Source organism: Erigeron canadensis, chromosome 8 (assembly GCF_010389155.1).
Source record: "Erigeron canadensis isolate Cc75 chromosome 8, C_canadensis_v1, whole genome shotgun sequence".
In the NCBI taxonomy this organism is placed as follows: Eukaryota; Viridiplantae; Streptophyta; class Magnoliopsida; order Asterales; family Asteraceae; genus Erigeron; species Erigeron canadensis.
Genome location: NC_057768.1, coordinates 2,889,285 through 2,961,373, shown reverse-complemented (window position 1 = coordinate 2,961,373; position 72,089 = coordinate 2,889,285). Strand labels below are relative to the sequence as shown.

The 72,089-nt window shown below is 33.0% G+C and overlaps 3 protein-coding genes across 3 annotated transcripts; 1 reads left to right on the top strand and 2 right to left on the bottom strand.

The window, feature by feature from the left end:
• The first annotated feature begins 40,392 nt into the window (after window positions 1-40,392).
• LOC122579876 lies at window positions 40,393-44,421 on the top strand. Its single transcript, XM_043752138.1, has 11 exons — window positions 40,393-40,468; window positions 40,940-41,000; window positions 41,281-41,364; window positions 41,466-41,579; window positions 41,660-42,031; window positions 42,562-42,968; window positions 43,042-43,141; window positions 43,239-43,298; window positions 43,399-43,485; window positions 43,750-43,878; window positions 43,950-44,421. The coding sequence occupies exons 1-11, from the start codon at window positions 40,440-40,442 to the stop codon at window positions 44,250-44,252; spliced, it is 1,746 nt and encodes a 581-aa protein (XP_043608073.1). The 5' UTR covers window positions 40,393-40,439; the 3' UTR covers window positions 44,253-44,421.
• Window positions 44,422-44,475: 54 nt separating this feature from the next.
• On the bottom strand, window positions 44,476-45,188 carry LOC122579794 (STS14 protein). Its single transcript, XM_043752029.1, has one exon. It carries the CDS (start codon window positions 45,140-45,142, stop codon window positions 44,636-44,638), a length of 507 nt encoding a protein of 168 aa, XP_043607964.1. The 5' UTR covers window positions 45,143-45,188; the 3' UTR covers window positions 44,476-44,635.
• Window positions 45,189-55,726: 10,538 nt separating this feature from the next.
• On the bottom strand, window positions 55,727-56,587 carry LOC122580523. Its single transcript, XM_043752797.1, has one exon. The coding sequence runs from the start codon at window positions 56,563-56,565 to the stop codon at window positions 56,077-56,079; it is 489 nt and encodes a 162-aa protein (XP_043608732.1). The 5' UTR covers window positions 56,566-56,587; the 3' UTR covers window positions 55,727-56,076.
• Between the last annotated feature and the right edge of the window lie 15,502 nt (window positions 56,588-72,089).

The window sequence follows — 72,089 nt, the reverse complement described above, 5'->3', positions numbered from 1 at the left end:
CCGGTGATGATGTTTCGTGAAACAAGTAACTCACTTCTTTGACCTTCTACAACACCTTCGACAAAATGAGTGATTAATCTTTGAGCCTCGGGTGGTAATGGAATATCAGAAACTGGCACATCAGTAGTCTCAAGTGATTCTACCGAGTGACTTGAAGACATCATGACTGTCTCAGGATTTCCTGTTGGTTTAGGAGTATGAACAACAGTTGATGATTCGGCTTCGCAACCAGAATCTTGTGGAAAATGGATGTAAATAACACCGGTGTCACTTAGACTTACCGTTATACCCAAAGCACGAAAAGTTGACGCAACAGAATGAGCTCGTAAGAATTCAAACTGTCGCACAGCTGATCTAGCTACTAGGGCACCTTCGTTCAAAGCTGGCGTGATGTTAGCAATGGAAGGACTTCCAAATAATCCTCGAGAGGGCACAAGATCCAATCTCTCTATGTTTGTTCCGGCAGCATCACGTAGATGTGCATAGGGTATCACAATCGGTGTCTTAAATGTGCTAGACACACATGCAAAAACGAAGTTCAAGAGAGGGGCAGGTGTCTCTTGTGATTCAACATCCACAGACTCTGAAGGAGAATGGAATGGAGTACGTGGTTTTTGCCCATGTGAAAATGAGACGTCATTCTGTTGAGAGATTTCCGAATGGCTTGCGGAGGTTTGTACATGCGAGAGTTGGGAGCTCTCATTTTCTACCCTATGGCGAACCCGGCGTTGAAAGACGTTTGATACTAAATGAGGCCAACGTTTTCTTTTTACCTTTCACCTAGCCCTGACCTCAACCTCTCCGTATTTTCAACCCCTCCCTCATTCCCTCCTTGTTCCTCCGAGATGTCCATGACATCATCAGCAAACTGATTTGCATCATCAGAATCAAATGCATCATCACTTGAATTATTCACATCTTCTGGTTCGGTTGCTTGAAATCGATCATACTCAAAGCGAGATTTCTTGAATGTTTTTCGGATGTTTACAGGAATAGATTTCTTTTGGCCTTGAGTATATGTCGGTTGAGGGGATCGAAAAAATGATGATGATGAAGGTACGGTTGAAGATGGAATTTGAGATGAAACCGATTGAGGTTGTGGTTGTTCCATGGTTGGTGGTACAGGAGAAATTATTTCTGGAACAGGTGAAGATTGATGAATTGGTATTTGAGGTGTTTGAGGCAATTTAGGCGAAGATGAAGATGATGGTCTTTGAGGTGATGGTGTTCTGGCTGATGGTGATCGTCTTAAATTGGTTGTCTTGGGAGGTGGTGATCATATTGGCTTTGGAGACCCAGAAACAGAAATTGTCTCCTCAGAAGATGTAGGAGAAGAAGGTTCAGCAGGAGTTTTTCTTTTGAGTTTCTTTCCTTTTGATGATCTCCCCTTCTTCTTTTTTGATGCACTTGCTTACTCAATCTTAACACGAACATTTCACCTTTTGTTTCTTTTTCTTGGGCTCACTGGAACTGGATACACCCTCACGCTCTTTTCTTTTTCTCTTTGACCCCTCACTTGGTAACCTATGTATAGCCTGGGTAGGAACCGAGAGGCTTTCCGGTCCCAAAGCTATTCTAATCCAGTCCAAATAAGCTTTCTTATCATCATCGGAATCAGAAACCATGTCTAACAAAAATGATGGAATCAGAAAAGTATAGTCAGCAGCTCCTGAATCTCTGACATACTTGTAAAATGAATAGTCACTGGGTGCTGTTTTGAAGTCTTGGAATGCTTCGATCATGTCTGACTGCACTGTAGATGATTGCTGTTAGAAATCGAATGAATGGAATATACTTCTTAGGAGCAGATACTTTGCCATTGAACAATACTATCAACTGGTCCCACAGAAGTTGAGCTATGTCATAGTGCTTGTTGAAAACAACACCATAGAAGTTGTATAGCATTGGCTGAGTTAGATTGTCCATGCCTCTTGTGTATGGAGATAAGCAGTTGCTGAGGATGGAATATACATATAACAAATCTTGGTAGATTCTTCAATTTGAAATCCTTTGTCTTGGTTAAAGGACCTTCATAACCAAGAGAAATCAACCAGCAAACATCTCTTCATTGGACTCAAAAGTATCATAATCAGCATGTTCATTAGAGTTTGCTTCAGGAAGCCTTAGGATCCTTCGGAAATCATCAAGATTGAACTTCAACTCATCAGTTCTATCACCAGAATGCAACTGATATTGAAAGTAGCCTTGACGACGAAGTTCAGGTGATTTATATTTAGCTTTGGCTCTTGGAATGTTGGATCTTGAGGTTGAACAAAGGTAATGGATCTCTACAAATCAAAAAGATAGACTTCAGCTAAGTCTAGTTCAACGGTAAGTACATATGTGAGGGGATTTTGAAATATTCTTGAAGCGATTGGAAAGCCGGGAGCAACAAAAGGATCAACAATGCTCTGTTGTTTCTCATATTACTTGTGTTACCGGCAACAAGAATCTTCAATCGATTCATTTAGAGAACTTCTTCGTCATGCTTAATATCATCTTGATGTTCATTTTTTGATATTTTTCTTTTTTGAGATTTAAAGACATAAACATTTAACGCACACATAAAACAATGTTTAAACAGCAAATAACAAGTTACACACAAGTGATTTATATAAGATACAAAGAGGTTCAAAAAGGCGATCAACTCAGTGTATTCTATATAAATAACTTGATATGAGAAAATAAACACAGAATAGCCAAATACATATTCCTATATATAAACTTACAAAGAAGTTCACAAAGGTGATCAATTCTCTGCACTTTATATTTTCACATGTACTTAACTTTGAAAATAAGGTATAATCATATAAGTACAAAATATTTGAAATAGTAAGGAAGTACACAAAGGCGTTCGATTCCTCGTATTTCAAATATATTGCAATTATAGACAACAAAGCATTTGTCACTCCACACAAATTTTTAAAAATTTGAAAGAAAGAAAAAAATTTTGAAAATTTTTTCTAAGTATGGAAAGCCAGGATGATCTTGCTGAGATCGTCCTCAGGTGAACTCAGGTTTGAAAAACAAGACGACTTAGGTGAAGATCGTCTATCTTTTGTTTTTGGGAAAAAGTTTAAGTATAGAAGGAAATTGGGACGATCTTGTATAAGATCGTCTTAACATTATCACTTTGAAAGATTTTGAAGTGAAGAGAAGGTTTTTGAGACGATCTTAACAAGATCGTCTTGAAAACAAAGTGATAAAACCTTCACTTCTCAAAAATTAGACGTGAAATCAGAATATTATAATTTGACTGGACATAATTAAAAGAAGAAATCAAAACTTCGAACTAGATTACATTTACCATGTGTTAAAGACTCTATGACTGTTAGACTATTCTTTTAAATTGATTTATCAGTTTTTTTAAATAACATTTATACAAGATTTATACAAAATCCAAGATACACATTGCAAGTCAAATTTGTGGCCTATAGTAGGTGACTATCACCATAGTTGTGAAACTCATACGAGTCACGATTCGACTTATACGAGTCGAGTCAAAACAAAATAAGACGAGTTGATTCGGTGATGACTAGGATTTGCTCTATATACCGTAACATAACAATTCTTTTGTTGTTTGAGTCGGTCTGAGTCGTGTTCCGAATTACGGTCGAGTCACGAGTAACAAAATAATTTGTTTTTTTTTTAATTTTTAAAATTTATCTTTAACTAATATATAAATATAATATGGTATATCTACAATAAATACTTGTATATAATTTAAAAATATATATTATTAGATATCACAATTCTTACGATTCGAGTCACATTTCGAATCACGAATCAAAAATCGGGATTTCGAGTCAACTCAAACAAAGTCGAAACTATGACTATCACACATATCAATAGGACCAAATCTGATACGTGACAAATTAAAATAAATTAGTAATACTCTATACTATATATAAAAATAATAGCCCTTTTTATTTTTGTAATGTTGAAATAGTAATATTTTCACTTAACACCCCTTAAAATACTTTCATATACACTATCCCCTTATATTAATGATTAAATTACACTGTCAGTCCTTTATCATTTAAAATATGTCCATTAAACTTTTACATCAATTATATACCAAACTCACGACGCTCCACCACCGCCGCATAGCGCGGGTACCGTGCTAGTTTATATTATATTCGATGTTGTTTCTCACGTTGCACATAGGGATAAGGCACCAGAAGAAAAACAAATATGCGAGTCATAAAGAAAATATATTAGAAAAAGAAACATATACGACTATAAGAACAAACGGATAACAAAAAGTTAGATAATATAAATATCCGATCGACCTTGGATCCATATCGGGCATATTTTAGACGATCGAGAAATTTAATTAATTATTGATCAAAGGATAGATTATTGCAAAAGGGAAATTAATTTATCTTTTATTTATTTTAATATAGTAATAAAACATGTATTTCATGAATAAAAGAGAAGTTTTAATCGCCGGTTTGTGGTAAACTCTTCGTGAGCCCATCGAAGACCTCGTCCTTTTGACGATACTGCTACGGTCCTTGACGGGAAGTTAATTGGTAATTATATAGATATTTATGATCTCCTAAGTTACTAAATATGGAATTCGGATCATGAAAAGATCTCCTAAAATAATCCTCCAATGTCGTCTAGTTTTGTCATATCCCGTAACACGGTAGCTGTCTATCATTGTCCTTATATTAAAAACAAAACTCCAACAGCTTATTGTAAATACGTTTTGTAACCATGTGAACATTGTGGGTTTACTTTGAGAAACTTTGAGCTAGGTAGAATGTCTTTCCCTATAATAATCCTTTATTACTATGTACATGTTAAAAGAAGATTAACGATTTCCAACTTTTTTAGTTTAGTTGCGTCACGAAAACATGAATCAAGCTAGTTACATTTTGTTGCCAACTTCACAACTTAATTAATCAATCAAGTTCGAAATCATCGATACTGGCTTTGTTATGTTTCAAAACCGACTAATATGTTATACAATGCTGTAGCCAGGATTTGAAATCTAGAAGGGTCGAATAACTTAGTAAGAACTTATGTTTAGTTGTAGGCCAATTAACTTTATACTAAACTTATACATAAAAATGGTAATAAAACTATGAAGTTTTATAGACATTTTAATTTAGTGAATCATTGACCACGTTTGACTCACTTTAAAATGTACATCGGGTCTCTTTGTTATCATATATATGTAATATATAATATGTATTAGTATATTTAATTAATTGTAGAGACTTAATTTGTGACAGATAGTGACACTGGGGACGGACAATCGCTATGAGCAAATTATGAATGTATGTGTTTTTCGATTCAGAATGGTTTTTTTGTCTTGTCCAATGTCCTATATCTTTAATGCTACCTTCTTTCTGTATATCTACTCGTATTTAAGTGGGTCCTTAGCATCTTTTTATATAGAGCAGGATCCTTCTCATGAGTATTAGGATAAAGACGAAAATTGCTTGCAGGATATGTAGTGAAAGATAGTGAGAGATATAAATAATGCACATTTTGCAGTTTCCAGCGAGCGAGCTAGCTAGCTTGTGGCCCTAATTATTTGATGATGCAGACATTCTTAGTTCTAATTAAGTCGATTTTGATCTATTTGATTTCTAAAATGAGATTGCATTCATATTCTTATTTGATCCAAGAACAATATTCACATTCTAAGCTACAAAATAGGATGTACGAGTTAAGTCATGTACATCTAAATCAAAAGAAGTCGCGCACATTTTCGCATATTATTCAAACAAGAAGGCTGAAAGCGTCTTTCATTTACACATTTACTACACAGTTTAAGAAAAAATTAAAAAAAAAGGATATATTTAATGTCTCTTCAAGTGAGAATAAATTCTTAGATTATCACTAAACATGAAACATTATTTTTAAGGTTAGTAACTCAGAATGTAAGCAACTTTATATGCATTGTTGTAGTATGTATCGAATTCAATTACGTGCATTGTATTGAATGAAATTTTAAATCATGTGTATTGTATGTAATCGGGTATTTTGGAAACCATATAAGCAGCTACTTGTAAGTTTTAATTTGTCAGATACATACAACAATGCACAATATTTAAAAGTTTATTAATGAATTCCATACACAATATGACAATTCGTATAAAGTTGTTTACATTTTGATATACTAATTCCTTATTTTTAACGTGACCCATTCTTGCCAACGACACATTTTCACCATTTCGTCAATTTTACTTTTTTTTATGTATATATTTCTACACATACATGATAGATACACATTTAATACAGCATGTCCTACCCTCTTCATTTTCCTTCGTTCTTTACTGGAAGAATCCTAACCACCTAGCAAGTCGATTAACCCGTGCCCACGGTGTCATGAAACCGATGATCGAGCAATTCACACTTGCAGTTAGCATAAACCTTATAATATGGGTCGATGTATACGTCTAAAAAGTATTAGGTAAAAGTTAATAGGGGAAATGATCGGCACAATCGTATTGCACCCTAACAATCATCTTCTCTACATGGTTAAAAAAGAAAAAAAATGCTTGTAGTTGCTACTGTACGGAACACGCATCTTTTGCCAAGTTTGTATGAATAGAGATATTGAAGGGTAATCAATTATGACTAAATATATATGTCTGGATAATGACATATGAGATTGTTTAATCAATATAGGAAACTAAATATTTTGTTTAAAACTTTGATGGACTTTTTATTTGGGTTAATCAAAGACTTATGTTTTTATCTATACGAGCGGTTAAAATACTTGAATCACAACTAATTTCATTAACAATAAGTTTCACATTGAGCATAGTTGTCATATGGATAGATAATGACAGAGTTGTCATATTCATCATCAAAGGACCACATATATTTTGATTTTACGAAAAAGATGTAGTTGTGTTTATATTTGTGGTGCATATTACAATACTTTACAATATCTCAATCGTGTTTATTATAATTATCGATGATGTTACTTGCACACTCTAGGACCACCTGATGGAAAATAGATGTAGTACAAATATTTATAGTGAAAAGATACTAACATGAGTTGTTTTATGGAATTATTCTTAAATTCTTTAGATAAGGAATACGTCTTTTCTGTAATAACTTTCAATATAATCGGTAAGAAAAAGAATAGATGCGGAAGTTCCTTACCCTTCTACGATGAGATCGACATATTATCCACGAATGAAAGAAAACAAAGGATGTAAGTTCGACTTATACAACACATTACCTCGTTCGATCTCAATCATTACATTGTGTCACGAATCGTATCTTTTGATGTTTACCATTAAAATGTTATTTTATTGGTGGAATTTTTCAAGCAAACAATTATTTGCGAACATCCCAAAACAGAGAAATTTTTTTTTTTTTTTCTTTTTTAACAGCAAATAAAAAGGTCTAACACTTATAACACGTCTAAATAATCCTAAATAGGTTTGTATTAGCTATCGATCCTTAGACTCACACTCTAACAACCAAAAACATCTATCAAGCGGGCTAACCTGACATATATTGACAATTGCTATAGTGACATAGCGCAAACCTAATAACTCTTGAAGGGTAGCCAACAAATCGTAAGAGAACAGAAGGGCAAAAAAGTATCGGCGGGATATAAAGTAAAGTGCACACATATCATTAACCAGGTTAAAGAAGCACTACTCTTGTTGGCTAGCCAAGTAAAATGGATTAGTGCATTTTTCCTTTTTTAACAACAGAACTTCATGCATTTCCTTACTTGTGGTTTGTATAGCAAGGTATCTAAGAGCTAAAAAAAAAATGCTTCGGCCGTGTGTAGACTGTAGAGTCTAGACATTCATTTAGATAGAGTTTGGATTTTAAGCCCAAATGAACCAATTGGACCTATATATCAAGTTTCTGTTCCAAGCCCAAGTGAAGGATAGAACGATTATTATAAATTTACATGTTTGATGTGGATTATTTTGGATTAAAGTAATTGAACCATCATTCATGTTCTTCCATAATACCTAGAGGGTCGTCTGAACCGGAACATCTAGGAGAACATTTTTGCGGACGATAGCCTAAATCAATTCTCAGCCATTTGGAGATTAACTTCCAAACCACCTTGATCGCTTTATAATCCACGAAAGAGTTGGTATCCCGATCATTATCTCACGAGACACAAATATCTTGTTTAATGTAAGTCCTTGCCCAAGCATATAGGTTGATATGGATAGGGAGTCTTTGCTTTAGGGATCAATTTGCTCCATCGTATTTATATGGGAAGTAATAATTGTACCACCACAACCAATAATCTACCACACATAAGCAACACTAATTTGTACTATATGCAGGAAAGCTTATACCTTCTATTAGATTAGTAAAAAAAATAGAAGTACAATTATCATTTTCCATTGGTCCAAAAGTTGTTCCTATCTCTGTTGGGCCTGGCCCTGTGGGCTTGCACCAAACCCAACTTGGCAGTTGGCATCAGTGTGTAAAACTATTTAATTCACCTTAACAAAAGCCCTTAGAGCTTCGTTTAGCAAAATCCAAAGTATAATTACGTTGAAACGCATTAAACTTATCTTTATATGTATTGATTATATATTATATAAATTTAATTTAAGGACCAAACATTTAATTTATTTTATATGTCCATGAGTTACTATTTCCATTACAGCTGTTATATCTGCAGAAGTTAATCTCAAAAGTATGTGATAATGTATATACATTCAAAATCAGCTTTTCCTATGAATATCATAAAATTTTACTTCGAAGCTGGTATACTTAGACGTCGGCAAAAAAACCGGTTCTGGATTTATCCAAGAACCGGAACTGATTGGAACCGAGGAACCAGTTCCACTTTTGGATCAAAAAATCGGTTCCTTACCGGTTTCAATCGATTCCGAACTAAAAAAAGGGGAAAAAACCGAATAAACATGGTCAAACGTTGACCAAGAACCGGTTCCAGTCAACGTTGACTGGAACCGGTTCCAGTTCCGAATTGGTTCCACCGGTTCCGATCCAATGCCCACCTCTAGGTATACTGTGATAAGGTTATGGCCCATGGGCTATTCTCCATTGGGCTCCCACTGTATATGATCTAACTCTAATAAATCTATAGAGGACGGTTTACGTAGAAAGATTTAGGTAGCGTTGCCGTTCGATTATAATTCAAAAGTCTAGACTTAATGTAAAAATTTAAGTCATATACAAATGATTGTTTAGGGCTTAATTAATAAGTGTTGTCTTAGTTAAAAGTCTAGATGAAACAATTTTTACATATTTATCCTTTCATAAATTATATTTTGATAAAAAAAATATATTATATTAACTTATATATTATTCAATCAGTTCATTCGGCACTTATAACAAACAACAATTATCTTTTTACCAACTTACTGGAAACAAACATTCTAAATCCAGACAAATCCAAACAGATGTTAATTAAAAAATAAAAAAACAAACAAGCTACTATTTCTTTTGAACTTAATAATTTAATAAGTAAATTTCTCTATACAATAAGTCGTATGAGTATACGGGCGAGTTTATTTTGACCTTAATCTGTATGATTGACTTGAAAAAGTAATCAACAAACTGATTTATTAGTTATTTGACTTAAACATAAGTTTAAAATCTATGTATAAGAAAGCATATTTCAACCGTACGCATATGTAATAAAACATATTTTTTTGTTCTCGCAAATCCCCATCATGACCCATACATGTTTAAATTCACTTGAGAGGATAAACCAAGCTACCTCCTTACTCCTTAGTCCGTGTTCAAAAATACTTTTTTATTCGAATCCAAATATCTCTCACTTAAGGTCGTTTATATGTTTTCTAACTAATTACATGTCTTAAAAATAAGAAGAAAGTTATTGAGGAATTATGTGTTAAAAAGAGTAAAGTTTGCTTTTGGAAAACGCAATCTTAATATTAATATTAATATATAATATAAGACAAATGAACTAATGACTTATTAACCAATCAAATCATTCAATTTTATCAAATTGACTTTCGCTTATGTCATTATTTAGATTAACTATAAATTAAAAATTTTAATAATCATTATCCAAATATATTACTATATTAGTATTTATAGTAATTTGTATAAAAAGTCTCATTAATTTACACTTTCTTTTTGTTTTCCATTAATAACTTTCACTTTTTAGTCCTGAATAATTAATTATATTTATTTTTAGCCATCAACTTGAAGAGAATTTTTTAGAAAGTTACAAAAAGTATTTATATTTAATTTTTTAAAGTTACAATTGTCACTTAAATTAAGAGTCCTAATTTTTATCAAAGAGTATGAAAATAATCCTAATTGTTATCTAATTATCATAGGACATGTGATTGAAAATAAACTTATTCGTGTTATGGGCTTGTATCAGGATCAAATATATATATATTTGAATGTTAAGTACATGTTTATATTTTAGTTCTTAATTGTCTTTCATAATAATACGGAGTATCACATTATGACTATAATTGGTTTGAAAAAAAATTTATAATATATAAATTATTGTATCATGTGCCTTGTGTAATGACTACGATAAACAATTTCATCAATATGTCTCAGCTAATAATGACAGTGACAATCTGTGAGTATTGTATTACAACTTGCAAGTTATAACCCTTAAAACTGTATACCTTCAAAATTATAAGCTTTTATGAATTAAATGTATGAAGATTAAATATTGATATATATTATCATAAACCCCGTGTCCAGTGTTGGACACGGGTCTAAAATCTAGTACACTACTAAAGGTTTCAACTTCTAGAGTTCTAGTAATTAAGTAATTGTAGAACATGTTCAAACATAACAAAGAACAAGTTTTGATTTCTCGTAGTACTGTTTATATGTCGGTCATGAAGTTTGATAGCAGATTAACCATTGAAATATACGAGTAGATAACATATAAACTTGTGTAATGCCATTAAGTCACGCCAAAAGGCAACCCATACATATTACAAACTATAAATGGACCACTATCTCTAAACATTTCATTGGGCCTTAGTACATAAAGAATTTTGATAGTTGGACCGTAAAAGAGCCCAATTTCTTATAATTCTTTTTTTTTTTCTTATTTCCTACAGAGATAGAAAAGAGAAAAAAAAAGGAAAAGGAATTGTGTAATAGAAATTATAACCTTTAGTGATAGTTATTCGTAAATCTGGAACTTCTTCGTAACTGTACTACTTTTTTAGGGTAAATGTAAAAAAGTTCATGCTAACAAGTAACAACATAATTTAAGAACTAGTTTTTTAACCCAGCGTTGCTCGAGAGACTTATTGATACATAAAACGTAAATAAAAAAAATAGCATATGAACGATAAAAACGGATGCAATAAAGTAAAAACTATCAAAAATGATGGTCATTTTATCTTGGTTGTTGGTTATCTCGTTACAACCGTTTGACTGAAACATTTTGAAAAAAACAAAAGAAGAAATATAAACATATAGCATTTTTATTTATTATAAAAACAATACAATATGTTGTCATGGTTACATGGATATTGATTGAGAAAAAAAAAATATTAGAGTACCAAAAAAAAATATAAAAGAAAAGGAAAAAGTCTTATTGCATGATGTCAAAATATTAGAGTACCAAATATTTCATTTGTCATTAATATTTATTTGTCAATAGGTCCGGAGTTATAAAAAACACAATTTTTGAAGTTTAGTGTTAAGATTTAAAGGAGATGGAAAAAAGAAGTTTAGAAAAAATTTTTTGATAAGTCAAGGTAATATACATATAACTAGATTATTGTCTCGCGTAATACGCGAGATAACATATTTAATTAGTGACAAGTTATCGTTTCACAATATCATACATTGACAACCATATATAAAAGATGTTGAAAATAGATTAATTAGTATCATGGTACCAAAGTTGTAAATGAATTAGTATCTTGTTGTTAATGTATGTCTTTATATAGAAAAAAAAAACATAAAATTTCATGATTTTATGTTTTTATAAACAATTAGTAACACTTCAAACAATTAGTAACACTTCAATTAGTAACAATTAGTAACACTTCAATTAGTAACACTTCAAATTTTATGTTTCATGATTTATTTTTTGTGTTTATAGTTAACCTTTTGAAATTTTTAAAATTAATTTCACATCAATATATTGAGGTTTCAAAATATGTACTCATAGTTAAATTTTTAGAAATTTTCAAAATATTTTTTTAAAATCATGGTTGAATTTTATTATTAATATTAATAATATTTGAAACAAATATTGGATTTATGTAACAAATTTAAAACTAAAATATTTAGAAAATTAAAATCTTAAACTTTTAATATTTACTTTAATTAACATAACTTATGTAAAAGCAAATTATAATATAATAATTAAGATTTGAAAGTTCATAATATAATTTTATAAGAGACCCTAAATTTCAACTTCTATATTTATTAGGAAAAACATATAATGAATAACTTATTAAAAAGTGTCGGGTAATAAATTTTTCAATTTGATATGATCAACAACATAAGCAAATGTTAATTAAATGAAATAAAATATTTCAGTTGGTTAATAATTATTTAAGAAAATCGTATTTTTCTATATATAAAAGTAAAATTATATTTTTTGTATATTACGCGAGACAATATAAATACGCGAAATAAACACAATAAGTTTTAAGAATAACATAATTATTAATTATAGATAAAACATGTTAAAATACAATTGTATTGTTATGAAAAGTTTTATTTTCATCAAAAATGGCTTTTTTAATTTTTTTTCTTGTAATATTTTGTCAATATATAAAAGGTAATTGTTCTTGCATTGAAATTTAAATATGCGTACGAAATTAAACTAAGTTAATAAAAAATTTAAGGCATGTAATGAAAAATTCAAACTCATTATGTGTTTATAATTATATACCATGTATTCAATCTCTCTATGTAACTAAGAGATGATAGTTTCATAGGTGACATTTTTAGTTTTTTTATCACATTAGATTTTTATAGAGGTGTCATATTTTCCATTTAAATTGTTATATCTATGTTGCCATGTACAATCTTTATCATCAATTTTGATCATAATCATTCATCATAATCCTAATCATTAATATTTAATTTTCCATTTTATATATAAGTACAAAGATTATATATATTATACTATTTTTTTTAATTAATTCAATGATAATTATCTTTTATTAAATAAGATTGTTTATTATGTTATGTTTATTTTTTGAAAAGTATTTATTATATTATATTTAATAATTATATACCATGAGAAAGACTTTTATGATTTAAATATTTATGTTTCATTAGTCTTGTTTTTATACTTAGCGTATATAATATATTCATAAATTATAATTTTATTTTTTTTATCAGTTGTAATCTGATAGTTTTTTATATTACCATAACTATGAATAATAATGTAACTATCTATTATTGTTTTTATATTTTTGTTCTCAATTATCCCGCACAACCTACGAGTTTAATCTAGTATATATAGTGAATGACATGCTTTTTCTTTTATTAATAAATTAATAGATATCTATATTATTAGTTAAATAATAGTTGGATAATCTAAAAGACCTTTAATGTATATAATATAATTGTAAACGATTTGATAACTTAATAATACGGTTACAATATAAACTCATACATGCATGAGTATATATATTAGTTCATTATGTTTACACATTACACTAATCGATCGATCTATGGCTTCCTAGGTATATACATACTTTATTAAATATACAAAATTTAATTATTTCAAATACAAGGACTAATATTGTGTTTTCTTAATATTAGTGATTAAATATTAATGGTGAAAACTGTAAATTAGTGATGGAAAACAAAAAAATGTAAATTATCCAAAGTAGATGGACTAATGTTGTGTTTACTTAATATTAAATTTGGTAATGATACTATTATTTAGATCTAAGGGTTGTAATTAAAAGTTTGAATTCATCTAACGGTTCTTATTTTTTCATAAAAGAATTTAAGACCTTATTATATATATATTGGTAGATAAAAAGTAGTAATAAAGGAAAAACTAAGAATTCTTGAAGTGGTCCCAAATAAATATTAAAATACAAAGGATGTATGTTGGCATAAAAACCCAACAACAACGTAGAAGTAAAAGAAAAGAAACCTCAAATGTTGTGGACCCCACAGAAATATTAAAATAAAAAATGATGTGAGAAGGCGCAAAAACCGGTTTTTAATCTATAGGAATGAGCAATGATATATTGATATCTACATACTAATGTATTATTTACCTAATTGAGGCAAGGTTTTCATCTTTTACAATATTAGTCCATATATCGAACTAAAGTTACTACTGCAATAAACTAGCACGATCTTTTAATAATAGAGTAGGATCGATGAATGTTTTAACTTTATTGAAAAATCCGGTTTATTTTAGTTTTATCTTTTCTCCCACTGATGACATACCCCTCAAGCGGTACGCAGCCCTTGACATAATAACGTTGTGATACGAAGGTTAGTTCGTTACGAAGGTTTCCGCAATAGATGAAAGGGATAAGGATTACTACCCTAAAAGATCGGGATTTGCCCTTATCATTTCCAACTGATAATTAGGGAAAATATATCACTGGCCTAAAACTTAGGAAACCCTAAGCGACCTACTTGTTCTCCAAGAACACTTCCCCATATAAAAGGAGGATGGTAAGACCCTTGAAGGGGCATTCACCTCAACATATTCGATCACATATAGATCGCATAAAAACTCAATTGGTGTAAAGAGGTTTACTCTACCTTTTGGGGAACCGCCAATAAACAACCATAAATTACCATCATCACCTATCATTCTAACCTCGGTTCGGTACACAAACATTTGACGTTATCCGTGGGACCCTGTACTCAGATCCCATAACCACTCTAAATTCTGTTTTTTGTATCGAATCAGAAAAAATAGCCGATGTTCCGCCAGGATTCGGGCAAACCTCCCAGCAGACAACTGGAAATGAGCCCGCTGGAAACTCTCCACCCAGATCTGGGCCAACAACTGAAACACCGACCAGTGGCGATCGACAAATGAATCGTCAAACTGGTGAAGACACTAAGCGCCAGGCCAGACACCGGGGGGGGGGGGACAAGGAGGGTTCATGCGAGGGTCTCCATCTAGGACCCCACAATTATTTGATCCAGACTATATTATTCGGAATTATAGTCACATCAATCATACCGTTAGGTATCTCCGAGGCATCGAAGTGCTTGACCGCGTCGCCAGGCGTTGAACTTCGACGATGAAACAAAAGATGACTATGATGCAGATACCCCTCCAAGGGGACTTCGACGATACCTTCGGATCCCAAGGTTCCGAGTCAAGACCGATTACGGGTTCGGGCTAAGAAGTGAGGGCCTTCGGTCCCGAACACCTCCGCATCGGACATAGCCGGGAGAAACGAAGGCTTCGAGGCGAGAAAACATGTTTTCCGGGACTAGCGTTCAGACCAATGTTCCCCCAGGATCTGCAGGACCTAGGGGTCAACATTTCAATGTACCTCAATCAGGATCAGTCCCCGAAGGATCTAACGCAGCGTACGGTACTCCCTCCGGACACAACGTCCAATCTGGAGATCACCAAGGATCTTCGGGACAGGCCTTTCAAGGGCCGTCGGGCCAAAACTCCCAAGGGCCTACGGGCCAGACATCTTAAGGACCCCCGGGCCAGAGCCATCAAGGGCCTGCTGGTCAAAGCTACACAGGACCTTACGGCCAAGGCCATCAAGGACCTACGGGACAAGGCTATCAGATGCCTCTAAACCAAGGCTATGGAAGCGCGAGTGGACCCAGAACACAACAATATTCCTCGCAACAATACAGTACTCAGCTTTCGGGAGGAATTTATGGTAATTAGTCGATGGGGCAGGCACAACCCCGTCAGTATCATGTATCTCTACACACCGTGCCGATCCATGGGGTTCCGCAAGCTATCGGAGGACAGCAGTACACTATGCCAGCCCTCGTCACAGGATCCTATGGCCCTCATGGCTGGGGGGCTCCAGTATATCAAAACGCGCTAGAATTACAAATGGTTGGGGGAAGTGTCGAGAACTCGCCGTTCGTCGCCTGGATACAAAACTATCCCCTCCCGAAGGATCTGAAATATCCTTCTCACCTGGGAACATACAAAGGGAAAAGTGACCCGGATGATTTCTTGGAAGCATTCGAAGGAGCAGCAGAAATGAAAGTCTGGAACGTACCGGTTGCGTGCCGAATGTTCAGGTATGCATTCGAAGGAGACGCCAGAGAATGGCTGAAGAGTGTATCGAAATGATCCATTACTAGTTTTGACGACCTTAAAGAAAAATTCAGGGCCCGTTTTAGCCAACAAAAGAAACATAGGAAAATCCATGTAGCTGCCCATGGGATAAAGCTGAAAGACACGGAGGGTTGTAGAGCATTCATTGATCGATTCACTACGGAAACAGAGGATATAATGGATCTTCCTGAGTCGCAAAGGATATTTGGACTACTACATGGTCTTCGGAGCAGAGGGCTCGCCGAATATCTATACAGAGACCTCCCAAAAACATACGAAGTTGTCTAGAAGAGGGCTCATGTATACCTTGATGCTAGGGACACCGCCTCAAAGGGAGATACAAGTCCTCCACGAGAAAAAGAAACCTCGACAAACAGGAAAGGAAAATGGACTAACGAAAAAGAAAAACCAAGGTATAGCCCGTATCACAAGGATGACAAAGGATACCTCAAAGTTAATCTTCCAGAACTGCACAAAAACCCGAAGGAAATATTGCTCACCGACAATGTCGCAAAGACTTTCCCCACGCCGCCTAGGTTAAGCGGTAAGAATAGGAAGGATCAAGAAAAATACTGAGTTCCACAGAGACCATGGCCATGACACAAACACGTGTTGGCAACTCCGGAATGCTATAGAAGAAGCAATCAACAAAGGAAAGCTTTCCCATTTAGTAAAAAGTGTCAGGCAACAACAGGCCATGAAGAAAGAGGATGACGTGGATGAAAAGAAAAAAGGCCCTGAGAAAACTATTTATACCATCATAAAAAACAAGCCCGGGGTAGGATATTCGCTCCCGAAGACCTACAGGGGAGATATGACGAGCATCCCCTGGTAAAACCTTCAAAGATCCCCTGGTAATTTCAGCACTTTTAGAAATATTAAAGGTAAAAGACATTATCATAGATATGGGAAGCGAATGCGATGTCCTTTATGAAAAAGCATTTTGGAAGTTACATCCCGTGTCACGAATGAACTTTAGAAAGACATATTCCTCGATACAAGGGTGTATTCCGGGAATACAGCTAAACCACTGGGAAAATTGACAGTACAAGTGACAATAGGGAGAGGGCATTGGAAACGCAAAGAGAAGATCACATTCTTGGTAGTCAGTGGAACATCACCCTTCGAAACGATCCCATCCGTTGTACATGGCATGATCAAGTACGAGTTAGACGGAGGAGTAGGGACCTTGGTAACGAAGGCAAAGAGGCTATCTGAAGAAGGTCAAGATGGCCTCCACTGGCTCACATGGAGCGAAAGACCCTACCATGGGCGCTTAGATGGATAAATGATCCGCCCAAAGGCAAGCCCCATTTATAAGACCAATTAGTCTTTTTATTATTTACAAAGCCTAGAGGATATGGTATGTAACCTCACTTATATTACTAAGTAAAGGCTTCTTAATTTTTCGAGTATATTTTACCTTTCTCCCCATCTAAAAAAAGACGTATATATGCGCAAAAAAGTAAAAATATGTACATGCATAAAAATACATATGCATTAAAATGGGGACGCCCATATACTGGAATTCCAGAAATTAGGAAGACCTATAGTCCAAGCAGGCACCTACGGATATATCCACATAAATATAGCATGCAAATAAGAGGGTGCAAAGAAAAGCAGTCATAACCGCATCAAAGACAGCTCTTAAGTTGCAACAACAACTGCTAATGTTGCACAACACCATCAAAACAATACATAAGACTGCAACTACGGAGACAACTTTAAAGCTGCAAAATACCCATGTCATATTCACAAAAGCAGTATTAAGCTGCAACAGTCCAGAAATAGCCCATAGGCTGTAAATCATCAAAAGAGAAATATCCACAAAGCAGCTATAAGCTGCATACATAAAACGAAATTGTTTAAAATAGAATCACAAGCTGTTGATAAAAGGGAAATTGGCACATACGCCATATCAAGATGCACGCAGGCCATGGGCATATCACTAGGGTTAACAATCTTGAGCTTCAGGTTGGATCACATCGGGAACAATCTTGAGCAGGTCTTCAACAACAACATTGGGGTCAACAACAACCTTTTCCAGGAAAGGAAAGACAACGTCCCTCCACTTATGGTCGACTACTTCAAGGTCATGGGAGGCAGTGGCAACAAAATCTCCTTTGCATTGTAAGTCACATTTGCCCTCAGCAGCAAATTCCTCCAACACGGTTGACCTCTCATCAGCTAAAGTTAATTCCCCTAACAGCTGACTCACTTCATCACTATATAACAAAGACCTACTCACATAAGGGATCACCTCTGTAACTAGCCTGACCCGATCCTGCTTCAAAATATCAATTTGTTCACGCAACAACCTGCCACCAGCACGCTCTTCAGCATGCTCTTGCTGCAGTTTCAAGACAACCTCATCATGAACCACTTCATCCGCCTTCAACATGTTTATTTGTTGCTTCAAATCCTGCACAATATCAGACGACTCAACGGTGGTAATAAACGTGGCCTTTTTAGCCTTTATATTCTCAACAGTGGCCAACAAGGACTACACTTCTAAACTCTTAGACCTAAGATCAACAGACATCCTCGAAAAGTGCCTAGCAATAACCGCATCAAGATAAGTATGGAACTGGCGATCCTTCTTGAAAACACGAAGAAATGTCTCGTTGTCCATGTTATATATCTTTTTGACATCTTCTGCATTCATATCCTCACCACCCAACTAAAGAGAATATCCTGATCATAAGCATCTACTTTGGAATCATCTACAACTTTCCTCCTCTTCACAACACGACCTGCAACAGACTGAGGGTCACTAGAACCAGGGATTTCCTTCTTCTTCTTCTTCTTACCAGCATCAGAGACTTCAACAATTTCAGCTTCAGACATATCAACATTCAAAACAAAGGGGATCCACACCACTTGTCACCTCTGGATTATCATTCTGAACACCAGAAGAGCCAGCATCCGCAACAAGACTTCTCTGCCCCTCAATACAAGGCAACTTGGTAACTTCCTTGGCACCCTTTCTAACAAACTTCCTGAAAGCATGTCTGCAGAAGCCAAATGTTAACTACAAAGAAGAAGACAAAGGGAAAAATACAACACATAAAGTACACGGCTAGTCCTTACCATCAATATCTACACCACCAGGCAAGACACTTATCACTTTTGCCTTATACAATACAATGTCAGGATAAAAGACAACCTTTATGGGATTAGATCGAATTTCCCGACACAAATCATCGATAACATACCCAGGAAAGGGATTCTCATATTTCTCATGAATACATAACAACTTTCTATTGGTTACATAACCATACCTACCAGGGATCAGAGAAGCTTTCATAAAAGCAAAATCACTTTTCCATTCACGGATATCTAAACCACCCTTCCTAAAGCAACCAGCTTTTGAACGATTACTCACTGTAACCCAATCACCAGAAGGACATGTTTGCACAAAATACCTAAATAGATCTAGCGACGGTTCACCGCCATATGCCCTACACATAACTTCAAAGGCAACTATTCTTGATAAGCCAAGTGGAGTAAAAGTGGAGATATGAATGTCAAAATAGTCAAGGACGCCAAGCATAAAGGATGAAAAAGGGAACCTAACATTACCCTCGGTCATGGATTTGATATAAAAACTGACATACCTATCTGGGGGAGTAAGAATAGTATCACCGTCGGAAGGGATTTCAAAGGATGATAATTTTCCAGGAAAATATTTGTCAACAAACTTAGTTAACTTCGACCAGACAACGAGCGATTCGGTGGTTTTGATGCCTCCTTTCCACATCAGAAAGGGAAAATCGAAAGACAAAAAAGAAGCAAAAGGAAGGAAGTCACGTACCTACTGCGATGATCGGAGGGGTAAACAATAGGAAACCCTAAGTGAGAGAAGGGATTATTATTTTTCAGAAACTAAATAAAAGAAAAAAGAACGGAATAAAAGGTTTATATACTCGGCTGCATGAAGATCACGACCGGCCGAAATTCATCTAGGAATACGCGCCCATCTACCACCCTTAATTAGCTTTCAAATCAAATTAATTAAGGCGGTTTAGGGAATTTACAAGACATACCCTAAAGAATATAGGGATACCAGTAATAGTCCAACGTAATGCTTGTTTAGCAAAAATCACAACCTTGGACTGGGAGGTTGATGACATACCCCTCCAGTGGTACATAGCCCTTGACATAATAACGTTGTGATACGAAGGTTCGCCCGATATGAAGGTTTCCACAATAGATGAAAGGGATAAGGATTACTCCCCTAAAAGATCGGGATTTGTCGTTATCATTTCCAACTGATAATTAGGGAAAATATAACCTTGGCCTAAGACTTAGGAAACCCTAAGCGGCCTACTTGTTCTCCAAGAACACTTCCCCCTATAAAAGGAGGATGGTAAGACCCTTGAAGGGGCATTCACCTTAGCATATTTGATCACATATAGATCGCATAAAAACTCAATTGGCGTAAAGAGGTTTACTCTACCTTTTGAGGAATCGCCAATAAACAACCATAAATTACCATCATCACCTATTGTTCTAACGTCGGTTCGGTGCACAAACACCCACCTTCAGGATTGCAAGCAACCTACACTAAGCGAGCTAGAAGCTAAATGAGCAATGATATATTGATATCTACGTACTAATGTATTATTTACTTAATTGAGGCAAGATTTTCATCTTTTACAATATTAGTCCATATATCGAACTAAAGTTACTACTGTAATAAACTAGCACGATGTTTTTATAATTGAGTAGGATCGATAAATGTCTCAACTTTATTGGGTTAAATAGTATCTAACAAGCTTTTTCATAACAAGTTTTATTCATCAAATTTCATAATAAGTTTTATTGGTTAGTTGGTTAATCATTATATATCAAACTTAAAAAATTAACTTATTTACATTAAATATTTTCTACCTTTAAAGACATGTTTTAATGTTTCTTCAAAGATAAGGGTAATAAAAGAAATCCTCGTTCCGGTACCACAACTAGATACCCATCGACTCACTTCGTATGAGTCATATGATGTCGCTACAATACTTTCATCCTAGTTCGCACATGATCTGGGCACCTTGAAGGATCGAACCCGTGTATTTAAACTTCGACATGTGGGTCTGGGCATCATTGGTAACGGGTACCTAAGTAACTACAATTTGTGCCTAGCCGAGATCGAACCTAAGACCTTAAGGTCACCAAGTGTCTTCCTTACTACTAAGTTAACTCCTTGTTGGTTGTTTCTTCAATTATGTGTATATTGTATGTAAAATTTGGTTTAAATAGTGTCTAACAAGCTTTTTAGATATTTAATTATAAAAATGGATTAATGAAGATTTTTGTTAAGAATAATAGTGGGATTTTTTTACATTTACTAAAACTTTCCATCCAATTTATAAGAGAATATCATACATTGGAATTTAAAGGATAAGTCCTTTTTGTTTACACGCCAAACAAGCCATGAATGAAATACGAATTCTCTTTCACCAACAAAACATGATATGAAATTAAATCCAGATTCCAATTACATCGAACTTCAAAGAATTATGCAAATTAACCATATATGCGCTAAAGGTTGTAGATATTTGTGTCACAAGGATTTTTAAGGACGACTTATGAATAAAAGAGCCATAAGACATTGTATATTTCCATATTGTAACCTACATCATCCATCTAGCAAAACGGTTTAGGTCAGTAGAGAAAGTCTGATCTTGTCACCATTTCGAATCAACAGAGCCTTCCGGTCGGAATCAAATCTAGACAATAAGTTGACTTAGTAATTAAGTGTTTTATACATAAGCAATACCTCGTCTGTTTTTGTTAAAGATGATTCTTTTGGATATTTAATTAGTTTACACACCTTAAATATCACTATATTAATTAATTAACCTTTTTCATCGAAACAAGCTTTATATATAGCTATAAAGTAATACAAAACAACTATTATTAAGCTCGATCCTTAAAAAAATTAGCCAAACATACCCTACAAAGTTCAACAATTTTTCAAAAATCTTCAATATGTTGAGGGCCATTGTGTCATAGTGGCACATCTGCATAGGAAAGATGAAAAAAATTAAACTGATGGAAAAGGAAGATGCCTTTTGGCATTGACTCCCTTGTCCAATTGCTCTTTGGAAGCTTCACTTTTCTTGTCTTTTTTTCGTTTTTTCCTCTTGGGATTCTTTCTTTCTTTCTCCTTCCCATGTCTACTAAAAACGAACATTATTTATTTACCAGTCCCCACAATCTTTTTACTACTATGAATACGATGTCACATTACATGTATATATTCTCTACCTATATATATGATAGTTTTTGATGGTTCATAATTCATATCACACATGGGTCTAGAATATATATATATATATATATGTGGTTATCATCTTTTACAGAGTAATTGCCAATTCATGCATGCATGGAAAGGCAACATCTATAATCCATCAATGACACAATATACATATATAAAAACAAAATACACAAAGCTGGCCAGGACTGGTTTGCATCATTGAAAAGTACTGGATGCACATATTTTGCACATTGGCTAACGAACTAGCTAGCTCCCTATTTTTTGATTAAGTAATAATTATGATATGATTCTTAAAGTTGGACTTTTATATCTATCACATATTGTTACTTTAAAATGTGTGTATGAAACCATATATTGGCTACCTCAATAGGTGAAGGTGATAGATTTTTCTTCCTATTTTTGGTTTTTTATATTCATGTAAACATTTACACTCTGAAGCAGCCTTTCTATTTAAATAAGCATACATTTGTCTTGTCTACATCTCAATCTCACATACACTATTATAGACGGTATTGAAACTTTACTTTACTTTGATTTATATGTAAATTTGCAATCATAATGCTACGTACATGATGCAATTGCTCAAGACAGTTCTTATTAATGTCTTTGTAAAGTTTTTGTGATCTCAAGATTTTCTTGGGAACTACTAACATGGAGAAACTGTCTCCCTATATTTAAATTGAAAAAAAGTTTCTGATCCTAATATGTTAAAATCGGCTTGCTATACGGAACAATATATGGAAATATAACATCATATCAATGTTTCATCTAGGTTGGTGCAATATATATTACAAGAATATTCTCACTTTTCGATTTATGGTTTACGATCATAATAATCTTTCAATTAGGTTAAAAATATAGTAATACTTACGTTAAGAAAGTAGTGGTATTACTAATTAGGCTACCCTGCACCCCAAGCTTATATATATAGGATTAATATTGGTAAACACTAGATTAACATTCGAGTCGTCTACTTTAACTTTCGATATAATGTATATTGACCAAATAGATTGCCTAAGAACATCACAAAATCTCTACATTCTAAATAAGCAAAGGTTAAGTTCGATGAAAAAAACAAGAGTTCGAGACTAAACAAAGAGTATATATATATGGTACTTTTCACGTGTCTCTCTCTATAGAAATGTAAGGTTACACCTTACTTAATTATTGTCAAAAGGCGTGATATGGAAGAAGTATGATGATGTAAATAGTGATAGCTTCACTCGAGGGTATAGAGTTAGAAACTGCTTCCGGGAAGATTTCCATCAAGGGTATAGAGGCTATCTGCAATGCTAATAACGTTCTTAGGCGTGTTTGAGTTGTCCCATCATATCCTTACAAATCATTAAAATCCTTATACATTCTTAAAATCTTTTAGTTTTACCTACAACAATAAAAACATCCTTACATATTTTTACATATATACAAACAAAAAATAGTATTGGAGATGCCCTTAGGTAAAGACATATATCAAGAAATCTTTAGTTTTGGACAAGCTTGAATTACGAATGATATCTAGCACAACTAAGGACAGGCATCCAAAAACACCCTCATTGGAGATAGTATAAGCATATTCGAATCAGCTCAAACGAGTTTGTATTCTACACTCACAGACATGTATTTGAGCTAAACCAAAAATTCTTTGTATTAAATAAATCACAATTATATTACTAAAAGACTTATATGACACTAAAGTACTCACCGACAGATTAATTACTATAGAAACTATATCTGCTAAAAGATGAACATATTGCATCAACGATCCATGTATAATGAGACAAGGAGTCGTGCCAAATGGAAAGGGAAAGCTAGAAAGACCAAAACTTAGCATGAATGGCGAGTTAAAACGATTCAGGAATGATTTACTGATAATTTAAGGTTTGATTATTAAACTATGAATATTTAAACAAAGTATTGGGGAAAGTTTATTGGACTCCATGATTAATTAAAGAATAACATTAATTACTACAAAAATTTAGAAGTATGTCTGTCAAGTTTTGGTTTGAATAATGCAAAGATTCTGCACTTACTTCAATTAACTTTTTGTCTTAATCACCTTTCCTAACATTGGAAACCACAAATCTATTGGATATAAAGATAAAACAGAAGTTTCAAACTTTCAATTACTATCAATTTCTCTATTTAAGTGTCCTCGTATTAGCTCAAGGTTGAAAAACTATCTTTATTTATAAAATTTTGTGTTCAAGCTTTAACGAATACATAGGAAGTATTTTTATTAGAGGTTGGTTTGGGTAAATATATATATTCAGATTCAAATTTGAGAAGACAGAGTTTACTCATATTAATCATTATGCATTCGGACGGATTAATAGGCCCCCATGTGAATATTTGCAATTGACATTTCTAATTCGAGAGAGCTCTTTAATATTGACCTAGTTAAGATAACGTATGCTGAACCTCTTGCTGTCGAAAAATGACACGAAATTTCATTCCAACGAAATTCACTTTTTTTTAAAAAAGAAAAAAAAATTAAAAAATACTCTATTTAAGTTGATGCTTTGAATTTTTTTTTTTTTGAACGTTTGTGTCACGGGACGGCTAACCGTTACATCCATTCGGGCAGGCAGTCACTAGTGACCGATCCACGAAGTCAGGAACCATATGGGAGGGAAAACCCACCAATATAACCGCTACATAAGGCACGACGTTAAATTGGAGGTAAAACCTCGCTTGCTCAGACTCGAACCCTGGTCTCTTAGGATCCAAACATTATTGCAGGACTTTAGAATGCCGCTAAGGTTTAAACCCATTGACTGATGCTTTGAATTATTTTCAAATACTAGGAGTTCTAACACACATTAATAATCAAGATATGTGTTAGAGACTATTGTAATGTTACTATATATTACATCAAAGTCTTGTAATGTAATACTAAATTTAGAGATCTTTTAAATTTAATATTTCTATGTAACATTGAAATAAATTTTATTAAATATATATTATATATAAAAAAAACAAATGTATAAGAGTACTAAATAAAAGAACATTTAAAGTATAAATATTCAAACATCCAAAGTTAAGTCCATTGACCTTATAAAGACATAAAAATCTTAAATTATCAACAATGTGGAATTAAAAAATAACAAACTTTATTAATTAATTAACATGAAAAAGTGAAATGAAATATTAGTCTTCATCTATTAGGTTTTCATGTATTAAGCGAAATAGATTCTTCCTCTTGAGCTTCATGTTTTTACGTTTGATTAATGGGATATCATTATTAGCTGAAAATGAATCCTAACAAAATCATCTTAAAAAATTAGATAATATAGAATTAGATACTTTTTAAGTAAATGTATTAATAAGCAAAATTATAACATATTAAATGTAGGCATGTGTACAAGTCAAAATCAGGTCCGCCCCGTGCAAACCTGTGACTCGATAAAGAACCAAAATCGAACCCGTGACATAAACCGTTACCTCTTTGAGCGGGTCGATTCGGGTCGAGTTCAGAGGGGTTTCGTTCATGTCTCGAGTTTAAGGATTTTTGTTTTTCACTTGTCAAAACCTTGCCCGATCAACCTGGCACGAAATCCGACAGAGCAACAAAAGCAAACCCGTGATCTGGCCCGTTACCCTATCAGGCGGGCCAGTTCGGGTTTGTGACTAGTCTTGGCCGGGTCACGGATTTTTGGGTCATATGTTCATCCCTAATTAATTAGATGTATATAATGCTTTTGAATACATACTTGATCTTTCATCTTTGGAACGTCAGTTTCTGACAACCAAACATCATCAAAAAGCATATCAAAATCAATCTCATCCTAGAAAGAAAATTTTAAGAAAAGAAATTTACATATTATTCTTTTCATTGCCTAAATCCTTAACATTGATAATCTCATGCGATTTCATTTGATTTGAGGTTTGCTTCATGCTTTCTCTTTCTTCACAATGAACTCTCGCTTTCTTGTTTAGAATCGTCATTCTTTAAAAAGTTGTTGTTCGCGTTTAAGATCTCTTCATTTTTCGTACTCAGATCATTTTTGAATGCCTATAAAAAATGCATGAATAATGTCTTTATAATTATATAATACAATAAATAATATGCAAAATGTGAACATAAAAACACATTATATTCTTCATTTTCTTGGTTGAAAAATTCTTCAATCTTATTTTTTTTTTAAATGTGTTTTTATAGTGCAAAACAATAAATATTATAATGAGGACTAATTACATAACTATCATTAACTTTGTTTTTTTCTAACCTAATAATGATAATTAATATCTCTGTGCTTTGTATAATAGATTAGCATTTAGCATGTATGGGTTGTGTGGATATATATATATATATATATATATATAAGCGTTTCATAATAAATATTTTATTAGTGAAAAAAATGCATGCCACCCTTTTTGTTTTGACGGGGTTAATTATGTGCAAGAATGTATATGCTTTTTTGTTTTATTGTATTGTTAGAATTTGTATATAACTTAACAAGTCACCTCATTTATAAAACTTTTATTTTGACTTTTTGTATTAAATTGTTATTTTTTTTATATATTTCCAATGATCAAGATAGAAAATTTTAAAAAATAAACTCTTCGTTATGGTAGCCATATCTATATCTATATATATATATATGTATGTATAATTAGGAAAATATTTAATGTGTCTAATTTGTATGCTTAAGGAGCCAAGCGTCAAAATCAAAAGTACAGATAATAAAAGAAAATTAGTGAAAAATATGTGTCATGTAATGTATGAAATAGGCCTATTTCAAGTATATAAATTAGTTATATATCATTATCCAATTACGTAATTAATACACTTTCCCTTTTCAGAAACAGTTTAAAAAATGGATTAATTACTAGATAACTAATGTAATTTTCTTTTTGTACATGGTTGCCTCTTAATCTGGAATATTAATCTGTATCACCAACAAACTTTTTAAATTTGTACATAGTTGACCAAAAGTTGACCAATTGACTGGTGATAGCTGGTTAAACATTGTAACACCCTAACAATGGCGGAATCATGAGGGTTACACAAATAACATAGCACGACATGAAAATTATGTAGAGTAATACTAAATGCATAAATAGGATTGGACAATCCATACAATTCAATCATATCACAATACAAGTACCGGAATCATACAAAAATGCATAAGGAGCACGCTCATCAAACGTTTACAAAAGATAGTGCAAAAGATGGTAAATGATCCTATGCATAACTGTAACACCTATCATTTTAAAATCTGAATTTTAAAAAGCTTTTGCCTGACGGCGTTTAGAAATGTGGAAAACAGAATCCTTAAAACATAACTAACCTTTAACGGATAGTTTATTCATAAAAGTGGTGTTACAACATTCATATTATTAAAATAGTATAAGTTAATCCAGATTTGGCACCAACATAAATACCAACATAATCAATACATAAGTCATATTAAAAGTAGCCAATCATCATAAGGCTAACATAAATGACTAAGTGGGAAAACTAAATGTCTTCTTCATAGCAACTACCCGCCTCACCAAGCTAAGTGTTTCATTAGCTCAACCTACTTAACCTGAGGGAACAACGTTTTTCAAAAGAGCAAGTGTTAGCTTTTAAAGCTAGGTAAGATAATATGAATTTATGAAAACATTGCCAATTCATTAAATATTAACAAAAACATTTCATATTGTTAATATCACATATTCGTCATAGCACGTTAAGATCACCACATTATTATGGTGTCTATCACATCATACATTAGCAAGATCATATCATCAACCTTAAAGCAACATACATAAGTTAACACATTAGGAATTCATTGTAGTCCTAAATTTATCTATCATCATAAAGCTTTACTTTTCATCTTTCTTTACTTTCTTTATTTCTTATCTTTCCTTACTTTCTTTTCTTTTGCCTAGACGTAGGCTATGTGACATAAGCAATACATACTTAGGGATGTGGGGTTGTGTGTAGGCGGCCATAAGACCTTACATGGGATCCTCACACCCGACTTGATGGGTAGACCTTATGGTGATCCATCGTCGTCGTTAAGAAAAGACAATGTCGATCCAACTAAGTATATCGTTCGAACTTTGCACATGTAGTGGTTAGTTATGTAACATTCGCAACTTTTGACTCAGGTTGACTTTTGAACGTGTATAATTAAATGTAAACGATTTCATGGATTTTATTCAATTATCGAACGTTTCGTCGTGTTTTAACGTAACGTTGAATTTATTTGTGTTTACGGGTTCGTTTTAGTGATTAAATGGGTAACGTTTAGCTATTTGTCGAAATTAGCGGAGCGGGGCCTCAAAAATGATACCCCAAGCCCCCCCCCCCCCCCCCTCACACTCTCTCTCACACATACACCCATTCATTTTACTTTACCAAAACTCTTATTTCCTCCTCCCCTTATTCATTACTTCCTTCTTCCTTCTATCTACCTCAAATTCTCACCATAAGTTCATAATAAATACTTGTTTCCTTGTTAGATTAACCAAGTAACACAAATCCTCATAATAATAATCATCATCTTGCAAGAATCTAAGGTTTTGAGGTGTTCATCCTTCCCAAGTTTCCAAGAATTCGAAATTTAAGATCCGGGTTATTTTGGTAAGTGAAATCTAGCTAAATCTCTCCATTTTATGTTATTAAACTTGTTCCTTAGTCGAATCTTACAAGTTTTGGTTTGATTTCGAGTCAAAAACGGATTTGAGTCAATTAGGGTTTCAGTAGGTTTTGTTTTGGGTCAAAATCGGATTAAAGCTTGTTATGGAGTTGTAGAACCTCCCAAGTCGATTTGGATGTCAAAAATGGGGTTTGGGTGAAGTTTGGATCGTATTTTGGCTTGAAAATCTGCAGGTGTGCAGAACCTCGCGTCGCTACCTCGGTAGCTCGTGCCGCAAGTTTGGTCCCCCTTTGTGCAGAAACTTTCTCGTGCCATACCTCGCGCCGCGAGGTTTTGTGCTACTCGCGCCACGAGCTTGAATCCTCGTGCCGCGAGTTTTGTCTGTTACACGCGTCAGTTTTCAAATGTTAATAACTTTTGAACCGTAAGTCCGCTTTAGACAAATGACCCATCGTTGGAATCGTGAGAGAGTCTACTTTATCATGGTATAACCGTTATATTCTGAATCCATGACCATTTCCAAAATGTCATGTTAAAGTGTCATTGTTTATGTTCGGTTGAACCATTAAGACACTTGAGAGTTGTGACGTACCCGAGTTGAGTCTCTATTGTCATCCAAAGTTGATTTTGCTCTTCTAAGACCTAGATAGGTTTGACACGTGATTTGTAATGTATATGTTAATAGGTGGGGAACGCTAAGCAATTGTTGGATGTTTATAACTTGACTATAACATGTACTTAGCTTTCATATCCAATCAAGGTGAGTTTCGTAGCCCCATTTTCTCTCATATTTTAGGGTGAAAAGTGTGCTCGTTTTACTTAAATGTTTTGATGAATTATTTGAAATGATTGATACTAGTAATGATTTGTTGAACGTAAATGCTTGTTTTCCATGAACGTATTATTGAATGCTTGTTGTGATTAATGATTGTGATAATGAGTAAGTCCACGATTAGTGGCATAACGTAATGAGTAAGTCCACAATTTGTGGCATAACGTAATGAGTAAGTCCACGATTTGTGGCATAACGTAACGAGTAAGTCCACTTTAGTGGCTTAACGTAAAGTCCATGTTGATGGCATAACGAGTAAGTCCACATTTGTGGCATAACGTTGTTGATAACGATATTGTTAAACGTGTATATTGTGTGCAAATGATTGGTTGTAACGTAACGGTTGTTATCCCGACACTATGATTTTAACGTTTAAACCTACGAACTCACCAACTTTATGTTGACCCGTTTTAGTACACTTTTCAGGTAATCAAATTAATCAAGGACGTAATGGATGATTGCATGACTTGCTAGGATTTGGGCTTGACTATTGGATCCGTGATTCATTGATTCCCTTGAAGGGTTATGCTTAGGATTATTGGCCATCATTTTGGATTGTTATTTTGTAACATTTGATGGTTATGTGCTCCTTATGCATCTTGTGATCCTTTTGTTGACTTTATACTCGTATTTGAACTAAATGTATGGATTGCCCGATCCTTATTTGCATATAGTAAAGTCTCTACTTAATTTCCATGTCATGATGTGTTGTTCTTGTGATATCCCATGATTCCACCTTGTTGAAGTGTTACAAGTTACTCCACCAGGATACACTCAAACATAACTATGCCACGGGAAGGTATCTAGATTCCCACACCACATGACCACGTACTCACTAGCTTCGAAGAACTAGCATGGGTTACGCTTAACACAACTTTACTTATGCTCGAAACTTCTTTATTATATTAACTTAGGCTACACTTTCACCTAAACTAATCACGTGTATCTTTGTTTACTTTATATTAGTTTAGGCTACACTTTCATCTAAACCAATCACATACATCTTTCTTTACTTTAGGGCCCTTAATCGTGCACGTGTCATGGCAAACCTATGGAAGTCTAGTGACTAGGTGTTCAAGCCATGCAAACAATCATAAGACATAAATACATCAACATATCATCATCACATATTAACATCACATCATCATATCATAGTAAATCCGTATCAACGTATCAATCATGACATCATGTCGTTATATCATAATAACATCATATCATCATGTCATATTAGCATCATTTAATCTTGACATGGTAGCAACATATCGTCATATCATTTCATTATCATAATTTCATATCATCATAGCATGCATAAGATTACCATTCATCATCAATGGTAATCATAATCAATCCCATAGTAACCTCCCAATCATCCCCGAATACATATAAACACACAAACATTCATTTGGGGGAAGTTAACTTATGAAAACTATGTTTTGTTGTCCCTCATGTGATAAAAGATGTTATCTTACCTCGTGACGAGCACCACAAGCAATATGCAAAGTTAATGTGTCTTGTTCGTGTTTTTGACAACCTAGAGCGAACATATAACCAATAGGAAACATAAACAGGGCTCAAAAGAACCTCTCTAAGTTCCCTAAACATCTAGGTAACTTATACTTAAGGTCTATGGGTCAAACGAGCGTGAAAACAAGCCTATACGACTGCCAGACCTAAATATGCGCCACATGGATCTTTCATGCGCCGCATAAACTTGATTAGAAATACCCAGATCAATCAGCAACGGGGCTCGATTAGCAACTTTGATTTTTAAACATCTCAAACCCTAACCCTGACTTGGAGACATCAATTTGACCTCTTTTAAGACACAATTAATGAATTCAAACCATCAATTGATTCCTAGTTCCTTTACAAACATATATCACTTATTTGATTACCCGAATGGCATGAAATCAATAAACGTTTTGCAATTAAACCATACCCAACCCTCACAACCAGAGATGGGTGGATAAAACTATTAAAGACCAGTACCCTATGATCTTACAATGATGAATTACCTGTAGGGATGATTAATGGATCAAAAACTAGAAGAAATCTCCATCAAATTGCTTTCGAATCGCATAGAACTTGAGGAGATGCTCTAGGGTTTGTGTGTGAACTTTCTCATAAGTTTTGGATCTGATTTTAGGACATATGGGACGTGACTTAAGTCCCCTATCAGCTAGAGCATGTTTCAAGATTTAACATTTAGGCCCTTGTACTTTCTTATAGCTCGTTTCGTGACCTAATTGCTCGTTTAACGCATACAGAAATACTTAACGACTCTTAACTTCTATCGGAAACACTTTGTGACTTTATTTATCATAATTTATCATTCTTTTCATCACTTTATCATATTGCACATTAACACATTAATCTTACATTTCATATATTAAATACATAAGCATTTAATCACGTAATCCATTTAAGGCACATAACTTGACGTAACCTAACGTTGACTAACGGACAAGTCAAAAGTCAATCATAAAAGTTTGGGATGTTACAATAACCCATAAACAGAAACTGTGAATCACAGATCCAAAAAGTCCAAGTCTAAGTGTAATCCTAGCATAATCAAGCAATCAATCATCTAATACGTCTTTGATTAACCTATTCACCTGAAAAGTGTACTAAAACAAAAAGTGTACTAAAGTTGGTGAGTTCGTAGGTTTAAGTAATGAAAATCAAGTGTCGGGATATCAACCATTATCGAAAGTGAGGATTAGAATATCTAATCACGTCAAACTCAATACAATAAACGTCAACGTCTCAATAATTGTCAATATATAATAACGTTATAATATGGGCTAAACAACCCTTATCCCAAGTATGATCATGTCGGGTGTGGATTCGTCTATCCGTCGTCACGCCCTACATAGTAATGTCTCGTTTCATATCATAACAAAGTGTATCAACTGAAAAACGTTTAAACGACGAGTACACTTTCCACCCCAAATAAAGTAAACGTAGGGGCTACGAAACTCACTTGATGCGATCACACAAGTATTACCACTTCCGAAGGTGATAAATGAGTCCCAAAGCTCAACAAAGATCATAACCTACTTCACAAGTATCGAATCAACACAAAATACCCCAAGCGATGAGGCCTAGCTAGTTTAAGTCATGTCATAACCCAACAATCACTTTAAAAGCTTCCCTGACCAAGAACGATGATTTTGCATATGACATTGAAATTTGCATATGAGTTTTCTGAGATTTACATATAAAACTAAAATATGCATATAAGGATGAAATATGCATATGAGAATGCAAATATGCGTATAAAGCTGAAAATATGCATATATGGATGAAAATATGCATATGGGGCTCCTTGAAACGAAATTGGACTCAAGACTAGCAATATGGAAATCTCACAATCCGTGCCACCGTAGTAGACGGTCCATGGCGGCGTAATGGACGGTGGTAGCCTTTGGTTTGGCGTAAGAGACGCCTCTCCTTGGCATAGCAAACGGTTGAGCAGAAAGCAAGGAAAAATCTGGGTAACAATTTGGGTAAAAACAGTTGATTAAAAAGTCAAAGTCGACCTACAAGCTTCAAACCCTAATTTTTGAATGAAATTCGACTTTTGTGAAGACTCAAATACATTTTTGTGTAATGATAACTTAAATAGGCATTAACAATCCAAATCCTTTTCACAGTCGGTCTTTAATCAACATTAAATCTCAAAAACTAGTTCTGACTTAATTCCATGTTCTTGAAACCCTAATTTCGATTTTAGTGGATTTTAACCCGAAATTCATCGAAGATTTGCTTATATTAGTTTAATATTATGATTAAAAACATAACCCATTCAAGAATTTGATCCATAACCCCTATCAAACCCAAATTCCGATTTTCGGCTCATTTTGTTCACATAAAACCCAAAATTTGACCAAAAAGGGTTTTGACTTGATTTTTGACCCAAGAATGATTGTATATGATTAAAAACCTGATTGTAACATAAAATGATATTATTGAGATGAATTTGACTTACCAAAACTCCATCGAAGCTTAAAATCTGAAATTAAGCTATATCACAAGATTTCTTGCACTTTGACCTTCAAATTTTTGATATAATGTAGTAATGATGATGATAATGAATCTTAAACTAATTTACTTGAATCACATTAAATGAAGAAGAAGATTTAGTGAGAGGGTGGTTGCAAAAGATATTCTTGCATTTCCAACTAAATTAAACGTCACGTTACGTAATTGAATCAATTAAAACGGCCCACATGATCTCGACTAGCATATAATAAGTTAATAAATAAATTATGTTTATTTCAACTATTTAGTTTAGTTAGTCATTAGCATGTTCGAGTCAACGAGTCAATAAACTAATAACGTTTGTTCACGTTAATTACAAGTCAAAATTCACAAATGTTACAAACGTATTTTCTTTTTGATTAAATTATTAAGTAATGATCTTCTTATACATGTAATATCCATATAATAATTCCCTCCCAATAATCTCACCAAACTAGATCCTAATTCCCTCCCAAAACCCCAATAACCCCCTTGATGAATACCCCTCAACAAGCAATTCCCTCCCAATAAACTCAATCCTAATGTAATTTAACCCTAGAAATAGCAATTATTTTGAATTAGATAAGACTTTTCAATAATTAGGAAAAACAAAACAGGCTTGTATCCCTAATTTTCAAGCCCTGATTTCTTTTTTTCTTTTTTTGTCTTTAATTTCTTTTTTATATTAACAGAAATTAAATCAAAATGTCATTGTTAACTGTTAATGTATATCGAGATGGCCTTTTCATCTACTGCTCTTTTAGGTATCATACTAGTATCACTAATGTTGTTACTGATATTGATTTTAGTGGGTTTACCTATAATGAGTTGGTTAAATTACTAATGAATTTGAGGAACAACCATGTATAAAGAGAAAGTATAATCCAACGATTAACCCTTTTCAAAAAATAAGACATAAAAATGACTCAATTGTCATAATGAACCTATTTCTTTGAAAGATTCATAGAAAAAAATTACTCATTTTGCTTTCAATGAACAAAACTTTTATGTAACTAATTTACATCATAAACACTTATAATTTAAAATATCTACACTGTCGCCTTTATATCAGTTATAATTACATCAACCTACACTAATCGATACCAAAACTATCACCAATAGTTGCCGCCATCACCATCAGTCGCCGTCATCACCAAACCGCCATTGCTGCCCTCATTGTTCGGGAACGTGCTAATAGAAGTTCACATATTGTTATCTAGATGTTTGTGAAAAATGTTGTTGGTAGAAAACTCAATAATCGTATTTTGGAAGTATTGTCATTATAGCTCAATGGTTGAGCACTAGATTTATATGCCGGATGTTTCGAGTTTGAGAAATGAGAAGGACATTTGAGTAAATTTACAATGAAGTTCTCTAATGAAGCAGGTTTGAATCCTGCAGAGGGGACAAGGTTTTATCCCAACTAAATGTCGTGCCTTCAGACGGTTTAGTTGAGAATTTCTCCTCTTAATAGGTATTGAGGGTGAGTGGCTCTCTAGCGTGGACTGCGTGGACCCAGTTAAGACAACGTAAGTTAAATTCCTTGTTGCGAGCAAATAATCCACATCTTTTTAAATTTTTTTTTTGCATTTTGAGGTTCGGTTATGTTATCTAGAAATTATTAAGCTCTCTTGAATCTACCTGACAATCGTGATGCGATAAACTGATTAATAAATAGGGTACGAAGTGTTTTTGTTCAATCATTAATTAATTTGTTAGACCTCTGTTTCACATGTACATAATTATACCTCTGTTTCACATGTACATAATAATTAGGCACATAATATCAATATCAATATCAATGGTGACCCTCATTAAAACATGGTGGTCCAAATTTATATAAATTGGTCTTGGTACTACGTATATAATCATAACGAATATATGCATAGGCATATTGAATTTCAGAAAACTACCTTCAGTCTTAACAATTCGATCAGACATTCTATACATGCACCATCATTGTATGAGTTTAGTATGTACAATACAATTAATAATGAGCTTAATTAGATACAAATTTATTACAAAGAATATTTATGTGTTTGAACTTTGAACTATACGATTATTTTAGGTTAAAATCAAGACGAGTCTAAGTAAATAGCAAGTTACTCGTTTTTAACAGAGCATTACAATTTTTTTAACAACAATTTATTAATTAAAAAATCAACTAGTTGAAAAGGATTCAACCGTTGACATTAAACAAGAGTCCAAACTACAACAAATTTGTTAATTGTAAGCACTTTTTCTATGTACTCTTTAAAATGCGTAAAATTATATCAAGTTGTTCCCACTTAAAAATGTGTACAAATAGTCTACATTAAAAAGCGTGAAAAAAGTTACAATTTTCATAATTAAAAATGTGAAGAAAATGTTTACACATTAATAAGTGTGTAAAATATTAGATTTGTACACACTTTTAAATGTATAAATCATTTTCTTCGCAGATGATTTCTACGTACTGAAAAATTATTTCTTCACGGGTTATCTAATATCTTTACGCAATTGCGTAGAAATTACTCGCGTAGAAATCATCTTCACACTTATAAGTGCATAAAGTATAAAATTTGTACACACTTATTAGTATGAACATTTTTTCTTCACACTTTTAAATGCGAAGCTTGTAATTTTTTTCACACTTTATAATGTATACTATTTGTAAACATTAAGTGCAAACGATTCAACAAAAATTTTTGCACTTTTCAAAAATGTGTAGAATAAAGTGTGTAGAATTAACTAATATGTTGTAGTGACATTACATATGTAAGTGTGAATTTTAAAACCACTCGATTCAAGAAACACTACGTTTCTAGTTTATTTAAATTTATATTGTTGTTCATTTCAATATATACTGTGTGATGCGGCGGTGACATACGATAGTGGAGATGGCAGCGATAGTGACGATGTAATGGCGGCAACGGTGGTGACGGTGACGAGTGGTGGTAGTGGTGGTGGCGGCGGCGAGTAGTGTAAATGAAGTTTAGATATATTATACATCATCTATAAACATGTATACATTGTTGAAAGTTGAATGTTTAAAGTTGAAACCATATTTGTTTTATAATATAGTACATTGTTGAAGTTGAATATTGAAAGTTGCAACCATATTTGCTTTATAATATAGTACATTGTTGAAAGTTGAAACCATATTTACTTTATAATATATCGAGAGAAAGGTATCCGCACGTTGCGGCGGTGATATAGGTGGTGGCGGTGGCGGTAATGTAATCGCGGCGGTGGTGGCAGTGAAGGGTGGTGGTGGCGAGTGGTAGTAGAGGCGGTGATGGCGGCGACGGTAGTGGCGGTGATGGCGGCGATGGTAGTGGCGGTGATGGATGGTGGTGGCACGCAAGAATAGTGACGGTGGTGGTGGTGGCGATTGGTGGCGGTGGCGGCGATTGGTGGTTGGTGGCAGCGACGGTAAGTAGTGGAAGTTAATAATGTAATGTGACTATGATGTATGGTATATCATGCATTAAAATGTGTATATTCTTGAAACTTAAAATCAATATTGAAATTATAAATTCAATGTTGAAATCAAAATTAAATTTGTTTTCTAATATAATATAGATATATTATAATAAGGGAAAATTCCATAAAAAGGTAACTTATTTACATGAAATTCCTATTAAAGGTAACCTATTTTGTTTTCGTCTATTTAAAGGATCTTATTTTCAAAAAATTACTAATAAAGGGTATATCGTTAGTTTTTGACAGACGGAGCTCGTTAAGTGCCACGTCACCGATGTCACGACATCAGTTTTGATGTGGCACTTGACTTTGACCGACCTAATTTCGATATATATATATATATATATATGAGTCGGTCAAAGTCAAGTGCACGTCATCAAAACTGATGACGTGGCATCGGTGACATGGCACTTAACGAACTCCGTCTGTCAAAAACTAATGGTATACCCTTTATTAGGAATTTTTTGAAAATAGGATCCTTTAAATAGACGAAAACAAAATAGGTTACCTTTAATAGGAATTTCGTGTAAATAGGTTAACTTTTTATGGAATAAACCCTTATAATAATAAGTATAAATATGGATATAGAAGAGAAAATTTATGTATTGTCGTAACAACTAGTGTCTTTACTGCTTTACATCTATTTTTCAATAAGAAATTTAATGCGTACATTTAAGAAAGTAGAAGAGGGAGCTTTATTTGAAGAAGAAAAAAAATAAGTTATGGGAAAAAGTCTCTAACGACATACACTTGGACAATGTTTCTAATGTAATACTATGAAATTAGCACTCAAACGTAGTCTTGAGTCTTGACTCAATGAAAAATTTAACAACCGTTAAACCATAAGACAAATAATAAACGATTAAACATCGAAGGTTGTAATCCGTGTGTTTTCTTTGGAACCATCCAAATGCTCTTTATACCTTTCGTAGCTTTTGAGATAACTTTAACATTCTTTTTTACTTTAACCTTTTCTTTTTAATCTCTTTTGTGGTCGGGCTTGCATTGCAAACACTAACTACAAGGCACATAAAGACATAATCCTCATTTGGGTGAAAGTGCTTGGAAGGTTTCATTTCACAAGTAGGACTCGGTTTTTATAAAAACGGATGTTTAACATGTATTTTTATGTAATTAATGCACTAAAAAAATACGGAGTATTTATTTTTTTTTATAAAAGAAATGTATTTTTCATTCCATCAAAAATATATTTGGTGCATTACGTGTGTCCTTAAAGCCTTCTCCATAAAATGTACAATTAATAAAAGAAAAAGAAACGAAAAAGGTGTATACATTCTTTTCTCACTTTCTCTTGAACAAATACAATTAAAAGAAAGTAGATTTGGGATGTTTTAGTTTTGTTATACAAATAATTAGATGGAAATTAGTAGCATTTGAATGTTAAGTTTGCTCATTGGTATCTCAAAATCCCTAATATGAGATTATTTTATGGTTATAAAACAATCGATTAACACATTTGAATAGATGAATATCACATAAACATAGTGAGTTCAAGATTTTAATAGTTGAGAAGTGATTCGTATATAGTTCTAGTTATATTTAAAAAGATGAAGCCATTATTAATGATTTTCAAACCATGAAAAAAGAAAAAAGTGCACATAAACAACAATTATATATTCTATACGCATATCGTGATCTCTAATAAGCATCCATAGGGAAAACTTGAACCAATTTTATTATTTCCATTTCCATCCATAAATATAACACGTAAGGTTGGATCCATTAGAAAACAACATGTGATTTAAAAATGAGGTATAAAGAATTCGGTAACCTTTGATTTCCATCCATAAATACTATCATAGCACCCGCATGTTACAACGGAATTACTATTAACAAGATGCAAATGAAAAAAAGAGAGAGACATTGAGATAGAATTGCGTGTATATGAATTACAAATAAAAAAGGAAAAGTTTTCTTCTGAAATGTAGTTTAGACAATTTTTTCCTATGTAACTTTCAACATGTGGGTTAATTTTTTATTATGTAATATAGATATAAATTTACAAGAGTTTGAAATTGTTTGAGTTAATATTTATCATAGCATTTACATAAAGTAAATATTGGAAAAAATGTTTTGCAAAAATGATAGCTGCTTTCTTACATAAACAAAACAAAATTTTTAATGAGCACAAAATCCATTTTATAAATGCAATCTCAAAACCCATTGGGCCATTAATATATAAAAAATACTTCTAGCAACTAGAAATGCACAAGAAAATCAAAACAACATAACAATATGTTTAATCTTATAATTTCTCTACATGAAGTCAAAGCATAAAATTTCAAATACCTTTTAGGTCCATCTTCTTTGGACCCTTTCCCCATATAAGTTATGTTTCAAAATAAAATAACATTATTTGGATTTTGCATATACCTTTTAGTAAGAGCATGCTAAACAAAGTCCAATGCAGCATGCAATGTCGTGTGTACATAACTACATATACATATATAAATGGTGGTATGGGACAAAGGTAGAAGAAGATACTCTCACTAACTCCCACTCCCCTGCAACTAAAAAGAGAGACTAGAAAGCAAAATGTGTGCATTCTTTATTATTCTTTTTTCATTTTGTTACCACTAATATAACATTATTTCCATAACTAGAACAAAGTTTAATTGATTTCACTTTCTTTTTTTTTTTACTTTTGGAACCACTTTTGTTTTTCTCAAAAGTCCACAAAAACCAACAAATAAAAATGATAAAGATTTTGTTTTTCTTGACTGTTAAGTCTTATATAAGCTTCTTATAGGTTACAGATTGGATTTTGACCTTGTTTTCTGTGGTTTTTGAGGACCCATTTCACATATGCATTTGTGGGTCTGTTAAAGTTTCAATCTTGGAAAGTAGTAGTAAGAAAAAATTACTTTGCATTTCCATGTATATGTGAGTAGTTGTATGCATATTTTGTTTTTTATACAAAAAAATGTAAGTATATATATAGGCTGATATTGGAAATGATTTTTGTCTTGGTATGCAGATATGAGTTTTGAAGAGTGTAGTACTAGTACTAGCCTGGCTAAAATTGGAGCAATGACCTCTATTCACAAGCGCTCTAAAAGGTACCTAATTTCTTGTCACATTTTACATTTTTTTATTTTTGCAAGGCAATTTGGAGCATATTGCTGCATTTTTATTTGAGGGAACTTGGAATGTAACATTCTTGGGGATACCCAGTTAAACCACATATATCCGAGTCAAAAGACTCGTTGGCACAGAAACCTTGTTAGTTTACCTGATTATTCATTTTGAGGGAAGTGGTATTTTGGAGGATAAACTACAAATTTGAAAAGAAAATGAGAAAAGGGTGAGATAGTGGGTAGATGTATATTATGTGTAAATTTGATCATTCCTATCATTTTGTTTATTTATTTTTATGTACATTGTTGATTACTGAAGAGATTTCTGCAAGTATAATACAGTAGTTCTCAACTTTATATATCTTCATTTTGTCATAATTATTAATTGGTTAAATTTATGATGATAAAGGTTAGACCATTTTATCAAGTTATATTAACACTTGACAATGGCAGCTTATCAGACAAGAATAAATGTAAACAAGATCGCCTCGAGCCTTCTCAACGTATTAAGCTGGTAAGTATTCTTTCGGCTGTCCTTTTAAATCTATGGATATGAAAAGATTAAGTATTTTAAGATCAAAATATAATGTTGGAGACTTCAAACTTGTTAGAGATTTGATCATGGGTCATTTATGTAGGAATTTGGAGACTGCAATTCTTTTGGTAGGCTAGTACTAAGAAGAGTAATAAATTGTATAAATGTTTAAAAATTTGGGGAAAATCGACACAGAATGCCCAAACTTTGGAACTTGTCAATTAGTAATGTATGAACTTACTATTTTATGTAATATCAGGATAAAGGAAATGCGAAGAAGAATATGATTACTAAGAAGAATCACTCGCCCAAATCTCAAATCCAGAACTCTTTGAAGGATGAGGTACATTTTTAACATTTTTATCTGTTCAAAGCGAAAAGTTTTCACCTTTACGACGCTTAACTCGTACCTTTTAAAAATGTAATGGTTTATCTTACTTTCAGATATTGAAGCTTGAGAAGAGATTACAAGACCAAGTTTGTGTGCGTGGTGCTTTTGAACAAGCATTAGGCTATAAGTCTTCTTGTGATATCCCATATGATGCCTCTATTCCTAAGGTAAACTTAGATTATAAGTGGCAAAATGGAAATAGTTATCCATTAGTTGTTTCGTCATGATTTTGGGTAAACCATTGCAGCCTGCGACGGAGCTGATTAGAGAAATTGCGGTTTTACAGTATGAAGTTTCACATTTGGAGCAGCATCTTCTCTCATTATATCGAAAAGCGTTTGATCAACAGATTTCATGTCCATCTCCATTAAGAAACGATCAGACTTTAAAGCCATCCTTAATCACCCCAAGAGGGAAGTATCTTGAAACTTGCAGGGCTGATATTTCGTTAAAATCCAACTCATGGAAAGATCCCAATAGAGGTTTCGAAGAAGAAGAAAACAAACTTCTATATTCTGGTGTTCAACATTGTCACTCTTCGGTAACCAGAACTTCTCCAGCCGAGTTTCTTGGCAAATCATTACGGGGTTGTCACTCTCAGCCACCTTCCATGATGGAGGTACTCTCGGTGTTCTGCAACATATCCAGATGTGTCAACTTGGGCGGGTCAAATGGGTTGGGTAACGGTACAAAATGGGTAATTTCTTGGTATGGGTCTAAACAGGTCAGCAGGGGTTTGTTAACCCATTATTATTCAAAATGGTTATTTTTTCAAAACAAATTGTGTGTCAAGTATGATTAAAAAGGTTATATTTCTTCTATTCACACACCACAAAATTATTCACACATTTGTCCTCAATAAGACTCCAACCACAACCGCGGTTGCTGGGTTAGTTTAGTTACCATTAGGCCAAAATCCCTTTGTTATTTTGAAGGTTTTATGCATTGAAAACCGGCTTTGGATGACATCAGACCGGTTCAACCGTTTCCTCTCAAAGCTAATTCTTTTGCTCTACTTATTTAACCTCTTACAGATAAAAGATTACTCCCAGCAATAACCCATTTATACATAAACGTGTGCCGAATTTTTCCATCTCTGATATATTCTTAAATGTGTAAATCTCATGCTTTCTTGTGGTTGTAACGCAGTATGCGCAGACGCCTGCCAACATAATCAGTCTAGCTGAGCATCTTGGCACTAGAATAACCGATCATGTTCCTGCTACGCCAAACAAGCTTTCAGAAGATATGATCAAGTGCATTTCAGATATATATTGCATGCTTTCGGACCCACCTATATCAAACCATGGCCTCTCGTCCCCTACATCATCTTTATCATCTATGAGCGCTTTCTCACCAAAACAAGACCCCAATATGATATGGGGTCCAGGGTTTAGAAGAGATTCATCGTCCTTTGACGTGCATTTGGATAACCCTTTTCATGTTCAAGGACTTAAAGAGTTCAGTGGACCTTATAGTACAATGGCTGAAATTCAATGTCTTTATAAAGATAATCAAAGACTTGGTGAAATTGAACCCATGCTGCAACACTTTAGGTAATAAACTAACTACACAGTCTGGGGTATGCTACTGGTTCTGTTTATTTTAACTACATCGTTTTGTTTTTAGGTCACTGGTTTCTAGGCTAGAAGTGGTGAATCCGGAGAAACTAAAGCACGACGAAAAGTTAGCATTCTGGATTAATGTACACAATGCATTGGTGATGCATGTATGAATCTTCCTTGCAGTGTTTGATTTTTGAACAGTTTTTGTGCATTATACAAAAAGTAACATTGTGTGAACCATTGTCTTTTTTGTATGAATAGGCTGTGTTGGCATATGGAATCCCACAGAACAATATGAAGAGAGTCTTCCTATTATTAAAGGTGAGAACAAAGCGTTGTTTGTTCAGTTTTTTCAGCTCATGAAAGCTGACGTTTGTACTTATTGACCCTAAAATAAGTTTTATTTTATGCGATGATGCAGGCTGCTTATAACGTTGGTGGTCACATAGTAAGTGCAGATGTGATACAGAGTTATATTCTGGGATGTCGAATGTCTCGTCCTGGACAGGTATATTCATGCTTTTAGCTGAAGATTACATTATACTTCAAATGAATCTTCTGGGCATACCATTTTGACTTCAAAAGGGTCAATACCTTAGATTTCTAAGTAAGTTACCAAACTTCCTGATTTCATGTGATTGCAGTAAAAAATTCTATAAAAGTTTTACAATTGAGGAGACGTATCATGTTTGAATGATTTCACAGTCTGATCTAGTTATACTTCTCTTTTATTATGCTTCTGGCATTTAAGGTTGCTGATTTGTTTCTGTAGTGGCTGCGTCTGTTATTGTCTACAAGGACGAAACTAAGAGCAGGAGATGAACGAAAAGCATATGCAATTGAACGTCAAGAACCCCTTCTGCATTTTGCACTTAGTTCAGGATGCCATTCTGATCCTGCGGTAAACATTGTTGCTTAATTCGCTTAATCCATACATGTCTTGAACTTGAACTAAAGAACATGCTCTTGCAGGTCCGTGTTTACACCCCAAAACAAGTGTTCCAAGAGCTAGAAACAGCAAAAGAAGAGTTCGTCAGAGCAACATTTGGTGTAGGAAAAGATCAAAGAATTCTTTTACCAAAAATCGTCGAAAGCTTTGCAAAAGATTCAGGATTATGTGCAGCAGGCGTGATTGAAATGATCCAACTTTGTTTACCAGAAAAATTCAAGAAAACCATCAAGAAACATCATTTAGCAAAACTAAGAAAAAAGATCGAATGGGCTCCCCATGATTTTGCTTTTCGCTATCTAATATCTAAGGAGCTGGTGAAATAACTCTTCAATCTTACCAATCTTGAAATGAGTTCTGTTCCTGTTATGCATCTTCAAAGGTTCTTTCGTTTTTTCTTATATTTTTCGCAAAATTGTTGATGAAGCAAATGGTTGAATGAACATATATGCAATGTAAATATAGTATGTGTTATAAATACTTCATATTAGCTCATTTTCCAAACCATAAATTAACATTATGCAGTAAAAAATTATGCATTGTTAAAAATTCATATAACCAATAACTATTATTATTATTATTTAAACAATAGAGTACATCTCATTACTTGCATCTCAGATGCCAACCTTGAACTACTAAACATAATTCAAATACTGAAAAAAATTAACAAAACCAAAAATCTTATTTTTGATGCATAGAAATCCTTTAATCAATATGGGCTTTCACCAATTACATTTCCAGGAGGATTATAAAAGCAAATAGCCAATGTAGACTGATCAGGAAGACAACTAGCCATAGAACACCCCAACTCAACCGAATTTCGCCACACAACTTGAGTGTACACTCCACACCTATGGTTTGGTGCACACGAATTATTCGAGTAGGTGTAAAACCCCTTCTCTGTGATCCAATTCTCCACCACGGTCCGCGGTGTCACCGTTTCCCCGGTTGCCCACATTTGGTTTCCACCATACTTGCCACTAGTTAAATTTGCAAACTGGCAGTTCTGTCTGTCTCGTTGGTACCTGACTAGTAAGCTAGTAGCTTTGGCTAGCTGAAAATTCCATTTAAGTGGGCTTACACCCACTTCGGCTCGAGCTTTGTTGTGAGTTTCTAAATATTCTTGACCGTCTGGTGGCACCGCCGCAGTTGGTGGCCCTTGCGCGGTGGCGCCCCAGAGGATTAAGGTTAAGATCAAGAAGAAAAATTTGTTCATATTTATGTAGCAGTATCAAAACATTAGTCTGATTGGGTTTTTACATTTTACTTATGGAATGGGAAATTGATGTAAAGGGTATTATGGTCATTTTATGTCATTTTGAAAAATAAATATTTTGTGTTTATTGACTTTGGGTAGTTGGTAAATGGTACCCACGTGAATGTGATACGAAGTTTTAATTTAGCAACCCCACGTGAACTACTTTTGGAAGTACTTACCAACAGGTCTATAAGAACTGTTTTTCTATTTTAGTATTTGGGCAATATACACTGTCAGGCCCAATAATCAAATTTTGCATATTTACTAGGCCTAAAAGCCCATTAAAACTATTCATGGTTTTATTTTATGGCCCAAATCGTCCTATAATCACTTATGAGATGTAGTTACTTAGATAGCCCAAGCAATGTAATTTCACTGATAAAAAAAAATAAAATTGGTGTTGCTAGGAGTAGAGATGCAAGAAAAAACCGATTAACCGAACTAACCCGATTTCTTAAGCTTTCAATATATTTATACTATATATAGATTAATGTTTCTTGATCCAATATCAATTTTTGGTTGTTTTTGAGATTTGGGATGAATTTTGTTTTGTGTTTAGAAAATGATGTTTATTTGGAATATGGGTATTTTTGGAATATGGGTTCGTCGCTCAGACTTGTCAGAAATGATTATTTTTCTCCATTGTTCACCACTTTCTCAATATTATAATGGGCGGTTAAAAAAACCCGAATAGATTAACAGGTTATTGTTAATCGAAATCGGTTAGATAGATTCTAGTTTTATAACCTAGAAACCGGTTATTAACCGGTACAAGTTAACCATAACCGGTTAATACTGTTTCAAAAAATAACCAAAACCGATTATTAAAAATAATAACCGAATTCGGTTAACCGCACCTCTAGCTAGGAGCATGCTACTGACTCTCACAAACTTTTTCACATATAAATAAAATGAGAGAAAAAAAACTTTAAAAATAAGTTAGCAAAAGCATATTATAAATTGTTCTCATAAACTATAAGATTGAAATATATAATCAAAGTGATGTAAGAAACTACTTATTGCGCTAGATTGAGGGCATTGGAAAACATTCCATTTTGTTGTGTTGTTATGCTAGAGGGACGAGATTATATATTTACATGTGCGTCGCATGGTTTTGTTTGACGTAACTATAGCTAGTTATATATGTGCACGACGTACGTAACTAATTATATGCACTTATTATTATGCTACGGCCAAACTCTTAAGACTTCGCCAGTGGTTTCATAAGAAAGATTAGTAAAGTTAGCTTATATAACCAACATGATCATAACCAAAGTTATAACAAGTTTATATATATTTAAATTAAGAAAAATGTTAAAAATAACAATAAAGTTGTTCTGATTACCTACTTTGGCTACTTTAGTGATTCGATCTAACAGTTTTTCTTATGCTAATTAAATATATAGTTGCATCTTTAGTTGAACTGCTAAACCTTAAATTTTAACAGAAGTGGCAAAAGATACCTTTGACACGTAATTCATTGTGACAAATTAAAGTTTGGTTTAAGCCAATCAAATATAATAAGGTACATCTACCAGCACGGACAATAAAAGTTATACCAGTAGTTATCAAAATAGACATCTTAGTGCCAATGAAATATTGCTCTAATGATTCAAGAGGAGATGATGAGAGTATTTGCCTCTCTAAAAGTCCTGAATTCATATCCTCGCCTTGACGTTAAGAAATTACGAGTAACTTGGGAATAATTAACGATTAGGAACCAACATTTACCGTACGTTAGGAATAAAATAAAATAAAAAACAAACAAAACATCCTATCAAAATTTATCGTTACTTCATGACTTTGACCGTGCAAGTCATACTAAAATTATTTAAAAAAAGTTATAATATTTATCGTTGTAAAAAAAACAAAAAAATTGATATTCGTATCACATTTTTTTATTATTTACCACGACTGTACATCTATCACTTGTACAATCTTTAATGATACAAAACGAACAATTTCAACGAAATCTTTCAATTTTTTATTTTACTATGTTGAACTCTATGTATTCCTCTATCCGTAGAGTACATTGAAAGCAATGGCTATAACAGAGTTTCTGTTATTCGTATTAACAGCTACTATAGGAGTTGTACTTTACCGTAAACAAAGTCTGGTGAGTTGTAGGTGTACAATTATCATAAATTCAAAGGGTGTGCTTTGTAATCATATAGAAAGTATAATTTTTTTTATTCACGTTAACTACCGCCTAAAGGCTACATATAACATTTTTCTAAAATAGATTATACAAATATCACCCTAAAAAATGTACATCCTATCAAAATTTATTAGTTATTCATTATTTTAACTTTGTAATTAAGTTATGATAAAACTGATTTTTTAAGCGAATTAATTAAGCTAAACCTTCTCGACCATGAATAAGTTTCGAAAACGATATCTTATGATATCCAACCGATAATCTAAAAATCATAACCCTAACAACAAATATACCACATAATAATGTTAATTAGGTGTAGTAGCATAACGTGATGTTTACACACATATGGTAATTGAATGGAGAGTTGGTGCAAGGTCCCTCAATTGGCCAATACGAACCCACTTAAATCTGAACAAACCAAACATAAAATAAGCCAAACAAACCGTATATATTAGACCTGGAACATGCTCTATCAATGCATGAAAACCAGCTATGTATGTAGCATTGGATTGTACACAATTAGTACAAAACTTCGATCAATGCACACACACACACTAGGTATAAGACTACTCGGTATACAGCTATGAACAATATGGGCTATTATTTTGTCCTCACACACAAGTGAAACAGTGCTAGCTGGGGCTAGAAAACCCACAAATAGGAAAGGGTGCCATAATCCTTTAAGCTTTAATTAAATGGAAAAGGCCAAGATGGACTTAATTCCAAGCACATATGAATAATTTGATCATATATAATAAATAAACTACCATCAAAATGTTATAGTACTTGTTATCTTGAATTTATTTTCAAAAGGCGGATGTTCGAATTTCATTGGGTACAATTTTAAAGGTAACAAAAAAAATGTTTACAAACAATTAGTCTCGGTTAGGGCAAGAGTGTAGTCGGCAAGTTAATTTTATCGGCAAAAAAGATCAGTTAACATCGGCTATTTGGCAAATCTATAGCACATGCATTTACAAGTTTTTGGCAAGTTACATCGGTTAATTTTGACGGTGCTAGTGAACAATGGGCAAGTGCCATGTGGCCATTTTGGCAGGAAAAGTGAACGTTGGAGCGTGTTTATTTTTTTCTTTTTATAACCCCCTTCTACATATACAACATAAACATACATTTTTCCAATTATAATTAAACAAAACACATTTTTTTATTATTAAGAAACACAATTTAAAATAAGAAGAGAACACATAATTAAAAAAAGATAGTACATGATAAAAACACGAAATACATTGCCTACAATTACTCATCATCATCTTTTATTGACATACTTTCTAAGCCACGGTAAGCATAATCGTCAAGCCACCACTTGTCGTGTTGCGAGTATTTGACTTCCCATGTGATTTTGTCTTCCCCGCAGTTGTCGTGGAACGATTCGGACCAAGTGCATTGGTCACCCAACGTTTGACCGGCCTTAAAAACATCATCGACTACCTTCTTGACCTTGCTGATCTCCCCCTGTAGAAACAAAAAATAGTGCTTTTCGTGCTTCGAAACATTGCGGCCTGACGCTTTTATTGCCTCTACCTGTTGCTCGCATCGTCGTCTTTTCTCCCGTAGGTAGCCCATAACCCCAAAAAGTTATGTTTGATGGATCGTGTCCTCTTTGATATCAACCATGATTCGTATTTTCATCTCATCTATAGTCAGACGAGGTCGGTGAACATTCTTTTTTGATGATGAGAACTTCATTTGGTTAGAAAAAGTGAGTTTGTACAAGGATGAAAATATTTTGATAGTAATGAAACTGAATTGAGCTCTAGGTTTGTATTTATAGAGTGACAATCCAGCTAGCCGTTCAGGGACTGGAAGTGTAAATGTATTTGAATTTTTGGCTATTTAAGGGACTAAAAGTGTAGATATTTAGTGTAAATATTTTGAATTTTGAACGTTGAATGAGTGTCTTGTTGTTTAACTTTAAATATTGGTTCCTTCATCTGAAACATATATCAAAACACAAACTTGTATACATCTGAAAAATGGCTTCTTCATCAAATGTTAGTAATCCAAAAATGACTGTCGATCAAGTGCATGAGAGTATCATGGCCGATATCCTCGACCACCAAAGGTTTAAAGAGAAACTTGTTGCAGTTATGCGAAAACTAAATGCGAAGAAGCAATGGTGTCGAGAACAAATCGATTATATACAAACCTGGTATTTTAAAGATCCTGAGTGCCAATAATATAATTATTTGCATGGGAAGATCGACCAGATTCAAATTGCTGTGGAACAACTTGCTTGTGCGGTTATCACCTTGGACCATCTGATCATATGGGCGAAAGCATTGAATAATTTATGTTGTTAAATTGCTCTGGAAGACTATTATGTTGTATACTTGTAATGTTTCTTTTAAAATACTTAAAGACATTAAATAATTCAGAACACTAAAACACACTTCATAATTTAAAACAATTAATAAGTAACCATGATAAGCTCCCTGAAACACTCGTCGTAACTGAAACGCCTCTCATACATCTCATGGTACTCTTGATGCGCCGTTTCATAAAGCATCTCATCACCAATGATCCTCCCATGTGCATTTAACCTCATACAAATTGCCTCAAACTACTTATATGCCTGCCGAAATCTTCTCATGTGACTTGCTACTTGATGTTCGCTCTGTGGACCTTTAGTCGTGTCCCCGTTGAACATTTCAGTAATGTCGTTCCACAAGTTTTCGCTTGGGTTAGCCATTTCACATATACAGGTCATTGGGTCAAGATACCTCAACATCCAACACCTCGACAACAAAAGATTTTCTGCTTCAGTCCAACTCTGATGCGCCATTTGGTTGTGATGTTTGAATGAAGTTATTTGATACAGATAGAAAAGATTTGAGATAATATTGTTGTGTTTGAAATAGTTGTGTTTGTTAGGTATAAATAGAGTGTAAAAGGAAAAATATAATAATGAAAAAGGCATATAGCCGTTACTTGTATTGTGTTTGTTGTGAGGTTTAAATAAAATGTTTTATTTAGGTTGTGTTGTGTGTTAAAGTTAATGAAAGTTTAGGGCTTAATTGGTAACTTTTTTTTGACAGAAATTGGCAAGTTTTTGCTTCAAATTGGCAAGGACATGTGTCAAAACCTCATTGGCTAGAATTTTGCCAAAAACATGCTGAAAAGCCAATTTGTGGCACTACACCCTTGCCCCTTAGGAAAAATAAATCTAAGTAAAAAAAACTCACTTTATTTGGATAACTTGAATCGGTAAAACCATGGGATTATGACCTCTGAGTGTAATTAACTATGACAAAATGTCTATTTTTTGTAACGATCTCGTGTTTATTTTATGTAATTAACTAATAATTTTGTCCGAAAAATGTAATGGGTAACCTGTTAAAAAGGTTACAGGTTACCATCTAATTTCTATTAATTTAAAAATCTAACATGACTGTCACTTATTCATTTAAGCTTACATGGAGTGTTGAATCATGTATTTATAATGAATTATATTCCATAATAAAATAGATACAAATAAAGATATGTATCATCATTTCCACCACCATAAAACTTGTTCTCCAACGACCGACTGCTCGAAGTTGAGTTCACCGGAAATTGCAATGGTGGTGGCCGGCGGTTTTTATAGGGTCGCTGATGAGATGATGCGATGGTGGTTTAAATCCTCGGAAAATAACAAAAGTTTATACAATATTTAGAATATGTTTCTAGAAAATGTAATTGACCGGCATATGAATATAGTGTGTCTACTAAAGCAAAATTTTAACTGGTCTAATTAGGTTGGCTTAGCATTGGACAAAAAGCTTAGCAAAAAATGTGTATATATATTTTCAAGGTAACAAAAAAAAAATATTCAGAAACAATCAGTCTCAATTAGGAAGCGTAAATCTGAGTCAAAAAATCACTTTAACCGGATAACTTGAATTGGTAAAACCACATTCATTTTATATGAGTAGTAAACTATTTCTGGCTCAAATTTAATATTAAATTCAAATTTTGTAAAAAGTTTATGCAATATTTAGAATATGTTTCTGGGAAATGTAATTGGCTGGCATATGAATATGATGTGTCTACCAACGCAAAATTCTAAATGGCCTGATTAGGTTGGCTTAGCATTGGACTAAAAGCTTAGCAAAAAATGTGTATATATATTTTGAAGGTCACAAAAAAATGTTCAGAAACAATTAGTCTCGGTTAGAAAGCATAAATCTGAATCAAATTTCACTTTATCCAGATAACTTGAAACTGTAAAACCACCTTCAATTTATATGAGTAGTAAACTATTTCTTGCTCAAATTCAATATTGAAATCAAATTTTGTAGAAAGTTTATGCAATATTTAAAATATGTTTATGAGAAATGTAATTGGCCGACATATGAATATGATGTTTCAACCAAAGCAAAATTCTAAATGGTCTGATTAGGTTGGCTTAGCATTGGACAAAAAGCTTAGCAAAGAATGTGTACATATATTTGTATATAAGTTAGGGGGACATGTGCATACAAGTGAGCTTGTTTAGAGCAACCGGTAATAGGAGGGTCTTCATCTTATGAATGGCCTTAGGCCTGTTTGTTTTCACGTCGGAATGTCGGATGAGGGGGATAGATAGTGTAGTCAACTAGTCGCATAGGATAAAGGTATGGGAAGTGATATTCGTACCACAGAGTTTGATAAAATTACCACTGTCATGCATTACATATTTGTACGATATGCTATAAAACATGTACAGTATGATAAATATATCAAAATTTGTGGTACGATTATCACTTCCCTAAAGGTATCAAGGTGAGGTGCCCTTATTGACACGATTCTTGGATGAAGTAAAAAAATTATTCAACCATTTTATATATTTGTATTTTTGTAAGCTTTTAATTTATCTAAATACATGATACATTTATGTGCCTATTGATATATAAGTAAGGCCTCTAGTTATAAGGGCAAATTTCTTGAAGCTTCATGTCTACCAGCTCAGTGCTACATCACCTAGGATTCTTTTCAGAACTCTCCCTACCTATAAGAAAAACTTTTTTGAACTTTTTCGCCACATCATAAATTAATTTATAATTTATCACACACACACACACACATATATACACCACACATATAAAACAAAACAAAAAAAAGGATAAAAAGTTGTTGCCTACCCCACCTCTCAGCGTCCTCTGACTTCTTCTAGGAGACTCTTGGCCAAGGACACAGCTCAAGGACTCTCCGTGTCCATAGCATCGAGCGTCCTCAAGCACAAGGACGCAACTTGTGGACTCTTATAAACATAGCCCTAAATAGAAAAACTGTTTGATAGGAGTAAATGACACACAATCTTTTGTTATTCTTTAAATAAAGGCCCAAAAGGTGTTTGGGTAAGATATAAGAAGGGTTTTGTTAAACAAAATTTTGAAGGCTTTTGTTAAAAATACATTAAATAATTGTATACTTACGATATAAGATTCAATGGGTGAATTTTTAATATTAAAAAGTATAACTTTTTTAATGTATGTTAGGTAAAGCCTCAAAGACTCTATTTAGCAAATGCTAAAATAAAAAAAAAATGAACCTTATCTTATAATTTATTTAGGCCCAAAAATATACAATTGTTTATAAGCTTATTAAAAGTGTTTCCTATCTATCTCTGGTCAATATACCTACTTTATTACAAAATAGAAACGTCCTTGGTCGTATCCGTGGTCCGTGGATGGTCATAGGGGTCATCAATGTATCTTCGTGTCGATTGAGTTAAGCCGGCCTATTTGCTACTATTTAATTTTTTCATCACTCAATCACAATTTAACTACATAAGTGCCCAAAAGATATTCGAGTTAGGGGTTAACATACTTGGTACTCTTTGGGTACTCACATACCATGAAATGGTAGGCTTTAAATGGCAAGGATGTGATTCTTGTCATGTTATTAAGAGGGTATGAGGAGCTTGTCATGTCATATATGCTTGGTGAGTTATGAAAGATATCGATATTTCGATAACTACACTTATATGTCTTTTGTGCATTAGTTTTAAGCTTTCTTAACTGACAATTAGTAGTATACCATATTTGTTTAATAATACGAAATTTATAAAGAAAACAAGATCTAAATCTAGAAATAATAGTACAATGCAGGAAACAAGTCGTTAAAGTATAAAATTTAATGTTTCCTTTTATAAGTTACAATAATTGTTTCTTGGGAACAATAGAACATGTAACCCACAAAAAGTATTAGGCTTCTTTCTTGCCTAAAGAATGAATATGTGAACGGCCCAGACCTTGTGGCCATACAGAAAAGTATATGCGCGCTAATATTCATTAACCGATTATAATTACAAGTTTAGTATATCTAAATTAACAATGTAAATACACAATATAGTTTATTGTACTGTCGAATGTTTATAGTACTCCTGTGAATTACAAATATATATTTTTTAAACAATATATACGAGTAGGATTTAGTCTTGTGCTAAGAGAAATTACTATTGTAATATACTAATTAAGGCCTTTTATTCGATCGCTCGAAGTTTTACGTATTGGCCATTGATCACTACCTTAACACTTAAGCTTCACAACGCACTCATCATCGGGCCCATGCTTCGTGGTGGACTCATGCCTAATTTGCCCCACCACAAGTACACACAACTAAATCCGACTCTTGTTCAGCTCGTCATGATGTTAGTCTTGGTTGACATCATGAGTAAAAAAAAATTTATTTCAAGTGTGTATGTGTTGTAGGAAGGAGAAAAAATTTGAAGTGTTTAATTAAATAAATAGTGTGTCTCAAATTAGTGATGGTTTGGGATATATGTTGTAAAATAAGTGGTTGAGTAACGATAAGGAGAGATTTTTCCATTGTGACATTTAACGTGTATACGGTACTAGTAGTGAGTTAGTGGTGGAAGAGACAGTATAAATATTATGTCAAGTATACAACTATTTTATTTAACAAAATCTTATTCAATATTGGATTGGATTGTCTTGATTATTGTTATAATTGAGTTTCCTTACATATGAATACACAAAAGTGAAAGACTTAAAAATTGAGACAAGAACCCCCTAATCGATCCCAAGAAATCCAAGTTTCTCAATCTCATTATCATTGCCTATGTTTGGACAATTTGGAATACTCGAAATACCGTATCTTCTCCGGGAAAGAACCTTCATTGAGATATGCAAAAAAGGAGCTCAAGTCCACTGCCTTTCTTTGGATTTCCAACAGAATGAACTACCCCAAGATTGAATGGTGTGTAGTTTTAATTTTTAGCTCCCTTTTTTTCTACTACTTATTGTTGCTTTTGTATCCTTTTTTTTTCTCTGATGTAATCTCACTAGCACCTTGCTAATCTTTTACATTAATAAAATCTATCGATTGTTTAAAAAAAAAAAAACACTAAATTGAGACTAGTTTTGATCGTTGGGAAAAAAAAACTCCGATGTGATAATGCAAACAACTACTATAACTTTTTTACCAACTTAAAAATTGAAAAGTCATACCCCTAAGTTAACCCAACACCAAGCAACACGGTAACTAAATCGAATCGTAACACAAAACGTCCACTAATCTGATATATGTAACTTCGATAAGAGATATCTCCTAAACTCCGATGAAGATTCTTCCACTCAGATCGTAGATCTACATGTCTTGAAAAGATCATTAACGAGCAATAGGAAATTTTCGAATTAAATACTTGTTTATAACGAAGTTATTCCGTTTTACAATGAGATTATACAATCGACCTCACACCTCTATTTCATTGATGGACCATATTACCTAGGAAATCTAATCCTATTAAAACAATCATAACCGATTAACCAGTTTTCTTGTCATATAATCCGAGTAACCAATCCGTTTATCGAATTCGAGTCTAATACTAATTAGTTTAATTACTCTAACCTATAAGTAGTGGTCTAGTAGTCTAGTATATAGCTATATATGTGGGGTCAAGATCAAAAGCAAAGTTTTTTAAAGTGCAAAATACTAATTAATTCAAGTGTGATTTATATTGAATTGTCAATTGTGCACTAGACTAGCTTTTTTTTTTTAAGTTTGAATATTCAGATCATGTTTGGTCTCATTTATTAACATCTTTCAAGTAGAGTGTTATTCAAATTGTTAGGAAACCATAAAAAGAAAAAAACCTCTTATCAAATGACACAACAATAAATAAAAATAAACATTATCCCATCAAAATTTGAATCTGAACCGTTTTGTCAGGCATAAAATCCTCATGAGAGGACCGAGAAACCTTGCCCCCTCATGGGAGTAAACTAGCTTAATTTAATACATTTGAGGTAAGATATTATAAGAAAAATAAATAAAATATAACCACACAAAACATAATTGTTATTCGCAAAATTCACACTTGTTCCAAAAACAACATAATACTCATAACACTTTAACATGTCGATTATATAGTCACACCACCACTTTATTCGATATAATTATACCAAAAGGAGAACGATTCCCCTCAAAAGGCAACACAAGAAAGAAGAAGGAAAAAAAAAAGACATTGGATATATATTTTTATAATAACCCATGTTAACAAAAGGTAAAAATATAATCATATACTCCCAAATAAGTCGTCATCCCAATATGGAAAAAATGATCAAAGTGAAGGATCAAAAAAACGACATCATCGCAACAACAATAATCCCCTTCACTTCATAACCATAATCACCATATATACGTCCACAACATATATATAATTTTTTTATATATATAAAAACGACCACCATCTCTCTCTGGTCGCCGTCATCATCAGTCGTTAGCCATTGTTTTACTCTGGTATAACACTCAACATAACCTTAAAATTTTGTTTTTTTCCACCATAACCAACACCGACACCACGACCGCCTTTTAGGGTCGCACCAACAGTCTCAAAATCCGCCACCTTACTAGAAGAAGCCGATAAAAACATTTTATTATTATTTTTCTTGCTTTTACGCCCACCACCACATGATTTAGCCAATGCATCACTAGCTGTGACAGCCAATGCAGCCATTTCTTCGGGTTGAAGCGGGTGTTTCAACCGCTTCAAGGGAAGGGCAAAATAAAGCTGACCCGGTTGAAGCATGTCATTGTTTTTAAGAGGCGAAACGACGTCGTCAAAGTCCATTTCGTCCGCGTTGCAAATAAAAGTTGATGGATTCTTGACAAGAATTTCGGAGACTTTGATTGCACAAGAGAATTCTTGTAAAGTGCCATCGGGTAATATTAGTTTTCCGGTGGCTAGAGAGTTTGAATGGCAAGAAATGCAAATACCCATTTTTGCATGGATAGTAATTGGGTGAGTAGTGGTGTATGTTGGGTTTGTATTATATATAGAAATAATTTTTTGTATCGTGAATTGAACCAGCTTGCCACGTCGGTTAATCCGAATAAAATAAATATGGGACATTTAATTTTTCATACAATTTGTGTTGTTAGTTGTAGCAAAGAAATACGATTATGTAGGCATAGCCACATATTTAATTTATTTTATTCATCTTAATTAACAAGTTGGTGTTCGATTTCGGTTGAATTTATATATCACAGTAGCCTAGTAGGTAGGTAGTAAAAATGTAATATATATATATATATATATATATTTACATATGTTTTTCATTATTATGTGAATTGAAGTAGACAATTAAGTAGCTAGATTCATTCGGTTTCTATAGTGAAAGGGGTGGTTCTCTGGCAAATTTTTATCCAATACATGTTTGTCATGTTAAAGTTTTCAATTCATGCCAAAATATAAAAAAAAAAAAAAGTAAATAAGTAACTGCTCAGTTCTGCTTTCCGCGGGTTTTGAGCCCCAATACCTCGACGACGTATGGGGGAGGTTAAGATGTAGGCAGACTTTACCTCTACCTAAGTATAGAGGCTGCTTCTAGTTTTTACCTAAATGGTAGAAAAAACTCTCCAACCTTTGCATGGGATGAGGATTAAACCCATGACCTCTGTCTCCAGAAGCAAAGTTGTTTACCACTGATCCAACCATACTGCTTTTCATGCCAAAATATACCATTGATATATTAATTATTCATATAAAATTTTGTTACCATGTTTTAATTAAAAGGAGAAGTAAATTATTCCACATAGTCAATAAAATGTCGTCAATCCATGACATAACGGTCACCGCAATCGACATACTCCTTGCTGATTTGCTTTGCTGACGCCGCTTGGTGATACATGTCAATTATATATATTAATGGCTACCACAACTAAGAGAAAAAAATAATTTCAACTATTGATCTAAACCATTGAAATTCATAATCAAAACAATCTTAACCCTTAAAATTAAAAGTCAACTTAGTTATTTTATATATGGTAACCATTTAAATACTATTTAATCTACCACTTTTTGAATCATGGATACTATATACAAATAAGTTACTTACCTACGTACAATTAGCAAATTTTTATGTTTTATATTTTTATATAGAACGACACGTACAAATTATCAATGGATTGAAACTATTTTGAAGTTCAACAGTTTAGAGTGAGTCGAGCACTTTAAAATATTGCAAACAACCTTAATGTGTGATATGTATGGTGAACATTTGAGTTTCATGCTAACCGAAAGATTATATGTATTATACGAGTGGTGTACCCTTAAAATGCAGCGGTGGTGGTAGCAATGGGTGGTGGTGACGGTAACGAGTGGTTATTAATGTAAAAGTAATTGATGTAAAAAGAGGTAGTGTATTTATTTTAAGGATTAAAGTAAAAGAAGGTATATTGTAAATAAGTTTCATTAAGAATACTATAGGTACATTAACTGAAAATATATTTAAATTAGTGGGGAAAAAAGATAGTTTAGATCATTAGGGTTGAAAAATATTTTAGAGATTTTTTGGGTTAGATGTAGTGTGTGAGTTAAAAATGTGTTGAAAATTAAGGGTAGTTTAAATATTTTGAAGATTGAAAGTTGTTAAAAAAAAAAAAAAAAAGGGGACAGTTTGTTTTATAAAGGAAATAAAGGAAAAAAAAATAATTATATAATACAGATTGTCCATATTTCAAAAAGGAGAAGGGCAGTTTGCTACGGTACGGGCGAAGCCCTTGCTGTCCGGCGTCGGCGCCATGGTTGGGGTGGTCGGAGATGATGGTGGCTGGTGGTGGTTGTCTCGCGAAGGAAAAAACCTAGAAATTTTAAACCCTAAAATTCTAAAAAAGTTGTACTTACACATGTGTAAGTCTTGCCAGAGATGGTCGCCGTCGCCGGAGGATCATGGTGGTGGTCGGAGATGATCATGGTTGTGGTGGTCGGAGATGGAGGGAAGAAAGAAGAAGAAGTTTGTAAGTTAACTTACACATGTACTATAAAAAGTACATATACTACAAATGGAAGGAAGAAGGAAGAAGAAGTGTGTAAGTTAACTTACACATATACTATAAAAAGTACATGTACCACAAATAACTTTCATATATATATATATGGGGGAAGGAATATGGGCTGTTATGCACCCAACTTGGGTGAAAAACCCCTCACATACCAATATTTTATTATTTTGAATAAATGTTTGGCCCACCATGATTTTTAATATTTAAAAAAGTTTCTTATACAACATACTTTTTTATATCATTTCACATGTGAATGGACGAAAAAAAAACATATAATCCAATACAAAAAAATGGTTTTCAAAATAAGGAAAGTTATATATATATGCATATATATATAGGGTAACGTTATTTTGATAACCCTTTTTTTGCGAGAATCTTTGAGAATTTTTTAAATCAAACCCAACCGATGATTGTTCTTTACATGAAAATTGTTTTTTGGTTGTATTCTGAATAATTTATGTGTAATTTTGAAGTTTATAATTGTGTGGAGCATGGATTATCATCCGTTATACAATTATGTGGAGATTTGGATTCTTGATCACATGTGTACGAATATTACTATGATCACATGTATGCAAGTCAATCACATGTAATCATAGCAATATTCGTACACATGTGATCAATAATCCAAATCTCCACATAATTGTATAACGGATGATAATCCATGCCTCCACACAATTATAAACTTCAAAATTACATATAAGTTATTCAGAAAACAATCAAAAAACAATTTTCATGTAAAGAATAATAATCGGTTGGGCTTGATTTAAAAAGTTCTCAAAAGTTCTCGCAAAAATAAAGGTTCTCAAAATAACTTTTCAATATATATATAAATATATATATATTGTTTCTAACCTGGTCAACGACCGGATATAGATCTAGTTTGTATGGGTGGAGGTTTCTATATGCTAAAATTTTATACCGTGTCAAATTGTCATTCACCCTTTCGATCTACCTTTAGTTAATAGGAATTTTCTAATATGTGCCTAATAGGCACATGATTTAAATTAAATTAATTAACTCTCTAATTTTCCATATATAACACATAATTAATACTCTTGACTTTTTCTTTTTCACCTAGTTCTAGTTAATATAGTACTATACAATTGATGCATCAAATATTTTCTTGTAAATTGAAAAAGATATTAACATTCTTTCGAAATATATATGTAATATTCACTTTAATTTAGAAAAGCTTATCTGGTACATTAATGTACGTACATATTAAATAATCAGTATATATTGTGAATATGAGTTAAACATGCCGTTAGTTAGATTAGGTTTTAAATCCAAATATGGTACTTATGATCTAGGTAAGTACTCTATGAGTTATGATTTCTGGATGCAAGACAACACCGAATATCAAATAAGCATCGCATCCTCACATTTCCTATATTAATCTTCTAAGATAATCTTTATAATAACTAGACAAATCCCCACGTGATGCGCCAGTGTGACAGCGGTGACTATGGGTGGTGGTATCGGCGATGGTGGTGATAGCGGTGTAAATATTAATGTAAAAGTGATTGATATAAAATGAAGTGGTATAGTTATTAGGGTTGTCAATGGGTTCAGGTTCGGGTTGGTGGGTTGAAAAACTTCAACCCTAACCTAACCCACTAAAAGTTTCAGGTCAGAAATTTCAAACTTGACCCACAATCCATCAACCCATGACCCAACCCATGTGACCTGATAAACAAATATATATAAATATAAAATGGAATATATCAACCAATATAAAGTTTTGTAATTGATGGTGTAAGCTGAAAAAGAAAGGGTACAAAAAGAAGGAAATACGAGAGTAATTTTATTACTTGGTAGAAAGTAAATAAACTTACCGTCTCATCCTACATCACTTATTATCTTACAGAATTTTAAATCCTCCTCTTATGTCAGATTTGAAGTTACTTTAGGTTAGAAATATAAAAAATTAGAATGAGGCGTATGGATTAGTGTAATGTGAAGTATGAACTATTATATATAATTCCATTATATTAAATATATCGGGTTGACAGGTCGACCTGACAACCCAACTCGGACCCAACAAAAAAAAATCAAGTTGGTGGGTCGAAATACTCAACCCTAACCTGATTTTTTTCGGGTTGGGTTCGGGTTGAATTTCGGGTTGTGTCAAAATTGACAACCCTAATAGTTATTATAAAGGTTGAGAGATGTATGTTGTAGATATCCATTAAAAGTATTATAGGTATCTTAGGTTAATATATGTAAATTAGTAACAACTATTTTGTTGAAAAAATTGAAGGAAACAAATATTTTATAATGTAATAAAAGATAGATTAAGGATTCATATATTAGTTACTCACACAGACAAAGCAACTTCACGTCTATAGACAACAAGTTATCGATCTCTCAACTTAAGGATGTTGATGCTAAATGACACAACTCAAAGTTCAAATTAGGGGGGTCAAATTTATCAACGAACAAACCATTTAAGACTATCAGGAGTAGTGAAAGGGAGGAACGCCTCTCATCCAACAAATAAATGACACGTAGCCTGTAAATATAGTACAAGGGGCAAGCCTTCTAAAAAGGAACAGGCAAGGGGCAAAATTACATTTGGAACGGGCAAGGAACGCCCTCGGGGGCCGATAAGGGGCGTTCCCAATCATTTTTTGGCAGGGGAATGCCCCTTAATGGGCTACTCCTCTCAGTCTAACTGTATCCCTTTGGAAAAAAAAAAATACAACCAATAAAATGTTACGACGTGTCCTTACCAGAATGAGTCAAAACTTACCAATCTGTTAGAGTTGGTAGTGCCAAAAGAATCAAATGCGCCAAAATGTGTCAATACTAGACTCTACATATTTTTTCTTTTGTTTTCAATGCTATCAACGTTTACTTCAATCTATCAAAGGGAGCCGATACTTAGCAAATGTACGTGTCCATGTCAAAAAGTGTCAATAGATAGGATGTAACACATATAATGTATCTAATTATGCCAATGCTACTTACCAATAAAGAACTTATTACAGTACCCTTGTTTCTTACTTTTATTTTAACATACATCTTTGTGAGTCATATACAGTACGTGATCTAAATATCCATGCTTCAAAAGTAGATTTAAAATTGGAATATATACATGCTTCAAAAACCAAAGAAGAAAGGTACCATTAAACATTGCTCTATATGTCTCAATAAGCTTGGGGTGTTTGATATTGCGTTTTCAAAACAAGTTTTACGTTTTCAAAATAAATTTTGTATTTGTTTTGAAAAAGCATGTATGTACATGATAATCTAAAATTGTGTTTTCATCTAAACATTTTGTAAATTATTTGTGTATTTCTAATGTAATAATCAAATAATTAACCACTTCAAAACGTAACCCCAAACATTTTCTTAGTATAGTAATTCAAAGAAGAAGTAGAAAAAGATTATTCCAGATTCGAATCTGGAGCTTGACAGTTTATTAATATTGATATAGAACAAATAACTACCAACGATCTACGCCTTTATAAAATTTATTTACCGAATTTTTCCTTAATGAATTAATTTACATTTTAAAACCTTATTTTAATAATTAATACTTTAAGTCATTATCTTTTAAATATTTCACTATCACATTTACATCAACCTACACCACTTGACACCGCCACCACCACCAATAATACCGTCACCAATATCACTAGATCGTCGTCTCTGTCACCACCGCCGCATTACGCTAATACCATGCTTGGTTTTCGTTTAATAAAATATTCGTATATGACTTATATATATGCAAGTATTTCATTCAAATTTAACCGGGTTTTACAGACTCCAACCTGGACATAGGGAATGACAGGTTGTAACATAGGTGGGGGTCTAGGTATGGTGCCAAGTACCAATTTGATGTGCGGGGTAGCTTTACAATGACTATATCATGCATGATTTGATACCAATAACGGCTAACCATCGGAAGGGACATTTTCTGTCGTGTTGCCTATTTATCTTTATCTTTATCTTTATTTTAATCTTAATCTTAATATATACTATAAGACAGTTGAACTAATGATTTATTAATCAATCAAATCGCTCAATTACATCAAATTAAATATCGCTTATGTCATCATTTAGATTAATTATAAATGAAAAATCCTAATAATCATTATCCAAATATATTATTATATTATTATTTATATTAATTTGTAGAAAAAGTCTCATTAATTTACACTTTTCTAATTTTCCATCAATAATTTACACTTTTTAACACTCAATACTAATTTATATTTATTTTTACTCATCAAACTTGAGAGTATTTTTTTAAAGTTTTTTAAAAAGTTACAAAAAGTATTTATATTTAATTTATTAGAGTTATAATTGTCACTTAAATAATAGTCCTAATTATTATCAAAGAATAAGAAAACAATCCTAATTGTTATCTATTTATCATAGGACAAGTGATTGAAAATAATCCTATTCGTGTTATGAGCCTGCATCATAATAAAGTTCTTATACTTGAATGTCAAGTACAGGATGACAAGTATGTTTATATTTTAATTCTTAATGATTATTGATAATAATATCACATTATGAGTACAACTGGTTCAAAAAATTTATAAAGAAACGTTATTGTAGCATGTGTCTTACGGAATAACTACAATAAACAATTCCATCAATATTTTTCAGCTAATAATGACAATGACAAACCTGTGATTATTGTACTACAACTTGCAAAGTATAACACTTAGAATCGTATATCTTCAAAATTACAAGATTTTATGAATTAAATGTATGAATATCTAATATTGATAATATCGTAAACCCCGTGTCCAGTGTTGAACACGGGTCCAAAATCTAGTATCTATACTAAAAACCAACTTCTTTTTACAACTTCTTATGTATAACATACAACTACACATTCATGTAACTTTCACCTCTTTATCTTTTAGCCCCCTAAGGTTTTAATCTTTTACATTTTTGTCCATGTTCACCTCTTTACCTTTTAGCCCCTAAAGTTTTAATCTTTTTTATTTTTGCCCACAAACTTTTACCTTATACCATTTAACCCTCTAATGTTTTTATATTTTACATTTTTGCCCGTCAATAACATGTTTTGTACAAGAATATAATACATGAAGTATAACTATATTTAACTTTTGCTTCTTTATGTTTTAACCCCTAAAATTTCTATATTAGGTTCTTATGTTTCCATTAAACAACTCTCATTTATACCTAACTCTTTTAATATTTAATAATGATTTCCATTAACATTACGTCTTACATTTGTCTAATTACTTTCACACATTTACGGTTTTACTACATAAGGAATTTTATTTTATTTTTTTCGCCTTTTTTTTGGAAAACTAAGTCATATTAGTTGTAACCATGTTTGTTGTGTTTAGTGTAACGTTTATTTTTCTTTAAAGTGATTATTAGCTATTTTTCTTATATGTTTATATTGTCAAATTAATGTTTGTTAGTGACTTTATCAAATTTGTACTGAATCATTGTCATCTAAAAATGTGTCCCACAACAACGTGCGGGTAAAATACTAGTGGCTTACTAATTTCTAACATTTTCATTTTGTATCACTAATTAAACACCATTTCCCCTTAATTTTTTAAGAGGAATGAATAATTCTTTTAATTTATTAGCTTAAAAATCCTCATATGTGACATGTGAAAATTTAAATGAGAGATTAAGAAAGAGATTGAGTGGAATCTACTTGTTACATTTATAAAATATTAGGATGACTTTTAAGCTAATGTTTAGAATAATCAATCATTTTCCATTATTTAATTAGTTATGGTTAGGGTCATTCATTAAAATGATCAATGGCTGCTAAAGTGCTAATTCATATTGATTGTAGGGGTAATTGGCCTTTAAAAAAAAAAAGCTTTTTACAAAATCCATTTTAAATTTTGATAGAACCCTCTTTAAAGTTTTGAATGAACTCCCTCCGAAAGAAAATAATTAAAAAAAAAAAGGTCAATAAATTTAGAAAAATAGTCCAAAATATTTTTATTTTTATTTTAAAAAGGTTACAATAGCTCAAAACACAAACCTTCTTAGCTCCAAAGTCCAAACAGTCAATAGATGATTTTAGTTTAACTGTTTTGGAATCGGTATTTGTAGAACCTACATTTGTTGATGTCAAATCAAGTTAAAATCAACAATTCTCTCTTGATCACATTACAAAAAAACAAAAAACTCTCCTAAACTTATGGATGAAAATCCTCTAAAGTTGTATTAAGGTAAAGTTGAGAACATCTTGAGTTTTAGATTAAAAGCAAAAGTCAAGGTTAAAATATGACTTTTGAATCTTGACTTTTAATTTTAATCTAAATATCAAGATGTCAACTTTACCAACAAAATTAAATTTTAACTTTAAGCATCTCAATTCTAAAATCATATCCCATCTTGTTCCTGTGTGGTAAGGCTCCCTTCCGTTTTACACTTCCCCTGGCCTTAAATTTTAATATGAAAATTCATTTCATTACTACGTAGGTCCAATTTTGTTGGATACTTTTTTTTTTTTTTTAATTATATCGGGTGTTATCTTTTTAGTTAGTGGCAATTGTTTTATAGCGCAACTTACACTATTTGAATAAACAATATCCTTAATGGATTTTTTGAACTTTTTGTACCAACTTGTATGACAAATCCATATAATATACAAATTGTGCTTTTCTTAATAATTATCGCGGAACTTTATATGATTTTGTTCAAATTAACATTAACAAAAAAATACATAGTAAAATAATTGTTTAAGCATAAGTCTACACCCGTTTAGGTATAGCGTTTATCCTTAAATACTAGGGATTAATCCTTGATCTATAAGGTGTGATGGGGGAGATTAGATTGTTGCTATTTCGGTTGGCGGTTCCAATTGGTGACCACAAGATGTGACGCCACAAGCCGAAGTAGGCTAAGTAGTGTGCGTAAGAGAATGAGGAGAGGGAGAGAGAGTGGGGAGAAGAAGTCCCTTAGTTGGTTCCTTGATCTCCTATTTATAGAGATGCTGCCAGGGTTTTAGGATTTGGGTTATGGACTTTACATGCTTGGGCCTAAATCAAGCCCATGACTTAACATAGATGAGATCATGTTCAGGTTTGAAGGTTTCAAAAGCCTCCGCAGCTTAGATCCGGAGCCTACGTCAGGAGCCTCAATGGAGGAGGGTCCGGAGGCTATGTCCGAAGCCTCTATGGAGGAGGGTCCGGAGGCTATATCCGGAACCTCTCAAGAGTAACCATGCTCAAGTCCGTAGGCTCCGTCTGGGCTGGAGCCTAGTAACCTCTATAGGGTAGAAGAGAGATTATTATCCCAAAACTATTAGGGAGATGATACATCATGTCATCATCAATAATGGAAACAATAACCCTCAAAATCAATATGAGCTGGGTAAACTTAGAAAAGATTATCAATGTTGTTTAGTGACTAAAACTCTCGCTTCATTACACATAAGCATAAGCATTTCTAATTAAACAAATTTCAATGGATAATATTTTATTAGTGTGCATTTTTTGAATTTGAAGCTCGAAAAATTTGTCAGTATTTTATTTACGTTACTGACATATTTTTCGACAACAAAATATATATTATGAAAGTTTTTCAACAGATTAATCTTTTTCTATAGATATGTGAGGAATCCATTAGAATCGAATATAACCATTGTTTCACAGATCCATCAAAAATTTCTGATAATTTTTGTCAGTCAGAATATTTCATTTTTTTAGTTCATATCTCTTGTAATGACATCGATCCGGGAAAAAGATCTTCAGGTTAGAAAGAACATTCTCTATTATTCATTTTCAGGTTTAAATATGAGGGAGCAGGGTTTACTCTTATTAATCGTCGTGTTTTCGGGCTGATTAGTATGTGATTTTTCCCCCATCGGGTATTTAAATTAAGTATTTTTTACTTTGAGTGAGCTCTCTAACGCGGACCCGGTTAAGACAACGTTTGTTAAACCTCCCGCTGTCGAATTGTGATACAAAGTTTCCAACGAAATTTACCTTTAAAAAAATAAGAAAAAAGAAAGCTAGGTAAAGTTAAATGAGCTAACTAAACAAATAGTCAAATTTACCAAACTTGCTTAACCGAGATTAAGGGGCAAAGGTGTAGTGTCAAATCCTTGGCAATTTAGCAAGTTTTGGCAACATACTAGCCCATGATAATAAGCCATATTTATTTAGCCAAAAACTTGTCAATCATAGCCGATCTTTGCCAATGTTGAGGGTATAGTGGCTTTTTTTTTTTTTTGCCAATTTTTGCCAACCAAAAAATTTACCAAACAAACCCTAAAGTTTCATTAAATTTAAAAATAGAATACAAATTATAAACATTTAGAACTAGGAATAAAAAAACAATACAACTAGAAAATATTTGTTGTCATGAGGCCACTCGTATTTGTTGGCAATGTCGCATTTGCATTGCAAAACTATGCTATGCATGGGATCAACCAAATGATGGTGAGGTTGCGCAAAAATTTGGAGGTCTAGTTCAATCGTATTTTTTCGTTGAAATTCGAGTTGGGATTGTAGCAAATTCGGTGCAAGCGCCTCACGTTTGGCAATGGCGGTCATCCTCATTTGCCGATTGAGCCTCTTATCTTCTTTGTATGCCATAATCACCTCTCTATACTCTTCAACGGAATCAAGCAACACTTCTTTGTTTTTAACCGAACTTGTGGCCTTACAACGTGATTTGCGGGGAAATGAGGGCATCGAGTCCTCATTCAAATCGGGATCTCGAGTGTAGTGGCTCGACTCATCGGTTCAAACGCTATTCTCACTCCTACTAGTATCTTCGGTGCAAGGAGTGCCGACCGTAGAAGTAATAGGCTCGGTCGAGGTACCACCAAAACCATTCGCCAGTGGAGCATACGAGAACTTATCATGTTCCTTCACAACGTGCCAAGCTCTGATATTTTTGAATCCCTTGTTTCTGTGCATCTCGCCCACTCTTCTAAGCTTTGTGTCAAAATATACGCCTCATCGGCACCGCTAGCCCATTGATGTTTTTATAAGCACATAAATACAAAATTTATATTTATATAAAACAACATAACAATATATATATATATGTTGTTTTACGGTTATGTATATATATGTGTTGTTTTACGATTATATATATATATAAATGTAGAACAAATATATATACAAACCGTTAGAAAAGAATATTTATATATATAAGAAAGAAAATTAACCATCGTATTGTAGATGCCGGTGAACTCGTTCAATAGTGGTTGCATTTTCTTTCACTTTGTCTTCACTTGATGGTAGGTTCGTTGATGTTTTTTTGTTGCTTATTGTAGTGTTCATGAATCTTATTCTAAAAGGATTCGTATCTTTGTTGATCGGCGGTGGCGGGATCCGTAGAGATATGAAAATAAGCTCGGGCCAACAATTCTTCATCTTCGCCACTCTAAGCAATTGGGGGTGCTCTTGTGGTTGGGATAGTTTTATTCTTCTTCCTATGACCGGGTGGAGGTGGCGCCTCCACCTCATCCCTAGAGGTGTCTCGCACAACGTCATACGGCTCGTCGGGTTGCATCATCATCTTCAAGCAACGTGATCGTGGGTTCGGTACGAGGAAGTTGAAAGCGGCCCGTGTCGACTTGGACGGGGAAATTCGAGGTCAACAATTGAGAGATGTCGTCAACGACATTTTAGTTTTGACTAAAAGAACCATCGATATCGTATTGTGGTTCGACGATTCTAGGAAGTTGAAAGCGGGGTTGATTTCTTGGTGCTCGGTATGTTTTTGATGTTTTTTTAGTAGGAATCATTGTGAATAATAAATGTGAAAGAAACGAGATATATAGAGAAGATGTAAGTATTTTTAAGAAATGAAAATGAATGAAAGATTAAAAGGTATATATTGTAATAAGGATAGAGGTAAATTTTGCAAAATATTTATTTAAAAAAAAAGGGTCATATTTGACCAAAATAATAATAAAAAAAACACTCTCTACGTTCACATGTCAGCCTCAACGTTCACTTGCATCGGCTAAAACTAGACGATGTAACTTGCCAAATTTGTCGATTAAAGTTGCCGATGCATGTGCTATAGCCTTGCCAAACTGCCGATCCTAGGCGATGTTTTTTACCGATAAAACAAGCCGACTACACTCTTGACCTTAAGTAGGACTTAAATTAAAAAGTAAAGGTCTGCTTGAAATATGATCAACCTCTCAAAGATATTTACCAATAAACTAAAATAGGATTATAGCCTCTATTGAATGACACGTGACGCCGTCTCAAAACTAAAAGTGTCTTTTTAATTATATACATTAAAAAAATTAATTTAAATAATATTTATAAAACAAATAATTATTTTATAATTGTTTCCTTATCTATATTATTCTCTAACTTCTCGTTAAAGTTTCTTTCCTTATCTATTCTAAGTTTCCATATATTTATTAGTAATAAAAATAATACACCTCTTATCTTAATTTTAATTAATAGCATAAAACAGTTGAACTAATGACTTATTAACCAATCAAATCGGTCAATTATAAATTAAAATTCTTAATAAGCATTATTCAAATATATTATTATATTGGTTTTTATATTAATTTGTAAAAAAAATCTTATTAATTTACACTTTTTTGTTTTCCATCAACAATTTATACTTTTTAGTCCTGAATATTTAATTTATATTTACTTTTACATCAACTTGAGGAGATTTTCTAATATTTTTTAAAAAAAGTTATCCATTATCATAGGATATTTAATTTTTTAAAGCTACAATTTTCAATTAAATTAAAAGTACTAATAGTTATAAAAAAAAATATGAAAGCAATTCTAACTGTTATCTAATTATTATAGGACATTTTTAAAAAAAAAACCTATTCGTGTTATTGGTCTGCATCATGATCAAATACGTATACTTGAATGTCGACTATAAGATCACAAATATGTTTATATTTTAATTATTAATTATCTTTTATAATAATATCACATTATAAATACAATTGGTTTCAAAAAGTTCTACGATAGAGAAATTATTGTAGTATGTGTCTTGTGAATGACTACGGCAAACAATTCCATCAATATGTCTCAGTTAATAATGACAGTGACGAACATGTAATTATTGTACTAAAAATTGCAAAATATAACACTTAACCGTATATCTTCAAAATTATAAGTATTTATAAATTAAATATATAAAGATTTAATATTAATAATATCGTAAATTTCATTTACAGTGTGCTTATAGTGTTGGACACATGTATAAAATTCATGTATAAAATTCATATCATAATATTCAAGTTGAAAGTTATGTCAACAACTCCAAAATTTGGACCATACGGAACGGGAAGTATTTGGCGTTTTCCTAATTACTATTGTAGTCTATGTTGTAAAGAGAAAATGTACCTAAAAAGTCTAGGAAAATGTGATGTTAGTATACGTGGCGAAATTATACAAGACGAAAGAGCCACGTTGCCAACACAATAATGACACGTGGCATCGGTCAGAAGCCAGTATAAAATTAAAAAAAGTCGCCTTTTTAGAAAAAAGAAAGGTTGATAACCCTACAAAGAAGTTATTAAAAAAAAATTTTATAGAACTAGTTGACATGCACAAATATTTTGATTTTCTTAAAATATTTAATCAATCAAAATAAATTAAAAAAAACACTTCTATTGAGAAAAATAGTAAAATACATATAAAATCAATTACTCATACTTTTATTATACTATATTATAAAAAGGATAGTCCATGTTAAAAGTTACATGAGGGAAATGTTTAAAATACCTTTAACAATTATATTATAATATCAATTCTTTATCTTTTAAAATATCTTCATTAACTCTTTATATCAATTATCTACATCACTTGTCGCCGCCTCTACCACCTACAATCGTCCCCCGACAATACACTGTCACCACCACAGATACTGCCGCATTGCACATGTACCGTACTAGCTAGTAAAACTTGAACAATATAGATTTAATCCAAATTCCATGAATGTAACTAATTGGCTTTGTTAAATGAATAACATAAAAACAAAATACAGAGGTCAACACCCTGAACAAAAGTTAAGAGTTCGACTGTCATCTCATGTAAAGATAAGGTGCGTCTAGATTGAGATAAAGTGTGTCCATATCTTAACATTTATCATACACCGTCAAGATATTAAGACCTTTCTTTTTACCAATTAAAGAAGGATATATATTTGAATAGTTTGATGCCTCCATTGATTAATTAATTATACTGGTTGAGTTGGTTTCTAACTTTCTATTACCATATTAATTACTTAATTTTCAAAGTCTATGACCGATATTAGTATTTGACAAACTTATATCGGGAAAAAAGTGAAAATACTTTGTTATTTCAAGCATTAAACATCGAGTGATCATACGATGCAAACGATGTTTCTATGTATATATAAGTCATGGTAGTGATGTAAAATCTTTTTGGTGTGGTGGGTGTGACGAATACACTGAGTACCCTAATGTACACCTCTAGTCCTCTATGACATTCGGCATGATAGAGAAATGAACAAAAATCATCCCACCACAAATAGAGGGAAAAGTGGACCCTCCTCTACTAGGCAATGGAGTCATCAAAACAAGACAGTTCCCATTGGCAAAATTCTTAAGCCTACTTAAGTAAACAAAAATCAGCCTAAACAAAGGCTATGGTAATAAATAATAAGGCAAACACGCTTAGAAGCCCAAGTATATGTATGGCTATACTGAAAGGTTTATGACCAATTATACGGAGTAACATAAAGGGAGATGATATTGGTATTAATTTACCATATTGTATAAATTTTGTAGCATACTATATCAACACTTGTTATATGGTTTTGGTAAATTGAATTAAAATAGTTGATACCAATATCATTTTCCTAACATAAACCTTACCACAAATATCAACACATATTCTGATTTTCTAATGCCTAATGAAAAGGATCTTTAATGGTAGTATTTCCCATATATGATTATGATGTACTGATTAACATTAACATAAGACGAAATTAAGTAGTTGTAAATGTATGTCTTATGTTGATGTAAACGAAATATTATAGAGGAGATAAAATATAAAAACACAATAGAACGAAATATATATCTCATGTGTGTTATAGACAAGATATAAAAACACTAAAAAACATATAACAAAAAACATCAAATTACTTGACTCTGTGTGTAATCGACCCAAAGTACTTGTGAGCTATTCAAATTTGACTCGTAAAAAGGTTGACTGAGCCGAGGTAAACAAACTGAGCCAAACTCGTTTACAGCTAGCCCTACACTACATGATTCGACAATTGTCAAACTAAAGGCACCCACTGTGATATTAACCGGCCCTTCGTATGTATTGTTTAATCGGTTTGGGTTCAATTGTTAAAACTTTAATTTTATTTTGGTTGAATTGGGCTAATTTAAAGTCAATCGGTGGATCTTTTTGTCCATATAATGATTTGTTGTTAAACTATCAATGTGTCCATCAGTCCATGTGAGCAGCCGAGCTGGTACTATGGGTTTGTCCGTCCGTGAGACCAGACTTTAAC

Bases quoted from the DNA above. Each gene is read 5' to 3' on its own strand.
- LOC122579876 (XM_043752138.1), top strand. From the start codon at position 40,440: ATGACCTCTATTCACAAGCGCTCTAAAAG. The intron at 41,001-41,280 runs GTAAGTATTCTT...ATGTAATATCAG, and splicing joins CTTCTCAACGTATTAAGCTG to GATAAAGGAAATGCGAAGAA. The intron at 43,879-43,949 runs GTAAACATTGTT...ATGCTCTTGCAG, and splicing joins GATGCCATTCTGATCCTGCG to GTCCGTGTTTACACCCCAAA.
- LOC122579794 (XM_043752029.1), bottom strand. From the start codon at position 45,142: ATGAACAAATTTTTCTTCTTGATCTTAACCTTAATCCTCTGGGGCGCC.
- LOC122580523 (XM_043752797.1), bottom strand. From the start codon at position 56,565: ATGGGTATTTGCATTTCTTGCCATTCAAACTCTCTAGCCACCGGAAAA.